This window comes from Papaver somniferum, chromosome 11 (assembly GCF_003573695.1).
Source record: "Papaver somniferum cultivar HN1 chromosome 11, ASM357369v1, whole genome shotgun sequence".
In the NCBI taxonomy this organism is placed as follows: domain Eukaryota; kingdom Viridiplantae; phylum Streptophyta; class Magnoliopsida; order Ranunculales; family Papaveraceae; genus Papaver; species Papaver somniferum.
Genome location: NC_039368.1, coordinates 15103242 through 15175330, shown reverse-complemented (window position 1 = coordinate 15175330; position 72089 = coordinate 15103242). Strand labels below are relative to the sequence as shown.

The following is a 72089-nucleotide window of genomic DNA, read 5'->3' as shown; positions in this document are numbered from 1 at the left end:
GTGATCTGATCTTGCATCTTTTATCGTACGAGTACAATCAGATTGATTGGCTTGAGATTAATATCTCCAATAGGCAAGATATAAAAAGTAGTCACAAACATCTTCGTCTCATTGTTTGTGATTCCGCGACATCTTGTTTCGCTACCATACGATTAAGATTGTTGTGAGGTGATTGATTTATCTAGGTTGTTCTTCGGGAATATAAGACCGGATTATCAATTGGTTCCTATTCACCTTGATTATTATCAAAAGACGGAACAAAAACTTTAGGGTTTTTCTGTGGGAGACAGATTGATCCTTTGATAGACTTGTCTGTGTGAGACAGATTTTTTTATTGTCAAAGCATGAGATTTTGGGTCGTAGTAACTCTTAGTTGTGGGTGAGATCATCTAAGGGAATCAAGTGCGCAATATCCTGCTGGTATCAATGGCGTAAGGAGTACAACTGTACCTTGGATTAGTGGGAGACTGATTGGGGTTCAACTACAGTCCAGTTCGAAGTTAGCTTGGAGTAGGCTAGTGTGTGTAGCGGCTTAATACAGTGTCTGTTCAATCTGTACCAGGTCCCGGGGTTTTTCTACATTTGCGGTTTCCTCGTTAACAAAATTTCTGGTGTCTGCATTATTTCAATTTCCGCATTATATTGTTTTATCTTTATAATTGAAATAATACAGGTTGTGCGTTTAGATCATCAATTAGAATAATCCAACCTTTGGTTGTTGATTGTCATTGATTCATCCTTGGATATTGGTATTTGGTACCATCCAAGTTATTCCTTGTGTTTTATTAAGACTCGCTGATTTCTATTAGCTTGAGTCAATCAAAACAAGAGAGAAATATTAACTCCTTGAGATACTTTTACCTAGATTGAGTCTGATTGTCCAGTTGATTATCTAGAAAGTATTTCAGATTTAGTCCATACAGATTGATAAGAGAAATATTGGGTGGTGTTGTTAGACCCCCACTTTTTCAATTGGTATCAGATCAGGCGAACACGTTTAAGACCTTACAAGTCTGTGTTTGTAGCAATCTGAGTCTAAGGATAGAATCTCTTACGCATACCAGGATGCCTCCTAAATCTTTCAACTATATCAGTTGTCTCAAGAATACCTCAAAGGATTGCTCCTTAGTTGATTCTTCTGAATCCCGAGGTAAGAGGATTGTATCATCTTGTGTTGATCACTCTTCCTCCAATGAGACATTGGACAAAATGGCGAAAGCTGAAATGGAGCCACGATAATCGCAAAAAATTCTACTGAGCTTGTTGATCTTCAGAATCATGATCAACTCATCGATGAATTTGAAAAGTTTATTGATCGAGAACGTGTACTCTATAACATTATTGAGTCCTTCTCTAAGGATATTGAGAAACTTCTTCAAGATAATAATCTACAGCGTGAAAAGATTTGTGATCTTGAAAAGGTTATCAAACAAGGCTCAATTAGAGAAAAACGTTTGATCAAGACGCATTCATCTGATATTCACGGACTTCGTGTTGAAAAAGAGAAGCTAGATGCATCACTTTCACTATCCAATGAACAGTGTATAACCTTGGAAAAGGAAAACTCTGTCTTAAGGAAAAATTCTTCCGTTCCAACTGTTCCTCTTGACATACAGTACATGAAGAAATATCCTCCAAATGAAGATTGTGTCGAGAAAAGTTTATATAACTTACAATCTTCTCACAGGGCTGTAAAGTTAAAACATATGCCATCTGTTGCGTCTTCTCCACGAACCTATACTTTCTGTGGAATATGGAATCATTATGCTATCCGTTATTTTTCCAGGAAAAAACAAATTTCTAAGCTTCGTAATTTGCTTCTTTCCACTGTCAATGGGGTAAATAGTCAGACGACTACTGTAGTGAATCGCATGCTCACAAAACACCAGACATCTTATAAAAGTGATCTCCTTCCTAGGAATCATTACAGGAATTCTTGTGCATTCTAGTGGTATATAGTTTTATGCTGCTGATGAAAGCATGACTTGTGCTTATAAGAACAACTCTGGTGAATCTAAGTCTATAGTTTAGAAACCCATCTCGGAAAATCCTCTTGAACCAATATCTAGAGGTCCTAGACTCAGTAATCAGAAACCTCCTTCTCTTGAGCTTTCTGGAAGAGCTATGAGAAATTTCCCTAAAAATGGAAACTACCATGGGAAGACAAGAAATGCTGAGATCAAATATCCTGGTGGAAATCACAACTTCTCTCTCTCAAAACCTATGGTGAGACTATGTCTCCTCTGCTACCTAGTAGCAGAAAGTTCCATTCTTGTATCTAAATTGAGAGATACAAGGATGATGTTTGAGAGATGCTCAAGTAATTAGCTGAGTTCCATTAGTTTGTATGTTTGATATTTCTTGATGTGAGTTTTTAGTATTTCCTTCCTTCTTCACTGTGACCTTTCTTTTTTGGGCTGAAATTTTTTGAAAGCGACACAGTACGCAGTTTTCCTGGTTGGTTCCATTCTTTGGCGTATGACTTAGTCCACGAACGTCCATATCTCCTCAAGAAACTCTAGGGTTTCCATATAAGGTGTACACTTGAACATATATATATATATATATATATATATTTCATATAGGTGTTAATTAATCTTCAAGAAAGGAACTCATTGGAACTATTCCCAAAGAAGAAGTTAACCATACTGTAGAGGATGATCTCAAAGGAAGTGATCCTGTTCAAGAGTTGATTTTGAAGAAGATGCTTGAAAGGAAGAGTATAACTCTTGGGTTGGAGAATCTGTCAAGGATTTAATTCTCGTTCAAAATGAAGTAAAGAACGAACTTGCTAACCTTCATCTGCAGATCAACCAGCTTATTGATGGACATGCAAAAATCCTTAGTACTCAGAATATCTTGATCAGGAATCAGAAGAAAGTTATTCTTGACTTCTCTAAGGCTCGACACTTTGTTCGCATTGTTGATTGAAAAACTAACGTTCTGACTCATGAACATGGTGTCTCTACGGTCAACAAAATCAAGGATATCAGTGACTCCTATTTCGATAGACCATTCCAGAGGTATGAAATCATCAAGGAAAACTGAGTTTTTATTTGTTGCCTAGTATGTATTCTTTTTGGTTTAGTTGGAAGAATAACTAGTGCTTTGAATAGCAATGATTGTGACTACACATAGCTATTATTTTCATCTTCTTGTTCTTTTTTAGGTTTATTGGTTTAAATTCTAAAAATATTTGGAGGATGATGGTTTGCAGTATTTAATCTTTATGATTTATTATATTACAATTTGTTATTGGATATTGTCCCATATTTTGTCAAAAGTAAAGTCGTTCATGATCGGTATTCATGTATTGATTTAAGGATGAATAGACTTTTGACATATACAAAAGTTAAGCCTATATTGTTAATTCTTGGATGGAAGATAGGTTAACATCTTTTTTGTTCAAGGATTATGTCTATTAAATATTGTTATAAAAATAGTGATGGAGGATAGAATGAATCCTTGTGTATTCCACAATATTGATCTTCACTGATCCATATTTTATCTAATACAGTGAGGCTCCGTAATGTGTCTTATGTTGAGCACGATACAACCAAATTTATTAATTTTTGATTAGCTTTGTTGGTTGTTCCGTAAGGTACTTTATGTTGAGAATTCTTGAAACAAATTAATCATCTTGTTTGGTTATTTAGTTATTGCTCCATAAGTCTTTTTATGTCGAGCAAAACAAATGACAATTAAATTGATTACTTTTGTAATTAGTTTGGTTGTATATTTCAATAGATTAATTATGGGTTCTCTTGTAATTAATCTAGTTGACTATTTTCATACTCCGTAAGATTCCTCTTATGTTGAGTATATGAACGACTATCCTATTCATTTTCTAATGGTTATGTTAGTCGTATGCTCTGTAAGTTCTCTTATGTCGAGCATAATCAATTAAGTTGATCACTTTTGTGTTTAATTTGATTGTGTATTCCGATTAAATTAATCATGGATTTACTTGTGATTAATTTGATTGAGTTTTTGGATATAGAAAATCATTCTCATGGTTTTTGGTGTCCAATCAAAATCCTTCTTTTCTTTTGAAATTAAGGTCGCTCTTGTTGTTCCCTTGGGAATGACATCAAATGGGGGAGAGTTCTTTTGAACTTGTGCTTAATGGTCATATCTTGAGGGGTGTGCAGCTGTGGAATTTTAAAGGGGTTATCTTGTATCTTTAAACTCCTTGATGAATGATGTTAGCTTCGGCTATATGATTGCATCTAAATTAGATGGTATGTATTTTCTTTTAGTCATGAAATGTCTCTTACGAAAATTCTATTATGATCCCGTTCTTGTACCTTTGCCAATTTTATTGACAAAAAAGGAGAGAATTAATATGTAGTTCACAGTAAAAATACATATGGTTTTCGGATCATTGTGTAAGGAGGAGTGGTTTCCATGTGAGATGGAGTATTGACTAAGGGGGAGTGATATATATCACCATAGTATTATTGTTGAAGTTGTGATACAATTGTACTTTGACACTGTGTAATAATACTATGACACTGTATAACAATGATCGAGACCGATGCTTTCTCATTGTTATAACTACGGATCTTCAACAACGGTGATGCTAAACTTACAACTTTTGGGATCATTGGAGTACTTGGAAGTGACGCAGATTTCGAGGAATGTTGAAGATTAGACATGTGGAATAGGAGCTACTAAAGTTTCTTTATCTTTTTTGTATTCCATATGTATTGATAGTTTGTCACTAAAATTGACAAAGGGGGAGATTGTTAGAGCATTGCTCGGTCGAACTCGCATGTGTTGCTATCTCAAGCATGTTTGTCAATGTTAGTGATCAAAACTATAAGTATTGATTTCTAGTCTACTATAGCTAAGTCTCGGACTAGGATAGAAAGTGTAGTTGAGCTCAAGGACTTCATGGTGATTCATCATACAAGAAGAAGAACTACTCAAGGAACCGGTGGAACTTCTCGACAAAAAGGTATGTGAAGACTTGAACTTATCTGTCACTCAAAAGTCTATCTACTTTATCTCCTACTTCTTGAGAGAAAAAGTCGTATGCTATATATAGACTTAGATTATACACATTTGGTATTTCGAGCCGAGTATACCTCGCCTATCTATATCTCGAAATATGTTATGGTAAGTGTTTCGCTTCGACCATGTTTATACCTAGTGACGTAAGTCATGATATGTTTCAATCACTTTGAAAATTGCTTTGACGAGAAATGGTGTAACAACTACATAACGTCCTCTAAGAATGTTTCAATGGTTGGAATGAGAGTTTAGATTACATAACCAATGATGAACATAAGTATTGTTGTGGAAACACATATATGCATAAGTCCTATTCCTTGAACCAAATTTTGCGAACTTTGTTAATCAAGAGAAACCGGAAGAATCGCTTGTTGCCAAGTCCGCGAACTCAGTCCGCGAACTTCCGAACTTCTCATCCCGAGAAATTCTGCTGGAGTTGACAAACTTTTTGAGTGAGTACCGGTCCGTGAACCCAGTCCGCGAACCGGCGGAAAGTCTTTGCCGAGATTTTCTGTTGGAGTTTGTAAACTCTGCCCGGTTGCTTAAGTCCACAAACCTAGTGTGAGAACTTAAGAAGGTTATATATCTGAAGATGATTTCTGAACATAAACTTATAAAGACTAAGGAATACAATTTGCAAATCGTGGCTATAAAGTTCATGAACCGATTCGAGTGAATCAAATCATATTTTCTTTAATTGTGTCTTGTGTAGTACATAAGATTTCCTTGCAATTGAACAACTCTCTAACTATTTCATTTGAGTCTTTGAACTAGTTATGGTGAAGAAGAATATGTTTGGTATGAAATGCTCATATGGGTAACCTTTTGGTTAACTATTGTTGAACCAACAATGTACACGTCTGGGTACGGTTAACAAACCTAGAAGCATGCATTTCATTTGTGTATAACAAGCTAAGTTTTCGATCTAACGGTTGAGAAATCTTAGCTTGAATCTAAATCAGATTTTCATCTAACGGTGGATATTGTTTGCTTTGTGACCAAGGTGAAACCCTGATTTGAAAGATTATATAAGGGGACATCTAGCAACTCTGCAAAACTAATCCCCACACTTCACGTGTGATACTAGTTTGCGTGCTAGAGTCGTGTCTCCTTTAACCTTTGGTTTTCTTCTTTTAAAATCAGGTTAACGACTTAAATACTTCATTGGGATTGTGAAGCCAGACCGATACTAATTTTATTGAAGTTGTGTGATCTGATCTTGCATCTTCTATCGTACAAGTACAATCAGATTGATTGGATTGAGATTAATATCTCCGATAGGCAAGATATAAAAAGTAGTCACAAACATCTTCGTCTCATTGTTTGTGATTCCGTAACATCTTGTTTCTCTACCATACGATTAAGATTGTTGTGAGGTGATTGATTTATCTAGGATGTTCTTCGGGAATATAAGACCGGATTATCAATTGGTTCCTGTTCACCTTGATTATTATCAAAAGACGGAACAAAAACTTTAGGGTTTTTCTGTGGGAAACAGATTAATCCTTTGATAGACTTGTCTGTGTGATACAGATTTGTTTATTGTCAAAGCTTGCGATTTTAGGTCGTAGGAACTCTTAGTTATGGGTGAGATCATCTAAGGGAATCAAGTGCGCAATATCCTGCTGGGATCAGAGGCGTAGGGAGTAAAACTGTACCTTGGATCAGTGGGAGACTGATTGGGGTTCAATTACAGTCCAATACGAAGTTAGCTTGGAGTAGTCTTGTGTCTGTAGCGGCTTAATACAGTGTGTGTTCAATCTGGACTAGGTCCCAGGGTTTTTCTGCATTTGCAGTTTCCTCGTTAACAAAATTTCTGGTGTCTGTGTTATTTCAATTTCCGCATTATATTGTTTTATCTTTATAATTGAAATAATACAGGTTGTGCGTTTAGATCATCAATTAGAATAATCCAACCTTTGTTTGTTGATTGTCATTGATTGATCCTTGGATATTGGTCTTTGGTACCATCTAAGTTATTCCTTGTGTTTGATTAAGACTCGCTGATTCTATTAGCTTGAGTAAATCAAAATAAGAGAGAGATATTAAATCCTTGAGATACTTTTACCTAGATTGATTCTGACTGTCTAGTCGATTCTCTAGAAAGTATTTCGGAGTTAGTCCATACAAATTGCTAAGCGAAATATTGGATGGTGTTGTTAGACCCCCGCTTTTTCAAAATCGTTTTAACATCAAAAAATGAATGGCGAAGATGGAAAAGAAAGGATTTCAAATATGAAGATCATTTCCGCATCCTTCACTCCTTTTTCCTAACGCGTTTCGGATATTAAATGTTCAGTAATTCAAATACTGAAATGTCCTGTAATAGGTCGACAATGTCCTGTAATATTTTGACAATGTCCTGTAATAGTTCAGCAATGTCCTGTAATAGTTCCTAACCGAACTTTTGTTTGTGAAATCAAATTTAGAAGTTGAAAAATATCAAAGAATTTCATTTTATTAAATCAAGCAGAACATACATCTAATATAGAGTAGAATTGAAAGAAAAGAAATAACAAAGCTTACTAAATTCAAAATCAGCAGTTGAAGTGTTAAGGTTTTGAATCAATAAGTTCGGCAACCGGGTGATTGTTTTTAGGTTACCGAACAAAATGTTCGGTTACCTGGTGATTTTTTTCGGGTTACCGGACATTGTGTTCGGTTACCTGGTGATTTTTTTCAGGTTAACGAGCTGTACTGAAAACACAGTAGTTGGCAAAAAAATAAAGTTCGACAAAGTCCTGTAATCTGATGCTAACCGAACTATAATCTGTCAACTCAATAAAATACTAAAATTAACCCAATAATTAATACCACACTTCAAAAAACATAGTATATATGATTCATAAGCATACTTAGTATCATTACAAGTGTCATTTAATCATCCTCAAGTGCAATTTAACCTTCATGTACAATTTCGTCTTACTTCTTCAAAGCTTTCCACATCTCCATATTATGCTCGTACATAATAAACCAACCCAACATTATATCGGGGTTAAATGAAGGCCATAAGAGGTTCCGGAGATTGGAGGCAATGGACAATCGAGTTCTAACCGGAGGCCTATAAAGTGGTTGTTGTCAATCAACACAATCATACATCTTCCTCGTTTGAGTTGCTCGACACATACCGTTGTTTTTGGGGTGAACGTGAAACTAGCATATTTTGAGAAATAATGAACCACATAATTGAATGCCTCGGCGATTAAGTGTCCACATATCGGCATGCTCATCCAATAATCCCTTGTGATCGGATGGCCCCCATGAAGACGACTTTCAAACCTAACAAATTTCTCGTTGATACTACCATCCCCGCACAACATTGTCTTGTAAAAGGCCGGATTATCCTTTAGTTTCCACAACAACCTTTGCCTTACATGAGTAATTGCGCACCCATTATATCGCTTGGCACCTTCGATGAAAGGCCGTAGTTGTTATACGACAACATGAAAACCACAATTACCATCCGAAGGAACATCGTCAATGGATATAACGAATTCTCTAATGTATAGAGGTAGCTCGCTCAAGTAGTGTTTATTAATATCCGTCGGTTTACCATCACTTGGTTGAATCTTTTGTTGGATGGGGGATATTGGAGCCTTAATATTCACGTCTTGGGAAGATGGTTGACTAGGTGGAAATTGAGTTGGTTGGCTTGGTGGCGATGGACACATCGGGCCTTTTTTCTTCAAATCTCGTTCACTTGTGTCGCCTTTCTTCGCAACACTCCTACCCAGTTTCTTAGATTCCTCCAAGTACTTTGCATTGGTCTACTCATGTGCACAAGGATCTCTAGTGGTTTCATTTTTCTCACTCTTCTTCTTAGCCAACACCTTCGCATATTCTCTAAGTTGCTTTTTTGTTTCTTTGGAGCCTGGCCTACCTTTCCCTTTGCCTTTTTGCGGTTCATGAACATTCTCCGAAGTTTGTGGATATATGATTGTCCTCATGTCATCCCAAAACATTTGTTTATGGATTTTGTTCATTCCTTGATACATCTCTATTACAGTTCTTCCCATTTAGTTGTCACCAAAATTTTCTCCGGCTTATTCTCCCTTTGGAGGAGGGATAAAACTTAGATGCTTCCAAAATGGATCAATGTCGCTTAAAGGGATTACGCCATTCTCATAGTTGAGTATCATATGGAGACATGGGAGTCCCATGGAATTATTCATGTTACAAACACACACCTCGACTTCTATAATCAACAACTTCATACATTTCTGAGATACGTTGTAATGGATTCCCTTGAACAATTTTTAACTAGCATATTTTCCCGTCATTTTGAATATACGACTTTTTTGGAACTTCTATTTAATTCTATCAATGTCGCGCTTGAAGTAATTTTCCATAACATTCCACACGGTTACAAAATTATCAACACATCCAAAGAGATTCTTCTTCAACCAGTGGTGAGCCGACTCTACCAAACTAGTTGCTTTATTTCCCAAGTATTTATAATGGTTGGTATAAGCATAAACAAACCTCTCTTTGTGCGGTTCCAACCATTGGCGAAGAACATATGATACAACATCGGGATAATCGGGAGTATCCCAATGGCGATAAACTCCGCAAGATTTATATGATACTCTTCCTCGGTAAGAGAACAACACACCGACTCCCATTCACCATTGAAAGCAACCCATTTAACGTAATTTAGTTCATGTTCTTTTTCAACTTTCTCTTTTGCATCCGTTATTTATCTTCCGATAGCTTCTTAACCTCCTCATATCCTTTTTTCTTAGGTGGACATATTATTGGCTTGCACCTATGGACCAAATTACACCATATATGGAACGTACAAAGCATATTATGGGATAGTGGGAACACTACCTCATTCATCAATACGACTTCATTGTCGGTCACAATAACCCTGGGAATATCATCACCTCGGAAGATTTCCTTAGCTTGTTGTAGTGCCCAAATGTAACTAGGTGATGAGCACGCAAGTGTGACGCATTTTCACCCATAACTACATTCGCTATGACTAATTTAATCACTAATAATCTTGTTTTAAGTCTTTTCAAGGAAATAAGCTCTTTTGAAAAATTAGCTCGAAAAAGTGTTAAAGGAAACCAGAGGAACTGATAAAGGCACCCATCATTTCAGATACGGGCACCCAACAAATGGATAGAGGCACCCTCTTCTTCTTCATTTGAAACAGTTTCACATAATTTATGGGAGATCTCAAAGATTTAAGGAAAATATATCTTCTTTCCTATTATACAGGAAGTTTTCATATCTTGAAGTTAAAAGAGATAATATATTGATGAGTTTGTTTTTATCGAAAAGGAGAAAGAAAATCTGTGGTTTTATTTATAAATAAAAAAAGATAAAATCCTGGGGATTTTATTTATAAGAAAATCTGTGCTACTTCTATTGACCAAGAGTCTTTTGGGGGGTACAACACAAGACTCCCATAGTTGGGATTTCTCAGCGACACCTCCTAAGAAGGTAAAAGCATCATCAGCACTTTTACTAGTGAACTCACCAGCGCACATAGACTCAACCATGTCTTTGGTTGAATAGTCTAAACCATCATAAATAATCTCTACGAGTTTCATCTTATCAAATCCATGGTGAGGACACTGGGATAGGAGATCATTGAATCTCTCTAAAAACCTATAAAGAGACTCTCCCTCTTGTTTCACACTAGCACTAATTTTCTACCTAACAGACGCAGTTTTATGCTTAGGGTAGAATTTCATATAAAAAGCAGCAATAAGTTCCTGCCATGTTTTAATGGATTCAGATGGTAGGTTGTTCAGCCAGGTCTTGGCTTTATCTCTCAAGGAAAAGGGAAACATCTTAAGTTTCAAGACTTCATCAGTAAGGTCTTTTATTCTAATTGTCCCACAAATTTCCTCAAAGTCCCTAATATGAAAATAAGGGTTCTTATCATCTTTCCCTAAGAATATAGGGATCATCTGAAGAATACTAGGTTTCATCTCGAAATTAGCCGTAGTGGCTGGAAATTTAATGTATGAAGCTCGGGTGGACCTAGTTGGGAACATGTAATCTTTCAAAGTTGCCATCACTGGCACAGCTGAAGTACTAGGGGTATTTTCCTCACGAAGAGACAGATTCTCAAAACTGAAGTTTCCAAAAATAGGGCTCCCAAAAGAAGAGTCTTCGAGCTCCCCTCCTTCACAAGAAGAACTACTAGGTTTATCACTAATCAAACGACCTAGAGTGATTCTTTTCCAAGCCCGCTATTTAATAATCTTGGGCATACACTAGAAAAACAAAAGAAAAAGGAAGAAATCCTAAAAGGAAGGGAAGTTCTATGCAAACACAAACAAGGCTGACTCCATGGTAGGCCTCAAAGATATTATATTTAAATGCAAAATGGTCCTCGGCAGCGGCGCCAAAAACTTGGTGGGCCCGGGAAAGCGTATAAAATTGAAGTGAAATGAAAACGGGCCTACAGTAATACCGCAAGTGCACGGTCGTCGGTTGTAGCTCGTGCAAGTACGGGTCGATCCACAGAGACTGGGTGTGTTTTGGAGTTTTCTAGCTATTTTGGGCTCTAAAATTGCTATTGGGCTTCTAATTGTGCTTTGGGCTTAGTGGGTTTGTTTGTAATGATGAAATGGTTTTAGGCCTTGGGCCTTTGAAGTTTACTGGGCTTGTGTGATAATGGGTTCAATGGAGTGAACTGAGCCTTGGGCTCAGTTGGATGAGCCTCAGGTTAAGCTAGGCTTTTGGTTTACACCTGAACTTGGCCTTTCCTTGGAAATGAGATGAACTGAGCTTGGTAATGAAGTGGGCTTTGGTTGACTCAACAGTGGACTGGGCCTTTGGCCTTACAATGAGCTGGTCCTTTGCAAAACAGAATGCAATTAAGATACAATGGCCAAGGCAGGGCAGTAAGCTAACAAGCCAAGACAATGGCTCTAATGAGGCAAAGGAAGCTAGAGAAGACAATGCTATTTACAATGCAATGCTATTTACAGTGAAATGAAAACAGAAAAGAAAAAGCAGCCCAGTTGCAGAAGCAGGAAGAGGAAGGAAAGCAATGTAGCAGCAGCACAAGCAGTGGAAGGGAGGCAGCAACACAAGGGAAGAAAACATGGCAAAACAAGGCAATGAAGAAAGAAGAGATGGCAGTGAAGCAAAGACAATGGAGAAAATTTACAATGGAAGCAACACAGGGCAAAAGCAACAGCACAAAAGCATTAGGAGAAGGTGACAGAACATTGCAACTACAAGCAGAGAACAAAGGAAGTAAACCAAGGCCTAAGCCAAGGGCAGGGGAGATGGTGAAGCTAACAGTGATGACAATGCAAGGCCAAGGCAGTGGCTCTAGGCATACAAATGGAATGGAAAGAGAATTAGCTTGCTATGAGCACTAATTTCTCCCATTGCTCAATCAAATCAGTGCTTCAAAGCTCTAACCTAGCATTCCACTTCTTGACAGTGAATTAAACCTAACAGTGAACTAAACATGGCACTAACATGACATTAAAATTAAACAGGAACACAAACATCAATAGGAAATTAAAAGTAGAACATATACAGAACATGATACAAGCTTACAGAAACATAACATAACAAGGGTATGGGAGTGACAGTAAAGAACAAACATAACACAATGGAGTTCATAGCAGGAACAACACATACAAACATCACAGTGACAGCACCTTAACATATGCAGTGAAATTGAACAGAACACATACATGATTAAACAGGAGCAGTGCATGAAACAACACAAATTGAAGAGAAAAAACATTAACAGAACATAGTTCTGGACACTGGCTATTCCAGCATGAGTTTTACAACATACACACAAGGCTATTTATACCCAAATTTCGAAACCCTAACTTGCAAACCCTAATTTTTGAATTGAAAAGTCCACTCACCTAATCCCTGAATTGATGTCGACCCATGCCTATTCTCTCTTCTCTGCTCCTCTCCATGTCTTCAATTGCGTCTTATAGCCTCACCTAATTTATTGATTTATCACCTAGGGTTTCAGTGGTGAAAAATCAATGAGTTAGATGGCTATAGAGGTAGGGGAGGTAGCTACGGAGTGTAGGTGGTGTTTGGTGACAGTGGAGGAAGTGGCGATGGCAGGGTGGTGTGGTTCAGCGAGGTGTAGCTGGTGGAGGTGATGGAGTTGCAGAGCAGCTCTCTGCAGACGGAGTGGAGGAGAAGAACTCGATGTTTTTGGGAGAAGGGGGTGTTTGGCGATGGGGTATAGGTATTGGGTACTCGGGTGTTGAGCGGCTTCATCAAATTTTGATGTTCTGTAACTCTGAGCTGCGGGATGCGAAGATGGTTGGTAGATCTAACGGTGAGATGAGAGATGAATCGATGCAACCGTTGGATTTTGAAACACAACGAAGTCAACGGTGTTAGATGATGTTAGGTACTGTAGTCTTAAGCGGAAGTATCGAGATTTGATGCGCAGGCAAAGAAGCGACCGTAGGATCTAAATGTGATCTAATCTGAAGGCTTGGAATTTAGGAACTATGGTGTTTTGCAGGGACTTCAGATTTTGATGCACGATGAAGAAGCGACCATTGGATGATGAGATGGATCCAATCTAACGGCTGAGAATGGAGGCGGGTGTGGATATAGAAAATGGGTTTGGGTAAGGGTTTTGGGCCTTGGGTATGCCAAGCCCATATCTTCTTTAAGAACAATTCTTCCTTCTTGAGCCCATTCCTAGCTTTTTGGACGTGCGCTCCATTCTTTGCGGCTTCCTTGCGTAATTTCTTCCGGCTTTTCACTACTCTTCAGCTCTTTTCTGCTCCGCAAGTCATCCAGACTTTATTTATTACCTTAAAAAATGCAAAATTAAGTAAGAAAAATATTTATTCTTGAAAACAATGAAAATGCAGAATATGGGATAAAATGTAGAATTAATGCACAAAAGATGAGTTAAATGCCAACAAAAAGGGATAAATATATACAATATTTGGCACTCATCACTCCACCACAACAAACCTACTTATTTCTAGCAAACAAAAAGCATGATGGCTCCACTTAGATTGTTTCTAGACCAGCTTCTAATCCTTTGAAAGGGAATTCGTTACAATTTAAGCAAACCCCTCTGGAATCAATCCGAGTTTAAGTAAGTTGAATTGAGACGAGGGAAGCTCAGTGGAGATTTGATACCCAAGGCCTCACCACCGTTACAAGGCGACGTATTCAACTCGCAGAAACCATCATGAACTTTGAAGCATGCTTAAAATAGTAACCAATATTTCTCGAATGACTTTCCTATTAAGCTCGTTACTCTATAGATCTCGTTCTAGTCAAATTTTAGGCTTAGGTTCGCGTTTGGTTTCGTTTTCCTAAGGAGGGAAAGAAGGGAACGATGATGAAATCCGAACCCTTATCTTGTATGGCCAGTCCTTGCCCTTTACTATGAAATTAAAGCAGCCGTTTTCAAATCCTCAGCATATATGCAAACGAAGGAATAAAGTAACTCGCTGACAGGGGATTCGCGAGTGTTTCGACAAACTTACCTCCCGTACCAGACGGGGGATGAACCGCTGCAGTCGACTCGGGCCATGACTCCTATGTCATGTACAAACCCGAGGGGCCGAGGCGATATCGTAATCGTCGTCCTTCTCTGCAAACAGTTTATATTTAAACTACCTTTCCGTAGGTTTTTAAAAAATAAAGTCCCAAAGTCCACAGTCAAAAGTCCAAAAATAAAGTGCAAAAGAAAAAGATAATCTAAAAGAAATTCTAAAAAAAAAATGTCTCTCTCTATCTCTCTTTTTTTTCCTTTATTTTCTTTTTTTTTTATCTTTTTTTTTGTTTTTTTACTTTTTTTTTATATATATATATATATATATATATATATATTTTTTTTTTAAAATAAAAAAAATGGAAAATTCCAAGCAAACTTCGTAAAAAGAACTAAAAGAAAAATAAAAATAAACTATGTACAGGAAAAAAATTAAAAAAATTAAAAAAATAAACTATGTACAAGATATCAATCAGAGAGTATTATGCAACCACTCCCCGGCAGCGACGCCAAAAATTGATGTGATTTCAAGTTGAGTTGTAGTAAAAAGTTCGTTGAGACTTGTGAAAGCAATAGAGTTTAGACTTAATTTTAAAGTAAAGAAAATAAAGCAAATAAATGTTCATATGTTGTGAAAATTACAGAGAGTTTGGGGAGAGTTTTGGAACATCACAGACGCGAAATACGATCACCAGAAAAACCTGCTTATGTTGCTGCTCATCTGAAGAACGCGAAGAACAGACCATCAAAGGCAGTCGTTTTTCAACAGTGGAAAGGACACAATGAGTGGGTCGAGAATCAGCGACATTATTGTTCTATCGTTCTTTTCTGTTTGTAACACATATAACTGTTACAAACCCGGTTTTATCATTGTTTCTCCCATTTCATCATTTGTACACCACCTTTGGCAATAAAAAATGATTTTTTAGCTTGTTTTCCTAATGATGAGCTAAACCCAATCCTTGGGGCGACGGAGGAAGCCATTCTCTCAAGAATTATGTGGTAATATTATTTTATAAATTTATGCAATATTTTTATATGATTAATTGCATTGATAAAAAATAAATTAAATGATTCTTATTAATCAAATGTGTTTTCTCTTAATGATGCATGCTTAGTTTTAGACTCTTGATGCGTTATACTTGCGACTAACATTTGATATTTTGGGAATCTGATTTTGGAAATACTTTAGAATCGAATCAGTTGTTTAAATTGCATGATATAATTTAGTTTAGAACCACATAAGTATTGATGAATGGTGAAATCCTAGCTCCAGCATCTCCATAATTTTCACAGCATATCAACATTTATTTTCTTTATTTTCTTTGCTTTAAAATTAAGTCTAAAATCTATTGCTTTCACAAGTCCCAACGAACTTTTTACTACAAATCAACTTGAAATCACATCACTAGGTTCTTGCTCGTTCCTTAAGAAACAAAATGCCACGGTAAACGGCGACTTCGGCGAAGTACGCCCAACAATATTCAACAATGGCATCTCGTACTTGTTCGTCTTATAAGTGCAATCCATTATTAGAACTTCATGAAAGAATTAAGCCAATTGAACACTTGTCGGATGCGCAATGAAGAGTTGTGTTATCTCTCCATCCGAATCCACATTCTTTTGAACCGCGTAGTCTTTCTCTTTGGCCAAGAAAAACAATTGTTGCATCATTTGTCTATCTCTTCATTCCTTCATTTTAATCGTCTCAATTGCATTGTAAATGGTGGAAAAAGATGAGTGGTTATCCTTGTTATATTCCTTTAGTATTGGAGCATTTGAACCGGTGAAATATTCATTTTCCTCAATTTTGCTACCTTGTCCATTTCTTGAGGAGTTAGATTTGCTGCCATGAAATTCCTTCAAGATGCTCCGTACGAGGGTGGTTATGACGACCTTCCATAACCCGGTAGAGAACCCATCCATCCAAACCTTTGTTGTGATTAAATGATAGCTTGAATGACAATTAATCTTCTTTGAGAAAGTTTTGTTCTTCCTATTTGTCTTTCCCTTATAAACATAACCCTGCCTCTTGTGGATTTTTTCGCGATCATCGTTTCTCTCACAAACCATTTCAAAGAGAGTTTTTTTTCATTCCTATTCAAAACTAATACACACATGACTTTTTGTGCATGTTTTCTAGCCCAACTCTTTGCCTCCTCCGGATCATTGAATACCAAGTCATTTATGTAGTGATGGGATGTGTCCTCGTACAAAATATGAACTGGGCAAGGTTAATTTTCTATTGGTATTGGATCACATTCAACCTATGAGAAATAGCACAACGTCAATGACACCACAAACAAGAAACACTTATAAGTTCGACAATGTTAAATCTTTATTGGCCTAACCAAACCCAGAGTTCGGTTATCTAGTAACTAGAAATATTTTGCGAGCTTGCCGAAATTGGATGACAAAATTTCTCCTAATAGGTTCGGCAATGTAAAAAGTTTATCGGCCTAATCGAACTCAGAGTTCGGTTATCCATTAACTAGAAATTTTTTGGGAACTTGCCGAAATTTGATGACAAAATTTCTCCTAATAAGTTCGGAAACCCCGATAGTATACTAGACTAAACCGAACTATTATCTGTGTACTCTATGCTATTAGTTCGGCAATGTGTTCTGAAAAAACATAACCGAACTCGGAAAAAACTCCATTAAAATGGAGTTCGGTTACCTGCGTATGCTACATCAAGTAACCAAACTGCACCTACAGAAGAGTTCGGTTACATAGCAATGCATATTTGGTAACCGAACCACCTTGACCTAGCTGAAATTTTTTATTGAAATTTTCATTTTGGCCAATTTTTTGCACAATTCAAGCTACATTAACTAAATTTGAGCCATACCTGATTACCCATATCTTCATCTTCTGGTTGTGGCTGATAAAATTCATCATTTGGGTCGTTAGCTTGAGTTTGGGTAAAAAAACATTCATCATCTAACAAATAACTCATACCCGGATCGTTAGAAGTATTGACAAATACTCTAGGAGATGAAGGAGGTTCTGAATCTGAGGAGGAGTTATCATCACATGAATCACTCATATAATATTTAAAAAACTCAAAATAAGTTTTTTTGGGTTCAACCCTATTTTTCTTCATCTTTTCTTCTTTTTCTCTCTCTCAAAAATTCTGATTCCAACATAAGTATCCTATTAGTAACTCACTAATCTCTACTAATCATTACACTAACACTAACTAATCATTACACTAACAATGATTTAATTACAAAGGGCTTTTTTGGTATGAACAAAAAACAAAGATAAGGGGTGGCTAGATTTTACTTCAAATATCCATCCCAAAATAAATGAGTATACCCCCACCAAAATGGGCTAGTGCCCAAAAAATCGTTCCTTAAAAAAATCATGTGTGAGCACGTAAGAACCCTGATTTTGGGCATACTGAAATCTTTCTAGGCATATTGAATAAAGACAAAAAAAGGTTGTCAAATAGCAAATTCAGATAACCCCTTAACCCAATTTTTTAATGGAAAATCTGCCCTTTACGTATTAGTGTTAGTGATATTGATTAGTGATTAAATATTTTATTTAGTGATTAAGATAATTTTCAGAATTATAAAGGTTGTTTAGATGAAAAATTTTGGGGAAAAAAGATCAAAGTTTTTATTGAGAAGGAGAGAAAGAGAAGGAGAAAGTGATAAAATTTTAATTCTTGATTCAATGGAGGATGAGGAGGGTCATAATTCATCTAAAAAACCTAGGAAAATACACATCAACTACACCAATGATTCCCAAATCGCTGATTTCTTAGATTATGCGACTGATTTTACACCCACTCAAACTCAAGCTCAAACTCAAGCTCAAACTCAAGATGATGATTTTTATGAACCAAATCCTGATGATGAAGACATTGATGAGGATTCCAATGCTTCTGATACATAGGTACACTTCTATCCTATGCTTAATCTCACTTCTATAGCTCTCAATTATCAAAAGTTAGGTTTTTTGGATCATGGTTCGGCGAAATAGGTTGAGGTTCGGCTCACATCTATGAGCCGAATATACCAATTGATGAACGGTTCGGCTCACTGAATCTGTTTGCAGCATGCGCCGAACCTATAATTTTCAATTCCAACCCTTTTGCTAGACATTAGTTCGGCTTATATGAAACTTTCATAGTAAGCCGAACAACATCCTGAATAGCCCGAAAAAATAATAATTACTGGTTCGGCTTATATTTCGAAAATAGTATGAGCCGAACATCAATTTGTTATTTTTTGGGTTAAAATATTGTTATTGGTTCGACACATATTGAGAATACCGTATAAGCCGAAACCTCTAAATGTTCATGGTTCGACACATAATATGATTATTGTATGAGCCGAACATAAATTTTTATTTTTTGGGTTGAAATATTGTTATTGGTTCGGCACATATTGAGAACATCGCATAAGCCAAAACCTTTAAATGTTCAGGGTTCGGCATATAATATGATTAACGTATGGGCCGAATATTTTTATTATTTTACCTTTCAAGTATTTGAACCTTGTGATATTCTTTGTAGATCGTACCCATGGAAGATCAACCTGATCCAGTAGACATAATTCACGAGGATACTAAGGATCACTTCCAAAATGATTTGGTATGTAAGAACCTTTTGTTTACCTTAATGTTGTCGGAATATTCCAAAGTTTTTCTTACTAATTACTTGTTTTGGAATGAACGTAGAGATGGAAAACTAAACCCGAAGTTCTAGATTGGCTTGAGGAACACACGATGAAGATAAATTGTGTACTAGTTAATGGACAACAAAGCCGATGGGATCGGTTTGAAATGATTTGTGAGCATAGTGGAACCGGCGCTAGCAAGGTTAAAAAGGGTACTGTATACGTTGGGAAGACCGGGAGAAATAATAGGACGAAGACGAAGAAAAGAAATTTCCCTTTCAAGATCGTTTTCAACCTCAAGAATAAGTCCTTGAACAAAGAAGATAAATATTGGATAATGAATAAAGATATGGATTGTCGTCATAACCACCCACGTCCCAAAGACCTTCATGGACATGCGAAAGTAGCGCGACTCAAACCCGATGAGATGCTAGAAATGGATAAAATGACACAAGCACGTTTACCACCGTCTAGGATTCTTAGCAAATTGAAGGCGTACAACAAGAATAACAAGTCGACTATGCAAACTATCTACAATGCAAGACAAAATATTAGAAGACTCATTTACAAGGTAGGATGGTGATGCAACAAGTAATGTTTCCAAAAAAACGAGGTCCTCCAAGTATTCAAAAAAACGAGTTCGTCAAAGTATTCAAAAAGCCGAAACAAGTAACAAAGAGGTGAATAATAATGATTGTTCGTCACAAGCAAAGGATAGTAAAGAGGATGTTAAGGGGAATGCTAAGATGTATCCTTCACAAACTAAGATAAAAGAGAAAAGGACCGTACATGAAATTGGTAGGATGAGAGGACCTAGAAGAGATAAGTCCGGTAAGTATTTGAGGCCTGTCAATTTTATATACGATAACTACTTGGAAGATGTATCGCCAATAGTTCATGAGCATATTGTAGCAATGGATGACGTGCAAGGTGATGGAAATTGTGGATATCACGTCACGGCGGAACAACTCGGTCCTTTTAAGGAAAGGAACAATCCTGTACCCCTGAAAATGAAGTTAACTATATTCGACAACGATTGTTACAAACCCTACGTAAAAACAAAGATTTCTATAAGACAATGATGAGAACAGGTGCAAGAGGAGATGCAGGGGTGGCAGCGGAGTACATTGCATTCGAACGTCTTTTGCATGGGGATTTTATCATTACCGAAGAAAATTGTATGTCAATGCCCATTTGTGGGTTTTTAATAGCGGAGACATTCGATTGCGTCGTACATTGTTTCTCATGGACGGGTAATAGCTTTACTTACGCGCCTCCAACAAAACCTTGCAATGATGGTGTAAAGGATAGAAGACTTGTTCTTGGATTTTTTTCAAAATTGTCATTTTATCGGCCTCAAACTTATACCCGGTTTCCCATTACCACCCTTGATGAGTGCATCCTTTTGTCCTAGATTTGAAAATAATTTTGCGATGGATTGGTGTGCAAATTATGCGACGGAAATGGATCTTTGGATAACTTTGAATGTGCAGCCTCCAAGTGGACAAGTAATTATGTTTTCAAGTGATGAGGATGAAGATGATAAGCAAGAGGTCAGTGAAGATGATGAGAATGAGGTCAGTGAAGAGGATGAGAAAGATTTCAGTGAAGAGGATGAGGTTCGTTTCGGATCTCCATAAAAATGTTTCGTGGATTTATCCGCATATTTTGTGTCTTTTGATTTTCGTGTATGATGAGGATGATATTTTGACTAGAATTGCAATTACATGTACCCATCAAAACGAAATACTTGGATGATTAACTTTTTGGTTATGGAACGTGTCGTTTTCTAGAAACTGGAACCCTGAACACGGGAGATGGTTCGGCTTGTACCTTTAGTTCAAGGACATCCGAACCCGACAGAGTGATGAAAATCCAGAGTTTTTCTGTCAGGTTTGGCTTAGAGTATTATTTTGATGAAAGCCGAATCTGACAAAAAAAAAACCAGAGTTTTTTTTTCAGGTTCGGCTTCTAATATTATTTCACTGCAAGCCGAACCTGACCAAAAAAAAACCTGAGTTACTCAACGCGTAACTAACATTACAGAATACGTCGTACCAGAGTTTCCAGATTCGGCGCATAACTCAAATTACATGATCAGCCGAACCAGAGTAAATTGCAGGTAATAAGTAACTAATTAACTGTTATGAAGTTCATTAAAACATGAAACTCAAGGTGTCCATAGCACAATCCCAACACCATTAAAAACAAAGTTCAGCACCTAAACCAAAGGTGTTTGCAACACCATAAAAGTGTACTTAAAACTTAAGAAAACATTAAAAGGAACTTGGAAACATAAAAGGGCATTTAACCACGACCCCTCTTCTTAGTTGCACAACCACCTCTTCTTCCACATTGGTCTTCATCTTCCGACGCATCATTACTGAGTTGGCCGGTAGCACCATCTTGGCTTGTACCTTCACCAACTTGTCGATACCTCTTAGTGGTAGGCTTTTGTGCGGGTTCCTCGGGTCCTTCTCCATTGTTGATGATTGCATCCCACTTTTTGTAGAGGTATTTTTGTTCTTACACGGTCATTGGTGTTTTGCAACCAAGTTTGGCCTTCATTTTTTTCAACATCTCCCTACCCGCGGCAACCTATTTTTTCATTTGTCAACAACTTATAACCGTGAGGTTAAAGACATTTTACCATAACTAATATATGAAAATAGTATAAAGTGAAGTCATTCTTACCATTATCTTAAAAGCGTTGACTACATCTTCGGAAGCATACTTGTCGGTGATCTTGATTGCCTTCGCCTTCCTCTTATCAGCTACTTTTTGACTTTTCTTATTGATAATGAAGGGATGAGAAATTTGGTTAACAATACATATAGACCGGATCCTCTTCACATGGATCATCAAGTAAAGGTGCTAACTTGGACGCATCTAATGTGTGATTGTCTAAGTTATTCCAAAACTCAAGGGTGAGATCAGGATCATTCTTTGGTTCCCAAGATGAAGTGGTGCTTTTAGTTCCAGTACCACTCTTTGGTAACAACCTGAATTTCTCATCAAACAAAGGAACCTTCTACACGCATCCTAATTGACGGAGTACTCGCCGAGGATCGTATATAACATAACCACCGGGATACCACAATGGACCATGATACATACCTAGCGGCATATCCTCATCTTCAACAACTTCATCTTCTTCATATTCCTTCTCATATGGTTGAAAAGTGACATCATCAACACCCAGTAGGTCTAACTCTCAATCTTTCCAGCAAGTGTTTTTTGTTCCTTTTCTTCGAGTCCTCGTACTCGTACCGTGCTGCAGTTGAATCTGTATCAACATAATCGACGTCCTTCTCAAATACTTTGGCCAAGTTATTGGGAAATGGTCATATATCCACACTTACATCCAAAGAACCACATTAAAAAATCAAAGGAATTGAAGTGATAGAAATGAGTTTTACTTGGAAACATCAAAGTAAAAATAAAGTATGCAAACTCAGAGAACTGTTCGGCTTATATGGATCAAGTATTATAAGCTGAACCAAATAAATAACAAGTTCGGCTTATACGATTTTATGGTTATAAGACGAACCATACTCTGAACTCCCAAAAGTTACCTGGAGTAAAGTGAAGTTCCCTCCGATGTTTGTACTTGTCAATCTAGACGCGGTGGAAAGTTGTTCCATCAGGTACGCAAGCGTAGACGTTCCCCAAGCATACTTTTTACAAGTTTCAAGATTCTTTACCAATTGGAGATAATTAGCATTTACCTTGTTTCCGGTTGTGTCGGGAAAGATGTCTCTACCAAGAGTATAAAGCAAGTAGGCAGTTCCGGCTTGCTTCACTTTGACGGGATACATTACAACCTGCTTGTGTTCTCAAACTCCTTTTTCAAGTTAGTCAGCTTGATCTTCTTATTCTTCTTATTTCTTCCATTGGGAGTACATATGGAATTGACATCTTTAACGGATCGACAAAACTCCAACTCAGTTTTGTTTGAATCCCAACCAAGACTTTCCTCGAACAAATTGTAGAGCTCATCCCAATTCATGTCATAAAAATCAGCATCCACATTCTACCCTTGCTTTAAGGCCTGTAATCTTTCTAGCCTCATCAGGAGTGATTGCCATCTCTCCAAAAGGTAATTGAAATGTGTAATTTTCTGGACAAAAGTTCTCGGTAAAGGCAGAGGTCGACACACTATCATATTCCTTATGTCCATAATTGATAGAAGTCCATAAAGCACTGGCTTGTACGTAAGCAATCACCTCAGGAACCTCTTCAGAAAGTTTCCATTCTGCTGCCCTCTGGTGTCTCAATACTCGGAATGCACGGTTGTGATCAGGAGTCTCATAAATTCTCTTATCCAAAGATTCGGCATAACCAATCAACACATTTCCTCCATTTTCTAGGAAGACCATGAGGCAAACAATCTGATCGAGGTGTAATTACGTCATCTTCATCAGGAATATGTAATCCAGTGATCCATCGATCAGCATCGTCCTTCTCTTTCTCGGGTTCTGCCACCTTCTTTCCTTTCTTGTCTTTCTTGTGTTTTCCTTGGGGTTGTGTTTCTTGATGAACTTCTTGATTATCATCAACTTCTTCATCTTCAGCTATTCCTTCTTCTTGTCTTTCAATTCTTACTTGTTCAGCTTCTTCTTCTAAAATGCCTCCTCTACCTCCCGCTCCCAATTTTTTCTTACCTCCTCCTCTAGGATCGGGAGTTTTAGAAGTAAAAGGTGTTACCTCCATCTTCTTCCTCTTTGTAGCTGCATTGGTCCTGACACAAGTATGAAAGTTATAAGACTAATTCGAACAACAAAGGGATTTGGAATGCCAAATACTTGTAAGAAAATAAGAATGTTAGACATATCCAAAATAGAACATATACGCTGAACTATGTCTTAACATTTTGCTTACCTTACACAGAGAGTGGTTCGGCGCATAAGAACCAAAGACTTATAAGCCGATTCTACATATTCAGCTCAGAACCAAAACTATCGAATAAGATGAACCTATAATTATGAATTGAAACATGTATTCGACGCAACATGATATCATATAAATAAGACGATCCTTTACAATTATAAAACTTATGAATTTTAACAATGATATTCGGCTCAATCCTAATACTATCGAATAAGCCTAATCTAGATTTATGATTGAAACATATATTCGGCGCAAATTGGTGTCATACAAATAAGCCGATCCTACACATGTAGAATTCATGAAATTCAAACAACATTAATCGGCGAAAAACTAATACTACCATATAAGCCGATCATAAAAACATGCAAAATTTCTGAAATTCAAAAACCATTTATTCGGCGCAAAACTAATATTACCATATAAGCCGATCCCATAGACATGCAAAATTTATAGAATTCACACAACATAAATTCGGCTCAAATTTAATACCATCGAATAAGCCGATCCTAAAAATAAGGCTCTGTGTCATTAAGTTCGCTCAAAACTAATATGCATTTTAAGCCGAGCCGTTCATATGCACTTTCAGGGTTCAGTTTTAAGAACAGCTTGAAGCACATCTCAAATTAGTTTTACGCCGAACCAAACCCTGTAACCGCCGCACAAACAGTTTTTTGACGAATTAAACCTATTAAAGAAATCAAAAAATCAAATACGAGATGGGTTTGTAGAACTAACCTTCTTATTCTCATTTCAGGAGTTGGTTCTTCTTCAATCTCTTCGGGGTTGATTTGTGGTTGATTTTCAGTTTCTTCTTCACTCTCTAGATCTTCTTGTTCTTCAATAGGTTGTTCAATTGATCGGTTAGAACGAGTTACTTTCTTACGATGACCCATTATACAAATGAGTTTAATCGTCGATTAAATTTTCACGAATCGACGATCAAATTTCGGCGATGAATCGATGAAAAAAGAATGATGGAGAAGAAGTTCGCCTGCTGCTGTGAAGAGGAAGGAGAAGGTGAATGAAACTGATTTTTATGATTAATGATTTTAGGTTTTTGTATTAGGGTTAGGGATAGATTAGTAATTTAAAAGATTTAAGGGTATATAAGTAATTGAACTACCACAGGGTACCTAGTGTAGGATGTTAGTATAGGATCGATAGAAACACACACATTTATCAAAACTTCTCAACTGGAAGTGTTTTATTTTCTCTCTAAATCTCTGACCCAAGAATAATTGACGCAGCCTTTATATAGACTTCACAGTTTTAACTCAAAACTTAGAAAATAAAGCTAAAAATATTCTCTAATAAAGAGAATATCTATCGTGACATAAAACCAGGATATATTCCTTATTCACTAACTAAAATAAACTCAAAACTAAGCAAACTTATACCAAATAACCAAAACTAGTTACGACCACGTGCTCGGCGTTCCCTTTCTTCATGGTAACACAATGCAATCTCGTACACTACATCATTCTCCCCTGGAAGGAGGAAATTCTCCCTCGAATTAGGCGGGTCGTCAAGCGAGTCTTCATAAGGAAAAAGGTGACCCACATGAAATACATCTGCAGCTTGAATATGACTTGGAAGCTTCAAACGGAAAGCATTAGGATGGATTGCTTCAATGACTTCCAAAGAAACAATCTTGCAAAAATCATCTTTAGTAACCACTGCGAAAACAAAATCACCAACAACAACATCCACATATGACTTGTACTTAGTGGAAGATGCAAACAAGTTCTGCCCAGTAGCAATATGAGTTCCTTGGGGTTTCTGAATTAATGTTTCGACAGTAATATGCATCGGCTGCGAGACAGGCATAGACGGAAACACTTGTTGATCCGGTTGTTTAGTATATGAACCAATATTCATCATTTTTGTCTTATAATTACGTCCCACCAGCATATTAGAAGCAACAACAGAGGAAGTTTCCGAAAATGACTCTTTTGTTGGGACCAGTATAATGCGTGTGGAATCAAATGTAAACGAATAAACACACACATTCTGACGGGTCCATTATTTTTCCAAGCGCAACGCACGCTGATGGACTTCAGAAACAGAAAAATAATCAAACAAGTTTAGAGTGTCTTGAAAGATTTGACGCAAGCCTCCTATATAGCGATAGACAAGTTGTTCTTCAGGCTCCATAATACCCGATAGAGTAACCAAATCATAAAATTCCTTCGTATATTCGTCAACCGAACGAGAACCTTGTCGAAGATTTTGAAGACGAATATATAGCTCTCGAGTGTAATTAAAAGGTAAAAATGTTGCACGCATACACTTTTCAAGCCTAGCCCAAGATGAAATCGCTGGTTTGCCTTGTTGTATACGCGTTGCTTTCAATTTCCGCCACCAAACATCAGCCCTTCCTCGAAAGCGGGTAGTAACAAGAGGAACTACACGAGCAGCCGGTATCCTCTTAAACTCAAGCACTTCTTCCACGGTAGAAAACCAGTCGATGCAATCTTCTGGCGTCAATCACTACCATGAAACTCAGGAATCTCCACACGGAATGCAGATTCCCATATTCTAGAGTCACGTTCATGATGCAAGTTCCCCAGTTCACAATCAGCAAATGGGTTTTTAACTTCATCATCATCGGTTCGCTCGATGTCTTATTCATCAGTAGGAAGCCGACGGCACTCATGTCGTTGCAGCAACGTAGCTACTTGGCCGGCGAGCAGCTCAACCACGCGTGAGAGTTCATCTTACCTAGTTCTCTCCATCACCTCGTCAACCAAAGCTATGCGAGAACCTCCCTGACCTCTACCACAAACCATGTTGGAAGGATCGATACCCAGATTCTGAATACCAAATGGTGTAGGATGTTAGTATAGGATCGATAGAAACACACACATTTATCAAAACTTTTCAACTGGAAGTGTTTTCTTTTCTCTCTAAATCTCTGACCCAAGAAGAATTGACGCAGCCTTTATATAGACTTCACAGTTTAACTCAAAACTTAGAAAACAAAGCTAAAAATCTTCTCTAATAAAGAGAATATCTATCGTGACATAAAGCCAGGATATATTCCTTATTCACTAACTAAAATAAACTCAAAACTAACCAAACTTAGACCAAATAATCAAAACTAGTTACGACCACGTGCTCGGCGTTCCCTTTCTTCATGGTAACACAATGCAATCTCGTGCACTACATCAGTACCCCTTATAAGGTCACCCAAGTTAGGACTATTGCTTTGTATGCCTAGAAAGATTTAGGTATACCCAAAATCAGGGTTCGCACTTAATGGTACAGAAATACATTTTCCCCATAGTATCGTATTGTCCTCCTTTGAATTCGAATCGAGACAATGGGACCTGATGTAAAGCCCAGTATCAAGAAGATTAGAGTCGGGCGAAAAAGTATCATCTAGTGAATTAGTCTTTGATGTTTTGCTAGCGTTGTTGCCGTTGGTTTTTGCTTCAAATTTCACAATTTCAGCTTTCCCAGGTTTTTCATTTACTTCAACTCAGGCAACACTATTACAAGAAGATTAAGGGCTCTCAAAACATGAGAGTTTTCCTTCATTTGCACAAATGTACAACGAGCAACGAAATAATAATGGTTTTTGGCACAAGTTCCTCACGAAATTTTCATATTTCTCTAGATTGAAACGCTTGCACACTACAGTTAAGTTTTTGCTGGGAAGAACTTGGTTCCCTTAGATATAGAAAACACAAGACATCGGGGCCATCAGCATCACAATGGTCACTGTCATCCCAACTAGGTTGGCACCACAACGACCACCAATCATTTTGCAGAAGCAATAGAAGCTGAAACAAACCCCAGAAAACATTCGAAAAATGATCACTGGACTCTTGGGTGTCATATGCTAACGAACCGATGAGACGAGTGGTAGTCGGATTGACTGTTACAACATGCATTACCTCTCCATCGCCAGCATCCAGCTTCTCTGCCTCCATGTGATGTGATGATCAACCACCATTCTACACACAAGTGCATGCCACATAATAATCTACTGACATGATTTGAGATTTGGAGTCTTGGAGACCATCAATACTCATCATATCTGCAATTAAAGTGTCATCGAAAGATAAATTTCCAAGCACTTAATCATCCAAAACTAGTAAGCAGTGAGCTATTTTAAAAAGAAGTAAACTCCATGTATTTTTGGTAACCAACGTAAGACAATGAATCAAAGAGGAGGAACAGATCGAGAGAAGGGACCTGTTCGTGTCGGTGGCATCTAATATCAACTCTTGAAGAAAGGTAAGAGTCTTGAGATCAAGATCATAAGGTACTGACTTTTTCAATTTCGGGCACCTGAAAATGGTTAGTTTTCGGAGAGAAGTGAACGATCGTAAATCCGGAAGTAGTGTTAGAACAGGACAATGACTCAAAAACAATGAGCGGAGAGAATTGCTGGTATCATTGGAGTTGGAGTTGATTTTAGGATATGAATACGACGATATTGTTTCGAAATCGCCATCACCATCACCATCACCATCATTGTCGTTGTAGTTGTGTAGATCATCATCTTCAACAAAACCTTGAAACTTAGAGCAACCATAGATATATAGTTGTTGAAGATTCGGAGTAATGTTGTGGAGAAGTACGCCCAGTGGGATACATGTTAAGTCTGGAGAATCTCTTATAACAATGGATGTGAGATAGGTAAGTCTTCCAGTAGTAAAGATTGAGGTTACTGTCTTGTCGTTGGTGTCTTCTTCGGCGTGCTTCTCAGTTTTGGACATCCCTTTGATAACTAGATGTAGGAGAAAATGAGTTTTTTTAATTAAAAGTATTTTTGGTCTTGATGTAGTTTGATCTAAGAACCTAAGAGTCTAAAGACACTTACTCATTTTATGGGTAAATGAAATGTTCCTTTAGTCCCATATTGTGGAAAACTAAAGAGGAGTTCTACTATATAACCATTGTATTATGGATATATTGACAAATGAGGGTGCAGCGGGTGGGGCAAACAATGCATGTTCCAACCCATGCGACATATGCGTATACCATGCACCAAGTCCTGTGTCTACTTGAATTTATTTTTGATGAGTTTTTTTTTAGGAAATTAATTCCAAAAATATTTTGTACAAGTGTTTTATTTATGGGAGAATTCCTTTTTGGTTTTGATTTGTTTTACAAGAAATAAAACGTGTTTTATAAGGAAACCAAAACCTAGCTTAATTTTTATGCAACTTTGTCTTATAAATATAAAATCGAATTTCTCTTTGTAGTGTGGGCTAGACGCGGCTATGTTTTCTACATCTTTTCTCCATCTTTTCACTTTGGTTTCCGCTGGTTGCATATCTTTCTTCCTAATCCTTGCAGCTGAGTTCGTAATTGGGTAGATTGTATTGTGCTTATACAGTCTATATCGGTCAGTTATATCCTGGACACATCTCCGCTGATGGGGTATAGCATCTCTCATTCTTGAGGAGTACCTGCGGACTAATGTGTTTAGGACAATTTGCTGAGCAGGTGGCTCTGCCTTCGTGTGTCAAGTTGTTGTTTTCAATTAGTTGATTATTTTCAGTACAACCAGATTCATCTAATGTTTGCAGTTTCATTGCTACGGTTCCAACACTAGATTCTCAAGGGAAGGAAATATTGAAGTATAACTTGGAAGAGGAGCACCCTATTCTTCTAAATTTTCCATTTGACAGATCTTCAACACGATTAACGAAGGAAATAACGATACCGTAGTAGCATTTACAGCACTGCCACTTTCTTCTTCTTTTTCTTCTTGCTGGTAATAAAACTCTTCACTTAAACACTTCACTGACTCCATATAACGAATGTACAGAAACTTAAGACATGGGAGCAGAGCAAAAGCTGGTAGCTTCCCACATCTATTGCATCCCCAAAACCTTATTTCCACTATATTTGGAAGGCAATTACCAAATATTCTCAAATATCTCAGACTAGTGTAAGGTTCAAGACCCTTTAACACCTCATCAAATGCCATTGCATCTACTGTCAACTATCTTAGATTAGGACTAGGTTCGACACAGTCCAACACTTCATCAAAGGACATTTCATCGTCCTCGTCAAAAATGTACCCCCAATATAAACACAAATTATGGAGGTTTATCTTTTTTTTTTTTTTGAAAGAAAAACAGGAAAGATTTTCATTAAGCTCAAAAGCCAACCAAAGGCATTACGTCACTATTCTTTCACTTTCTAATCTAGACTCGACACACTGAGGGGATTTAGAAATCCATTTCCTAGTACAATTATTATTTCTGGAAAACTTAGCAAGTAGATCAGCTACTTGGTTACACTTCCTATTTCTAAAACAAACTTGAACATTCCCTAGACACTTAACTAGATGTTGACAATCTCTGATAATATTGGCATCCTCCCATTTTGTAGTAATCTGAGGACCTGACGCTTTCCATGACTTCTTTGTTGTCTCCTTCCACTATGACCTGTTGAATCTGCAACTGAACAATCCACTGAAGAGATTTAAGCACTGCCACTACTTCAGCTTGGGAGACATCTCTGGCTCTTTCTATCAGCGTCCAGGCTTCCACCATCCACCCTGTAAAATCTCTTATGATTAGAGCAATACCAGCAATATTATGATTAGGTAAAATAGAAGCATCAATGTTGATTTTTAATTTTCCTCTAGGAGGGGGACACCATCTATTATTGTCTCTACTAGCTTCATTTATGCCTATCATGCTTCTATCAACTTGGACTATACTTTCTGACTGGTTTATGTGGATTTTATTCTCAGTACAGTAAGTTAGAATCCTGTGTTTTAGGCTTGAGCTGGAACATCTGTTGTTATTAAAAATGAGCTCACATCTGGATTTCCAGATGAACCACATAGTAACAGTAATTAGATTAGCTGTTTTTTTCCTTGTGAAGCAAATATTATTGTTAGAGTTGCTCCAACTTCTTAGCCATTGTTGTATGTCATTGATGCTATCAATATGTTGGCCAATCTGGGGAGAAACAACATTCCAAACATCTCTGGCATAATTGCATTTGAGCAGCAGGTGGGTGATATTTTCTTCTTCATCATTACATCTTTGGCAGTTGACTTGATGATTTTGATTGTATCTGGAAAGTCTTTCATTCACAGGAACTATATCATGAGCCACTTTCCATAAGAAAAGTTGACATTTATGTGGAATCTGCAGATGCCATAAGCTCAACCAAAACTTTGCTTCCCCTTCTTTGTTAACCAGACTTTGATTTTGCTGACAGAGAATTGCCTTGTATGTGGAGTTAACTGTAAATTGGCAATTTCTAGTTAAAGACCAAACCATTTCATCTTCATGCTGTATTGAAGGTTTTATGTGACTGATTTTCTCTATCTGATCTTGAGTAAAGTAATTTTGAAGAAGATCCATGTAGCGCCCCCTAAGCTAGCAGCTGACTAATCCAAGAGATTAACTAAATAAGAGGCACTAAAATTTAAATCAGTTACTTAAACATTCAATTAAGAAATCTGCTACAGAATTTAACCCAAAACAAGCCCCGCTCAGAAATATATATATACAAGAACTCCTCTCAAAATAATACATTACAATAGTTATTTTGTTTGTGAATAGAATAAACAAACATAATAGACATAGCAGAAGTTAACTAATTAACGGAGTCAACTTCTCGAGCTTTCGCTGCCCAACTCTGATCTGTCTCTGAAACTAAAAGTGGGAATGGGTGAGCACATCATCCCTAAAAGGGGTGCCCCGCAAGAATTAACATTTAACTTTCATGTAATCATTGAAAATGATTTGAAAATAATTAATGTTTTCCCTAAACGTTAAAGCGAAATCAATTTCACATAGGTAAACAATCATGTATATGGAACTAACTCCTTCCAAACAATATAGAATAATGGTGACTCGTCCCGCACCTAGATAGCTATATGGTGACTCGTCCCGCACCTAGTGGTTGCATAAAAGCTCGAATTCATGTAGATATAAATGAAGGAGCAGTATCCTATATACCACAGATGAAAATTCTCAATTCCCAAACAATACATAAAGACGAACAAAACATTACCATTCATGTCCAAGCAATGGAAAGATTAAAAGAAATAACAGAACTTTCATATTAAAAGTTAAACAAATGCATGGAAAGCACAACCATACAATGCATGAATTTGTTAAACATAAACTTTTGTAAAGGAAAACGACAATAATCACAATAGGGTTAAATATAAATTCCCACCTCTTTTGATGACAAGCCACGCCTATCTCGAGATCCACGATCCACTAGTTCATCCTTTGAATCGATCGTTGTTAATACAGACTAATTGTTAATCACACGAGAAGTCTAAGAAACTAGCCAAGATGGCTCATACAAGAATTATACAAGTCAATCTAATGGTTCTAAGCCCATTTATGGTACTACACTTCTTTGTTATCCATCTCTTACATATCTAAAAGTTTAACTAATCCAATTAGATTTATTCTATAATTCATAGTTAAGTCTTATGAATATCTACAACTTTGTAGAATAAGCCAAAGTCTAAATCATACCATAAGGGTCCAATACATCAAAATAGAAACTAACTACAAGCCCAAGCCCAACAAACCATCTCCTTAAACTAGGCCTGGTTCTTCTGGGTCAACTAACGGTCGATAACGGTCGATAACGGTCAAACTGACGGTAAAGGGTCAACCAACAGTCAACGTCCAAGGTCGGGTCAAAGTCCAGGGTCAAATAGTCAAAGTATAAAGTCTAAATCGGTCAACTGGGTCAATTCAGGTCAGGACATGGTAACTTGGTGAGTCAACATCGATTCAACACCGATTCACCTAAACTAACTCAGTCAGACATCAGACTAGGATCACTAGCAAGCCTAAATCTCAAGAGCAGGAGTTCATACAGTTTCACTAACTCAGATTCTATCCAAAATGATCATTACATAAATATTCACTCTAACAGAATTCAAGAATTCAATATACAATTGGAATTTAAGCTTTACCTGCAAATGCAGTGCTAAGCCATACTCTTCCTACACACAATTCATCAGTTGCAGTCACTTCGTAGACTACTTCAGTTGAACTCTATTCAACACTATTACTTCTATCAAACATCACTGCTACAAATCAAACTCTACAGCTCAGCTACAATGTCAAAACTAAAAACTCCCAAGACATCAACATCAGCTCATCTCATTCGCCATAATGATATCTTCCCTATTCTCAACTACACTTTCACAGTATTGATACCAATCTCATACCCTGTAATTCACATTTACCCCATAACTTCGCAGTTCAGCTCCCTTAACCACTCCATGACCCTGTACTTATCACACCGACAACACCTGGAACTCCTCCTCAGCACAACCTGCACCACCACTTGCAATCTGAACTGCAGGTACAATCCACAAACCATCTAGAGATCACAATTACATCCACAGCAAACCATAGTGTATCTCCACTTTCAAATCCAACTATACACACCACACCAACAACATCACCATTTCATTCCACTTGCAGCTCAGTTCAACAGTAAACCCCAACATCTCCAACATTACAAACAACCTCATCATTAACAGCAATACACATCTCCACTTTTGCTCATTCTCTCAACTCAAACACACAAATACCTTAAACTCATGTAATTCTGTATCTTAGCTCAACACAATCAATCCCAGAACCACTATGAGTTCTTCCCTGCACTCCACAAAACCACAACAACAATATCCTCACCACCTCCTCCTTCCTCAATTATTCATATGTGCAACTTCAGAATCACCACAACCACAACAGTAAACCACAATTACAACTCCATTCTACATTGATCTAAATTCTGGTTCTATTCTCAATCAAATAAATTGAATACTTTAATCAGCTCAATTAAAAATACCAGAATTAGAAATAATTAGAGACTTACCCAGCAATTCACGTTCTCTGAATTGTTAAATCACCAAATCATCTCCACCCAGAACCTAATTCCTGTTTTAAGGAAGAACATAAACCCTAACTTATCTCTGAATTAACCTTTCTTCACTTAAGTCTTGATTCCATCTGTATTTCAACTCTAACCCACCTAATCATTCAATACCCATCTTCGATTTATCTAAATCTTGCAATTCGAACTCCAACACAACATGCAGAACCCTAATTCTTCAATTGATCTTCTCTAAAACAGCTTCAAAACTGCAATCAAACCACAACCCTTCTATTCTTCATCCATCAACAACCTAATTAACTTACCTATTCCATACGAATCCAATGTTTAATTTACAAACCCTAACTCTTCAGTTCATCTTTGAAACAACTGAAAACAATACATAATTCTTCTACTTTGTTCTCAATGATGAAAACCCATCATCTAACGCTCGATTTCATCATCAAACTCTCACAAATTCAATCCTCTCCAGAAAACCCTAAATCAATTACAACAACACCACTCCTCCTTCTCCCGGGCTCAAATAACTTTCAGCGCCATCACCTTCTTCATCTAATCATCTTGAATATACGATTCCCTCAAATAGGATTCACTCTCATCTCATAAATCGATCAGAGCATAGGAACAGAGAAAGGAAAGAGGAAGAAGAAGAAGAGAAGAGAAAAAATAAGAATGAGAAAGAAAGGAGGGATCGAGTTAATCTTCTCGGTTAGGGATAAGATCTAGGATAATACTATTGCAGCCACTCTCTTCGCTAAGGGAACTCCAGGTCTGTCTATTTGTGAAAAGACTATTTTACCTTTCAAACCAATCTGATGATTACCTCTTCGTCTGGTATCTGATTGACATGTTTGAGTAGTCCATTCCGCGTAACTTTTCGAGATCTATCTAACGATACTAGTTTTATATCTATATCGTTGTTAGATTAATTTCTATTAATTAACGTTCATGTTAAACTAATCGAGCTATTATCGGCTAATTCGTCACTTGACTAGTCTAATAGCGTAGACGAGCTTAAGGGTCCTTACAATCCAAATTACAACTTTGAGTATGAATATCAATTAACTCATTGATTTTCATGTAGTAAGGATATTCTTCATAGTTAGAGAAATTTTGTTTCACTTGTGCTGTTGTGTATCCTTCAATCCAATTATCTCTGAAAGCATAAACTGTCTTCCCATTCCCAATCTTCCAAATATGAAATTGTTTCACACAATTGATTCCAGTGCTTATACTTCTCCAAATATCATTCCCTTTACTTGAAACATCTTCTTGAAGAATATCTTCATTTTTAAAATGTTTAGCTTTAAGAACTTCCGCCGATTTTTTGTTCTTTTCTTGTATCATCTCCAAGCCAGTTTAGTAACCATTGCTTCATTGAAAACTTGCATATTTTTAAAACCCATCCCTCCCCATCTTTTTGGTATATTCACACTCTCCCAAGACTTTAATAATCCTCATTTTCCTTGTTTTTTATTCCACCAATATCTTCTCTGCATTGCTTCAAGATCATTTATGTTTTTCTTAGGTAACATGAAGCAGCTCATTTGAAATTGAGCCATAGAGTTTGTAACAGCTTATATTTGTGTGCTTCTTCCAGCTTGATTTGTGAAACCAACATGCCGCTGAATCAGTCTTCTCTGCATTTTCTCCTTTATGCCTTTGAAAGTGTTGGATTTCTTCCTTTCTATGAATAGATTTATTCCCAAATATTTTTCTTCCAAGGGCACAACATTCATATTCATAGTATTGCAGATTTGTTGCTTTATTTCATTCTCAATCCTTTTATTAAAGTGTATGCTTGATTTGCTGAGATTCACCATTTGACCAGATGCTTTGCAGAACTTGTTGGTGATATCCTTAAGATTGTTTATGGAGCTCATTTTGGCAGAGGAGAATAGAATGCAGTCATCTGCAAAGAACAAGTGAGATATTGGAGGACTTCCTTTAGCAGGATATATTGGAGTAATGTCTTTGCTATCCACTGAATCTTGGATCATTCTGCTTAGACCTTCCATGCAAGTGATGAAGATATATGGAGATAGGTTGTCACCCTGTCTTCATACTCTTGTAGGATAAATAGTTTCAATTGAAGAACCATTGAGAAGAATTGATATGCTTGTTGTAGATAATGCATTGATTGACCAATTGACACCATTTCTCAGAGAAGCCTAGTCTTCTGAAGATGTTGATGATGAAATTCCACTCCATTTTGTCAAAAGCCTTTGTCATATCCAGCTTTATTGCAACAACTCCATTGCTATTTTTTTGGTTTTCATGTAATGAACTACTTCATGAGCAATGATAGTGTTGTCAATGATATTTCTTCCTGGAACATATGCTGCTTTCCAAGGGGAGATGATTTTGTGAAGCATGGGTTTCAATCTGTTTGTCATGATCTTGGATATAATTTTGTAAGATATTTTGCATAGACTTATTGGCCTGAAGTCAGAAGGGTTTTGAACACAGTTGTTTTTTGGTATGAGGGTTTGAAAAGTATGATTGAGCTCTTTCAGCAGCTTACCATTCTTGAAGAATTCATGCACCATTTCTATAACATCTCCTCCCACCACTTCCCAATTTTGCTGGTAAAAACTTGCTTGAAAACCATCTGGCTCTGGTGCTGACCAAGCTCTTATTTGGAAGACATTGCTCTTGATTTCTTGTTCATCTGGGATAGAAGTTAACTCCTTGTTATCAGCTTCAGTGATACATGGAGTAATGAGATTTAATATTTCATGATCATCCTCAATTAAGTTAGAAGTAGCAATCTCTTGGAAGTGTGCTTTGAGGATGACAACAATTTCTTCTCTAGTGTCTTTCCATTCTCCTTGCTTGTTTTTGAGAGCATCAATTTGGTTGCACCTTCTTCTATAATTAGCTTGAGCATGAAAACTTTTAGAATTTCTATATTGAAACTTGATGGTGCTTTCTCTGGACTGTTGGTAAGCTATTATATTCTCAATTTCATATAGATTCTTCAGCTGTTGTTGGAGCCTTTGAAGTTTTTGATTGTCTATAATTTGATGGCTCAAGCACTGTTAAATTTGTTCGTGAGCCTCCTTGATCTTCCTATATGTGTCTCCATATTCCTTTATTTTTCACTCTTTGAGTCATTTCTTGACAGATCTGACCTTGCTGGTGAATTTGAAAGCTTCAGTTCCTTGAGCATTACTACTCCAACTTCTCTTGATCTCTTCCTTACAAGTTTTATTTGTTAACCAGTGTTCATAAAATCTGTAAGGTTTGCTCAGATTTTCAGATTGTGGGTTAGTGATTAGAAGAATTGGAGCATGATCAGAGCCAGAGGCTATGAGATTTTTTAGAGTGGCATTTGGGTGAAGGTTCATCCAGTTGGGAAGGAAAACAACTCTGTCCAGTCTAGTTCTGACTTGATTCAGTTGATCTTTATGGTTTGACCTAGGGCTGCACATACCCGACCCAACCCGCCGACCCAACCCGCACCCGACCAAAAATACCCGCACCCGACCCAACCCGCCGAGGCATGGGTCGACTATGGGTGAGGCACGCCAGAACCCACCTATTTTGGGTCGGTTGCGGGTAGAAACTTCCGTCACCCGAACCGACCCACCCACCCGCCCAAAACTAACGTAGGATCCTGACCCTTAGATCTAACCTAGGATGGATTATCAGAGCCGTTGAATTTATGTATAAAAGACCTAACTTAACCTAACCTAATCGCAATCTCCTTCTCTTCTCTTCTGCGGCCTCTCCCTCTTCTGAGTCTTCTCTCCTTCTCAGACAGACTCATCTCCATCCAAGTCTCCAACTCCATTCTTTTTTCTTCTCTCAGTCTCAGATTCTCTTTGTGGATCATCGGCATCACCAGAAGCAAACCAATAACGGAAGGTAAGATTAGGAACTCAGTAATTTTCAATTTAGGGTTTATCTGTTTAGGGTGTTGTTTTTTAATTTAAGTTTGGAATGAATTGGTATGATGTTACTATGTTAGAACTCAGTAATGAAGAGTTTAATCAGTACATTCAAAGGATTCTTGAATGTTTATGTGTTTAGGGTTTGTCAAGATTGAAGAACTGAATCTGAATCTAATACCCTTTATTTTATTCTTGAATGTTTATGTGTCGAGATTGAAGAACAGAACCCAGCTATCTTCTTTTACCCAGGTTTGTTCCTCTTTATCATTTTTCAGAATTTGTTTTCTTTGTTTTGCATAGGCATGCATCCATTTTATTTGCTTCCAAAACCCCAAATTCACAAAATATCTTTCCGTTTTAAGCAATTTGAGGAAATTTCAGGGTTTAGATTTATAGGTTGATCATTTACTCTGTTTTCTAAAAATGTGTTTTTCATTTTTTTGACAAGTAGGACTTACTTGAGGAAATGAAACCAAACCACTGAGATAAATTATTTCAAATTTACTGTCAAGTGTCAACTGATGAAGTTTGAATTTCTTTGTTTCAGTTGGTAAATAAATCATTCTTTACCTCTCAAACTGCATCCACATTACAGTCATTGCCAGAATCTTCTCCTACTTACAGGTAATTTCACTATTAATTTTACCTTTGATGATCAATTTACCACTTCCTTTTTGATAATAGGTGAAAACATTTTTACTGTTTTGATTATTTAGGTTCCTTTTATATGTCCTTTCCATTTTATGGTTTGTTCACTTTGTTGTTTATCTGAATCTAATGTTTTTTTTTTATTCCATGGTAGGGTTTGTCAAGATTGAAGAACTGAATCTGAATCTAATACCCTTTATTTTATTTTTCCATGTTAGGGTTTGTCAAGATTGAAGAACTGAAGTTCAGTTCATTGGAGCTTGAAGAAGAACTGGTCAGAGACTCAGAGTTGGTTTAAGAAGAACTAAGAAGGTATATCCAACTATGAAATTGTTTTGATTATTTAGGTTCCTTTTATATGTCCTTTCCATTTTATGGTTTGTTCACTTTGTTTTTTATCTGAATCTAATGTTTTTTTTATTCCATGGTAGGGTTTGTCAAGATTGAAGAACTGAAGTTCAGTTCATTAGAGTTTGAAGAAGAACTAATCAGAGTTGGTTTAGGAAAACTAAGAAGGTATATCCAACTGTTTTGCTTATTTTGGTTCCTTTTATATTGTTTAGGTGAAGTTTGATAGAATCTCATTGAGCATGATAAAAATGGTCCTAGCGGTGAATCGCAAAAGCTACTTGTAGGTCATTCTCTCTTTGTTGAGAGGATGTTTCTGTCGTTAACATAAGGCCTTCGGCAACCCTACCGCTAGGACTCAGTTGAAGCTACATGTTAGAATTAAATTGGTGTACTTCAATAAATTTTGTATAATCTCTTAACTTAGAAGTTTTTATAAGTTGTATGGTCTGAACTTAAGAATTTTTGTATTGTGTATCTATGCTATAAGGTGTCGGTGGGGTAGTGACTTATGTAACAAATTCAACTAATCAGAGTTGGTTTAGGAAAACTAAGAAGGTATATCCAACTGTTTTGCTTATTTTGGTTCCTTTTATATTGTTTAGGTGAAGTTTGATAGAATCTCATTGAGCATGATAAAAATGGTCCTAGCGGTGAATCGCAAAAGCTACTTGTAGCTCATTCTCTCTTTGTTGAGAGGATGTTTCTGTCGTTAACATAAGGCCTTCGGCAACCCTACCGCTAGGACTCAGTTGAAGCTACATGTTAGAATTAAATTGGTGTACTTCAATAAATTTTGTATAATCTCTTAACTTAGAAGTTTTTATAAGTTGTATGGTCTGAACTTAAGAATTTTTGTATTGTGTATCTATGCTGTAAGGTGTCAGTGGGGTAGTGACTTATGTAACAAATTCAACTAATCAGAGTTGGTTTAGGAAAACTAAGAAGGTATATCCAACTGTTTTGCTTATTTTGGTTCCTTTTATATTGTTTAGGTGAAGTTTGATAGAATCTCATTGAGCATGATAAAAATGGTCCTAGCGGTGAATCGCAAAAGCTACTTGTAGCTCATTCTCTCTTTGTTGAGAGGATGTTTCTGTCGTTAACATAAGGCCTTCGGCAACCCTACCGCTAGGACTCAGTTGAAGCTACATGTTAGAATTACCTAGTTTATATGGACTGAATTGATTACCTAGCAAGTTCTAATTGATTTTTTAAATCAATCTCAGTTCTTTAGTACAACCTAGTTAATTTATTTGGTATTTGAACTAAGTCATGAGTATTTTGTTCAATTCAGTATGGTGTTAGTACTTTCAATTGTTTCTTTTGTGCAGGTTACCATGGTTGAAATCTCAGAAGATGATTCTGCTTCTAATCTTCCAATTATACATGGAGTGGCATCACAAATGGGACCTCCCCCTCCACGTCCACCGCGTTCTGGACAAGTGCATGGACCATCAGCAGGGACAGGGAGTACCGCTGGCTCATCTACACCAGCTTCTGAACCTTCACATGCTTGTGGCGCAGGTGAAACATTAGATAATAATCCTAATGCTGGTGTGAAGAGATCAAAGGTATGGGATCACTATGATATTTATGAAAATGGTGAGAGAGCGAAATGTAAATATTGCAAAAAGGCTAATTACAAGATTGGTAAGAAAAATTTGGATGGTAAGAAACATGGGACTTCTAATCTCCAACATCATTTGGATAAGTGTCAGAAGTATAAGAATGAAATGAATGAGGCTAGAGCTGACGGACAAAACACTTGAATTCCAGCCTTGCAAGCTTGGAAGGAACCACAGTTGGTTGGGGTGTCTTTTTCTCAAGATGCGTGCAGGAGAGCGCTGATTAGATTTATCGTTACCGATGAAATGGCTTTTAGAATTGTTGAAGGTGAAGGTTTTATAGCTTTTTGTAAGTATCTTGAGCCTCGATTTAAGCTTCCAAGTCGTATGACAATATACCGTGATGTGTGCAAGCTGTTTTTGACAGAGAAGGCTAATCTGAAAAGTTATTTCAAAGCAAACAAGATAAGAGTGTGCCTTACTACTGACACTTGGACGTCATCGCAGAATTACAATTATATGGTAGTGACTGCGCATTTCATTGATCATCATTGGAAACTACATAAAAGAATTATCTGTTTTTGCTTGATTGATAGCCATGAAGGTACAAATATTGGAGAGGCTTTGGCGAAATGTTTGCTAGACTGGGGACTTGAAAAGGTTTTCACTGTGACGCTTGATAATGCGTCTGCAAATAAAGTTGCTGTTGACTATTTGAGGAAGAGAGTTCAGAGTTGGGGTTCTGCATTACTCGGAGCTAAACATTTACATGTTCGATGTGCGGCTCACGTACTTGCACTTGTTGTGAAGGACGGTATGAAGAAGTATCATACATCACTTCTCAGGATCAGGGCAGTGGTAAAATATGTCACGAAATCTCCCGCAAGATATAAAAGGTTTACGGAGGCTGCTGTGTCGGAAAGAATAGATTGTAAAAAGGGTCTGATATTAGATGTGAGAACGCGGTGGAATTCTACTTACTTAATGCTTGTTGCTGCTGAAAGATATGAAAAGGCATTTGAAATGCTACGTGAGTTGGATAAGGCATTTTGTGAAGAGTTTTGCTTTGATATTCCAGTACCAGATAATATTATGGGTGATGGTGATGACACTGTTGATCTTGATGCTGATTATGATCTGGAATCAGACAATGAAGAAGAACTTGATACTACTGAAGAAGAAGATTCTGCTGCTGTCAGGAAAGCCAAGAAAAAAAACAGGCCAAAAGTGCATGCTCCTGAACGATACGATTGGTGCAACGCGAGAGTTCTGATTAAGTTTCTACAAGTATTTTGAAGCAACTGTTGCATTTTCAGCTTCTACTTATGTTACTTCTCATTCTTTCTTATTGGAACTTGGCACTGTTCGTCAAGAATTAGAAGAATGGAAAAATACACATGAGGACCCTTTCTTAAGCCACATGGGTGCTGTAATGTTGCTCAAGTACAACAAATATTGGGGAACATACCGAAAGATGAATTCGTTGATGTTTATGGCTGTACTTCTTGATCCACGAGAGAAAGAACATGGATTATTTGTGACTGTTGAAGATTTAATTGTGCATTATGACCCAGCAATGAAGAAAAAACTTGTAGAAAAATGGGTTGAAGAAGTTCTGAAAAATTTTGTGGAGCTGTTTGCAGCTTATAAAGCAGAAAATGTTAGATGTGCAGTATCTTCATCAGAATCTGTGGGCGAGACTAATTCACTTCTACTCAAAGTTCTTCGAGTTTTGGAAGTACTATTTCTAGCAAGGCCAAGTATATGGCGGGAAGGAATAAACGAAAGCATCAATTGAGTAATGTGGAGGACATTGGGAGATCTGAGGTAGAAAGGTACTTGGCTGAACCGATCTACACACCCACAAATGAAAATGCTACTTTTGATATATTACAATGGTGGAAGGTAAATGCTGCGAGGTTTGACATTTTGCCACTTATGGCTAAAGATATATTTGCTATTCCCGTTTCTTCCGTTGCTTCAGAATCAGCATTTAGTACCGGAAAAAGAATTTTGGATCCTTTTCGAAGCTCCTTAAAGCCCAAGACACTTGAGGCCTTAATTTTGTTACAAAATTGGTTACGAACACCAATAGACATGGATTCATCTACCCTTGGAGTCGAGGAGGAGGAGATTGATATTGCTGAGTCTGGTATGTCTAAATTTTCCTTGGCTCTATTGTTGTTCATGACACTGTGAGTTTTACTGCAGCATGTTTATTACATGAAAGTACATGGTTTACTAAACATAATGCATGCTATGTGAATAGATTAACTGCCCTGTTATGTTAACTGCCCTGTTATGTAGTAATCTATAACAAAAATCTTTTGAAATCCGAAGATCACTCATAGTTATCTCTATATCAACATGTCAGAGGCATTGTCACAATGTCGTGTACCTCATATCAATTGGATTTCTTAAATTCAGTTATCTGTTTGATGTTTGTTATACTGTTTTCTATGGTTTGAGAATCTTGAAATTTGGCTTTTCAAATTTTGCTTTGATCTGTATATTGTCTGTTATCTTGATGTTCTTAGTATTAGGATATTTTATATGTTCTTATAGTTGAATTTGGATGTTGAGATTATGATGAAGCTGAGTTATTCAGTTTAATTGTTCATTTGAATCATTTCGCTTGCAGAGCTATTCAGTTTCAGTGACCTTGCTTCTTCTTCTATCGTCATAGACTCATAGACAAGGTAATGACGCCAAGGCCCAAGGGTCATTGTCAGTAGCTTGATATTTCTGAGTTCATCTTTGTTACTGTAACTAATTTACAGACTTCGTTTTATTTCAGGCTTTCAGCCATTCGGAGGTAAAACATCCACAAACTTGCAGGCTTGCAGCGACTCGCGTTGGTCGCTTTATATGATATTAGGCTTTAGTATAGTACGCAATACTCAATAGTAATGCACTCTTTTATCTTTTGAGCTTTGAACAATTGAACTCTGTTCCTTTTTATTGTTAGCTTTATCAACTTTGTTATACACTTATACTGTTATACAGTTATACACTTATACTCAATAACTCTGTTCCTTGTTAATGTAATGTATACTAATGTCATTTTATTTTATGGTGGGTAACCCACCACCCACCCGACCAAACCCGCCGTCACAATGGGTCGGGTGACAACCGACCCATTGTGTTGTTGGGTCGGTTGCGGGTGACAACTTCTGTTACCCGCCATCAGTGGGTCGGGTGGTGGGTGAGGCCAAAACCGACCCAAACCGACCCATGTGCAGCCCTAGTTTGACCATGTGAAAGGGCATCCTGAGAATGGTATATCCATGAGGCCTAAAGAAGTAATAGTGCTAACAACTATGAGATGGGATTGAGTAGGGGTAATGGAATAGCTTTGTCTTTCATAGATGTATAATGTGGAGTTGAAATCACCTATGATAACCCAAGGCATACTCATATTTCTTCCCATTTATTGTATGAAGCTCCATTGAACCTGTCTATCATTATCATAAGTGGAACTATATAGACATGTTAGGAACCATTCTTTGTTAGCTTCATGATTAGTAATAATAACATTCACCATGAATTTAGAGCTATGAATAAATTCCAGGTTCATGCCATCTTTCCAAAGTAAAGCTAGACCATCCACTCTAATTCTATCTTCACTGCACCAAACATTGGGATACTTCATTTGTTTTAAGATAAAAGAAGCTTTTTCAATTGTTGACTTGGTTTCAGATAGAAAAATTATTTCTGGGTTGTAATTGAAAATGCAATTTTTTAGATTGTCTCTAGTGAGTTTGTTTCCTAGTCCTTGAATGTTCCGGCTAAGATTTTCATATTTGGTCGTGTAGAGAAGCAACTTTTACTAAAAAATTGAATATTAATCTGAAACTTTAAATAAAGATGGTTTAGGAAATTTACCATTGAGCTTCCTTGTCCTGCTGCAGCACCTTGGTTGTTGTTAATATATTTGTCCCAATCACCTTCTTCTTAAACTTCCATCTGGGGATCATTATGCATTTGCTGCTGACTAGATTCCCCTTCTTCATATCTCTCAGTCATCTGGTTGGAGCTAACCCTTGAAGTTTCACCTTCTCTAGTTCTTTTGAACCTTCTGAAAATTCCACTCCTACTTCCTAGACCTCTATCTCTCTGGGAAGTATCATTTGAATTCTCATCCACTTGTTCTGGTTCATGGTACACTGAATGGCAGTATTGACCATCTTCAGGTCTGACAAACAACACCATATTAGATCTTCTGTTTTTGTTATTCTTCTTTGGAGAGATTCATGTTGGTGCATCCTCAATGTTCCAATATTCATTCCTTGTCATATCATAAGGAATTCTGTCAAGGAACCTGACAATTTTCTGAGATAAATCTCTCACATATTTTTTTTGTCTCTGCACTCATCCTTGTTGTGGTCAATGATGAAGCATGCTGGACAGAGTTGATGTGGCGGCTTCTGGTAATAGTATGTTATCCACCGAGTGCAATCAGCTGCATTTTTAGACAGGACACCTCTAGTGAGTGACTTGGAGATGTCAATTTCAATCAAGGCTCATACATTATTGGAGTCAACTGGCTTAGTATCTTCAGGATCAAGCTCTTTGACTTCTCCTAGCATCTTCCCCATTTCATTAGCCACAAACACATTCATAAACTCTTCAGGGAGGTATTTGAAGATGACCCAGAATTGTTGTTTGTCAAAAGCCATATCCCTGAAATTTTGAGTTGGGTTCCATGGTTTTATGATCCATAGATACCCATCAATACATCAGGGAGCTTCAGAGGGAACCCAGCTCCAGTCTTCCTTGGATTCAAAGGTGACAGTGAAAATATTTTTACTTTTTTTACTGAGCTCATAGTTTCGAATATTGTTTCCCCACATCAATTTCAGTTGTTTTTCAACAAAACCTCTGCTCATTGTTTCATGGGTAATTACTTTTCTAATAATGCTGGTACCATTTCTCTGGAGAACAAGGCTTGGATCAATTTGAGCAATATTGATGACATGCCTAATGTCTTCCCCGAATCAATTGAAGCACCATTTAATTGGTTTGCTAGGTTATTAACATATTCTGAAGCCATGAGTGAGTAGACAAGTAGAAGATTTAAAATGCAGAGGTAGTTGATGATGAGAATCAGTTTGTTATTCATGGAATTTATAGGGGGTTTTAAGATTCTCATCCTTCTACGTGTTTGAATTGGATTGAAACGTGTACAATCGTTCATAACCGTTTTGACAAATTTCATCCAACAAGAAAAGGGAACTGCAATTTCATTCTGACATGACTTTAATCGAGATGATGGATTCTTCAAAGTATCCATTGGGACGAGAAAACTCTCTGTAATGGGACAAACATCTGCAACAACAACTCCAAGGTCTTAAACAAGACAAAAAAAGCTCAAATGGAATCAGAACCTGTAAGCCATAAAGCAAAGTTAAAGAGAAAAGTTAAAAGAAGAAGACAAAAGGAGAGGGAATCAAAGTTTTAAATTGAAAAAAAGATTTTACGGGTAAAGGTGTCCCTTTAATCAACAGCAGGAAGCAATAACTCTTCAAACGGTAACTAGATCTCTTTGAAAATTTAACATGCAATCTGATTGAATCACATTAATGGTAAAAAAATTTGGTGAGTTGATCGTTGAGTTGCGGAGCGTGACTCGGACCGAGCTGACCCCTTCCCCATGGAGGTTTATCTTATCTTTTAACTTCGCTCTCTCCGCATCAATACTACTTCTCACAAACTCCAGATAGCAAATTGTTAACTCTCGTAGAGAATTTAGATTGGCTAATTCTATAATCCCACTATCAGCTGCGTCACCACTACTAGAGATGGTTTCTCTATTCCTGGCCACATAAGATTCTAACACTTCAAGGCAAGTAAGAGTTTCTATACCTCTAGGCATTTCATCTTCGTTCTCTCTCCAATGTTTAAAAATTCTCAGTTTTGGCAAATTTTTTATTTCTTTGGGAAGCTCACAGCTTCCAAATTGGATTATTTCCAAATTGCACAGGTTGCTAATGCATGCCTCGGGCAATACTTTGATCTTAGTATGTGACAAATCCAGGCATCTTAACCGTGCCAATGCTCCAACTTCTCTAGGCAATGCATCTAACTTGCTACAATCTCCGAGTTTCAACTCTCTTAGATATTTCAAAGACCCAATATGCACAGGTAATTCTACTAGACTTCTACAACGATATAGATCTAATGTCTGCAAATTAGTAAGCTGCACCACAGAATCAGGTAGCTTTACAACATCCGAACACGAGAGATTAAGGTGCCTTAACATCTTCAGAGACCCAATGCCTACGAGAATCTTCTTAATGTTTTCGCATCCGTGAAGCACTAACGTCTGCAAATTGTAAAGTTGATGGATGGACATGTCATGTCGTGCATCAAAAATACAATCAGACAGGTCAAGGTACCTCAAATGCTTGAGCTTAAGTATCAGAGACTGATCAATGGCTAGAGAAGTATGCCGTCCAAGTAAACAAACCACTCTTAGATTCTTGCTATAATGTAAATGTATTCCCAAATGATCATTTTCCAGGGAGAAAAAGGAACTCAATTTTTTTGCTTTTTCCAAGATTTTTGAAAATGTTTCTGAGTTTTGTTCGTCCAAAAGTAACTGCATACGACGACATCCAGAAATAGATTCTATTTCACAGGAATTGACAATCTTGATATCATGAACACCATTGACACTCTGAGCAAGATCATGTACTAAATCATGCATCTTGCATGTTTTTATATCCCCTAACTTATTCTTTCTGACATCTTGAAAAAATGAATTGGCCAATAAACAATGGAAGTAATCATTGCCAACATCTTCCGCTGAAATTTGATTTCCACCATGAGGTGGATGAAGAAACCCTTCAGCCATCCATAGTCGAATCAAAGTTTTTCTCTTAATCTTCCAATCTTTGGGGAACACAGAGCAATAGGAAAAACAAAGTTTTAAATGTGAGGGTAACTTATCATAGCTTAATTTCAATATAGATATGATTTTAGTTTTCGCATCTATCGTCTTCAAACTATCATGATCAAGTACTGACATCCAATCAATCTCGGTGTTATGCAAGCGCAAAATTAAACATTACCGAGAACATTTGCAGCTAGTGGTAAACCACCACATTGTTTTGCAATTTTCTCTCCTAGACATATCATGTTTGGAGTCTCTAATGCTCCAACTAAAGAAAATGCTTTGGCCTTGATAATAGACCAACAAACACTATCAGGCAAGTTTTCAAACATGTATGGCCGGATAACACCTCCGACAATAGACACAACTTTGTCGCTGCGTGTAGTGACTAAGACTTGCTCCCTTGAGCACCCACACTTGGCAAACCTTGAAGTGTTTCCCAGTCTTTTGGATCTTCACTCCAAACATCATCCAGTACTACTAAATATTTCTTGTTTCTCAACACTTTCTGAAGTATTCCAATCAAGACAGTGACATTAGAAAAATCATCACACTTGCTATTTGTTACTGACTCAATTATGTGTGTTAAGATTCTTTTGATACCAAAATCATCAGATACACAGACCCAAGCTCTGGTCTCGAAGTTTCTGATAATCGATTCATCTTTATAGACCAACTGAGCAAGTGTACTTTTTCCTAGTCCACCCATACCCACTATGGATATGACAGGACATTTTTCTTGCTGGCTAGGATTTAAGAGGGATGCGGAGGATGGTGCGCTCGGTGTAGTTAACATCTTTGTTATGTTTGATTTATCATTATCTCTTCCTAGGACACTTGATTCATCTACAAAGGATGAATTAATCAGCCTGTTTTGCCGCATATTATTATAATCACAAGTGTTATAATTACCATCCGAAGTAGACAATTGAAAGTGAAATTTTGCCATTTCACTGGAAATTTCATCCAGGCTTTTGTTAATATTTCTGATTTTCTGGAAACGCAAGTGGGTTGGAGGATGAAAAAAATTGTCGTACCTTATTCCCCTGGCTACACAGTTCAGATCGATGCATGGCTTGATAAGAAACCTCGTCTAGAACGTCATCAGCATGATACACAACATCCTTGAGCCTTTTTAACCAAATTCTCACAACCTCATATTCCCCTTGCTGCTTCTCAGCTTATGTTGTTAGTGAAAACTACTACCACACCCAATTCTCAGATTTTTCTCACCGAGAAACCCACACCCACAAAAAGGGTACCCATTTTCTGGATTAAAATATCACTCGCACCCATATTTTTTAAAATCGCTTTTTCATTCTTCTTCCGGTTTTTTTTCATGGCTTTTTTTTATCGTGAGAAAAGAGTTCAGTTCTTCTTCAAGCAAGCAGTTGCTGGCTTCTTCTTCAATTAGATTCCACCTGAATTATGGGGCGAGGTCGAGACTTGGATTCAGCTAATGGAATAAAATACAGCATCACTGGTAGAATCAAATTAATGGGTTTGCTGATGTTGATTTATGTGAATTAGTGGATCGATTTTGAGCTCGAGATGGAGACTTGAAGGCTGGATTCTGGGTGATGCTCTACAACAACAAACAATCAATCTGATGTTGTGTTTGATTGAAGAAGGTGTTATAAGGCATGAGAACAAATGGGTATTTGATTGAACAGGGAATTTAACAGAAACAACAATGGATTTGTGGTGATGATTGGACCGAAATGAAGATGCATAACCTGTTACGGAAATGAACTTGCATATCTATCCTCTAAAACTTTCAAAGAGTCGGAGTTCCCATCACCCACATTATTTCTGAAGAGTTGTTATATTTGGCTTCTCGGGGAAAAGATGCGCTCATTGAATCAACTGCGCCGCTGACCGAAATGGATTTTTAATTTAACCATTAGCTCTGATTATTTGATTTTCAAGTTTTTAATATTTGTGTTCGATGTGTTTGATCAAATGGCTGATAGAAAGATTGGTTTTGTTTAATGTTTTGTTCAGGTCTTAGAATTGGCTGGAAATGCAACAAGAAATAACAAGGAAAGTCGCAGTAAGATGCTATTTGAAGAACCAGCAGGGGATCAACTAACTAAGCCGGAAGAAAAAGAAAGAGGTGACACCGGCCTTAAACCTTACCTGATGTATCAAAACAAAGGTTTTTGTTACTTTAGTTTACGAATTCTTTGTCACCTCATGACAGTGATTGGGAAAATACTACAAAACTCATGGATGCTGCCAGTGTTCAGAAACGTCAAGTCAACAAGTTACGATTACTCATAGTCTACTTGCTTATTGGATTAAGCTCAACAATTTTAATACTTGTTTCTTTCTGTAGTTTCTACGGGAATGCAATCAACGAAATCTTTGTATCACATCTATTGAATTCTTTTTTCATGTCCCGGTACATTTTTACGACTCTACACATTTTGGAAGTACTATAAGTCGGGTAAGCATGACAGAATTTTGAATTAACATCAAATTTGGTCTGATTTGAGCATCATAGTACTTGATCTCCCATTTTCACTACTATTTTCACCCACTACCGCGATTAATGCGTATTCTATTCTTGGAATAAAAATGCATATGTATTCGTGTTGGTATTGGTCATAAACTGACATTTAGGAGTTGGTGTTGTTGTTTGGGAAGCTACATATGTATTAGTGTTGGTATTGGTTATAATGGTTGAATAATCTTTTATGCAGCTACGAAAATGATTGCATAACCTGTTATGCATCTACAAAATTTGTTGCATATCTTTGATATGCAGTCTCGAAAATGGTCGCATAACACGTTATGCAAAAACTTTTTTGTCACTATTGAAACCAAATGAAAATAAAGACTGTATAACTTGTCATGCACGTACAATAATATCTGCATAGCATGTTATGCAGTCGTGAAAATGGATGCATAACCTGTTATGCATCCAAAAATATGGCTGTATAATGCATTATACATCGAAAATTGTTGCACAATCTTTTATACATCGTTTTCTCGATGCATAACCTTATATGCATCTGTAAATATAGATGCATAATGCATCAATTTTTTATATACGCACTAAAATCAACCAAAACAATGGCCACATAACTTGTTATACATGAATAACTTTGTTATGCAGTGAGAAAGTGGTTGCATAATTTGTTATGTAGCTTTTTTGGTGGCTGTATATGGTTATTATCAAGTTTTCGAAAAAATTTCCTAAAATGATGATCACCTCCGGTTTTTTCGTGAAAAACAAAAATTTGATATTGTTGTTTGTACTCGTTGCGTAGCTCTCTTTAAAATATTTCTAACGATATAAAATTTGTAAAATTCCAAGGCACGGTTTTTTAGATATGTTATATCCAAGTTGCGTTACCAATCATACCCCTGAAAAAATAATATGCATAACGACCTATACAATGATTTTTACAGGGGGTTAGTCCTCGAGTTATTTCGAGGGAGTTGAGTGTATTTTAAATCTCAGAGAGTTTGAGAGAGTTTGAGAGAGTGTAGGGAGTTTGAGAGAGTTTGGTGTTTTTGAGTTCAGGGAGTTTGGGGGGTTTAGGGATTTTGAGAGAGTTTATTAGAGGGAGTTCGGGGGAGTTTGGGGGAGTTTGAGAGAGTTCACTCCTAACTCATTCTCTTTTAAGAAACAATAAACCCTCATTTGCAAACAACATTGATCTTTAATCAAAAGAAAAAAATAAATGAAAATGATCATATCTCTGTATCAATAGTATATTATTTTGTGTAACAAGATATTTTTTCCCTTCAATTTAACGGTCTCCATACAATTCTAACTCCCTTTGTTCACGAACATTTTCCCACATATCATCCGCTATACTCTTTCTCCATGCATTAGCTTCTTGACGTTGTTGTTCTTGAGTTTGTTGTGTCAAAATTTCGTCGTCATTTACAAGCGTTGATGGATGGCTATCTTCCTCTTCCTCTTCCTCGACCGGAAACTCATCTGAACGGCATTCTTTTCGTAAGAAGTTGTGTAGGCCTGCACAAGCTGTCATTATCTCTGCTTGCACCTGATACGGAAATGGAGGTTGAGACTTAAAGATCAAGAAATGAGACTTCACAACACCAAACAATCTTTCAACTACATTCCTCAAAGAAGCATGACGCATGTTAAATAATTCTTGAGCCTTTTTCGCATGATTACCCGTACCAGAAAATTCTTTCAAATGATAACGTTGGCCACGAAATGGTGTTAAACAATATCGTCGGTTTGCAAAGCCACCATCCCCCAAGTAATATTTACCTGAATAAAACACAAAAAGAAAAATTCGTCAAGTAGAACCCGAAAATAACTTAACCAAAAAACTCAAAACTTCACATTAGATAAAAGTAAAATTACCTTGCGGTATTTTCAGTCCATTTCTTTTTGTCATTGCGTCGTTAAGTATTTTCGAATCATGAGCAGACCCTTCCCATCCACTGAGCACGTATATGAACTCCAAGTCGAAGTTGCAAACCGCTAACACATTTTGAGATGTAATTCCATGTCGATTCCGATAAACGGCTGCATTTCTTTTCTCTACCATTGCTGGGATATGTGTACCGTCCATAGCTCCAGCGCAATCCTTAAAGTAAGGATAAAATCGTTTACTCTCACGAATTTTAAATGGAGTTGCACTTGTTGGCTTAGCCATCATCCTCGGAGCTATAGCATTTAAATCTCGCAACATCCTGTTGAAGTTTTTACTAACTGTCCATCGAGAGCGACCAAATGTGTCACGTATTGGGCAATATCGTGAACTTTGGCCAACAACGAGTAAAAATGTACCAAGCATGTCTTCAATAGAAACACATCTTGTATCACATAATGATGTACTTTCTCTAATGATACAACATAGTTTTAGAAAAATATCAGGGTACATCCTATAATTTCTTCGAAAGTCTTTTGGGTCTTGACGCAAAACTCTCCTTATATAGTTATATCCAAACAAAGTAACTGGGCGTCTCATTGGTCTTTCAATACGCTGACTTTGTATGTATTGCAATTGCTTGATTATATCCATCAACCATGAATGCACCGCTGAAAGCATATTCAAAAATATGGATAGTTCAAATTCATTATTGCTGCTTACCACTTCATCATCACTGCTTTCTTCTTCTGTATCAAAGGCTTCATCTTCACTATCAGAAATCACGTTTTCAGGACTTGAATACGTCTTCAGAAAATTTTAGATTTCACAATCTTTACTCAAAAAATCATACAAAAATCATTGTGTGATGGAATTCAACAAATTTGGTCTTGTTGCAAAGCTAAGAAACTACTCTTTAACATAAAAATTATATCACAAAGGAATGAGTTTTATAGATATGTCAGAATCATCTCGACAAACAGGGCAGAAATCACGTTTTCAGGACTTGAATACGTCGTCAGAATTTTTTTAGATTTCACGGTCTTTACTCAAAAAATCATACAAAAATCATTGTGTGATAGAATTCAACAAATTTAGTCTGGTTGCAAAGCTAAGAAACTCCTATTTAACATAAAAATTATAACACAAAGGAATGAGTTTTGTAGATATGTCAGAATCGTCTCGACAAACAGGGCAGGAATCACGTTTTCAGGACTTGAATACGTCGTCAGATTTTTTTTAGATTTCACGGTCTTTACTCAAAAAATCATAAAAAAATCATTGTGTGATGGAATTCAACAAATTTGGTCTGGTTGCAAAGCTAAGAAACTCCTCTTTAACATAAAAATTATATCACAAAGGAATGAGTTTTATAGGTATGTCAGAATCGTCTCGACAAACAGGGCAGGAACATGTTTTTCAGAAAAATCTATACGAAAAACACTATTAGGGTTTTGACCAAGAGAGAGAGTACGCACAAAAAAAACTATACACAATCAAAATAAACAATCATGGAGATCAAAGATATGAAAAACAATCAAAATAGTACACAAATCAAACTATAAACAATCATGGAGATCAAAGAAGAAAAAAAAACATACCTGGAAAAAATGTTTCCTCTTCTTTCTCCTATGGTTTTCTACGCACCAAACTCCTTCCCAAATCTCTACTCTTTTGAGAGATTTGTTGTGAGACCAAAATACACTAAAAACTCCTTCGAACTCCCTAAAGCAACCAACTCCCTAGTATTGTAGGGTTTTATGACTAACAGGGAGTTCAAGAGCTTTTTTTAAACTCCCCAACGACTAACAGGTGTTTTCTAGGGAGTTTAGGAGACTCCTCTAAACTCCCCCACGACTAACGGGGATTTGGAGAGACTCCCTCAAACTCCCCCACGACTAACAGGAGAAAACACAAATACATTAAAATCTCTCGAACTCTTCCACGACTAACCCCCGTTAATAATTTCGAATAATTTTGGATGTCACCCAAACTAAAATTAATCGTACAATAAGAATATAATTATTTTTGGGCCTTAGCCTAATTTTCCCCTGTGGTTACAGCTGCGATCATCTCCAAAGTTCCTTTAAGCTTTTCCATATCGTCATGGACACCCAAAGCCTCAGGAATCTGTTGGGAAACAGCCCAACTCAAATTTTTTAGTAATCCAGTTTACACCACAGACAAGTATCTCTTAGATTACCATGATAGAAATGAAGAAAGATAGCTAAGAAAAAAGAAAGAAATGCATGGTTGGATGGATGAGTAAACTCAGTCAAACCAAGAAAAGAGCTAAATAAGCAAACAGAATGTGATAGTCGCAGAATTCTTTTTGAGTTTCGGTCATGGTAGGAGACGCATGATTTAGTTATTGAAGATAGAATTTAATTACTATGCATTTAAACACTAAATATCCTTGATCTCTTTCTAGCCGGAAAGAAAATGTGAATGCGAAAAAGGAGACAGTTGTCTGTTATGATGTAAGTTTCCAGTGAGTGGAGGTAAAATGCGTTTAGAATTCTGGTTAACAAGTGATAGTTACCACATACAGATTCCCTTTTCATGAAAAACCAAAAATAATACTCAACTCAATTAGATTTAAAATACTGTTCCTTAAACAGATGTACCGTAACTCTTAAACAGATGTACCATAACTCAGACTCGAAAATATGTCAAGCAACACTAATTGAACTTGCAATATTAATACGCAAGTGCACGAAGTCAATAGAAAAATAATTAAAACCGGACTCCAATTAATTGAAGCAAGCAAAAACTTTCAGAAGAAGAACAACAGGTTGCAATGAGTAACGAAAAAATACTAAATAAAAAGTGAAAACGTACGCACGTTTATCGGGATCATTCGAAATAGTTTTCACATGAATCGCTGAAGTCTGTTCCATGAATGGATCAGTGATGAGCACAGCCTGTCAATGGATATCCATTATCCGTTAGCCGAATCCGATTACCCGGTTTCCGTTAGGTTTAGTTCCGTTATGTCCGTTATGCGTTAGCAGTAACCGATAATGTAACGGTTAATTTTATCCTACCGTAACGGTACTGGTGGGCTATTTCCGTTATCCGCTAACGTGTGACTAGCACGTGTAAATTCCTATACCTAGGTTAATATCCTTCGAATTCGAGAGAGAATCACTTCTTCTGTTCTTCAGTTTCAGTCGACACAAACGAGAGAAAACTAAACCCTCGTCTCCTCCAGAGTCCTTCCTTCCAATTCGAACAAAATCATCATCTTCTCTATACAAATCATCATCTTCTCTATATAAAAACTAGGGTTATCTTCTTCAATCCTAAAAACTAAATTTTCAATTTAGGGTTTTCACTTTTCAGAACAGATTGAGAAATTAATCATGTCCCAAAGCGAAAGAGGAGCATCCAATTATGTTGGTTCATCAAGCAGAAGCAATCCCTCACTTTCAGTTGCATCTCAATTACCTTCTGCATCAAACCAAGTTCAAGGTTCAGGAATTCATTCAACACCTGTTGTTGTTGCACCTCAAACAGAAGAAGCATTAGCAGAAATAGAAGTAGATGAAAATCCAATTATAGCTGAAGAAAAGAAGAAACTACGTGCAGTAAGGTCTGATGCATGGAATGATTTTGAAAGGTTAATTGAAAAGAAGATAGTAAAAGGTAAGGAGATTGGGATACTTATAGCTGAATGCAAACATTATCATAGGAGATTGACTGCACCCAGTAACCAAGGAACCAGAAATTGCTTTACCATGCTAAAACCTGCAAAGAAAAGCCTGCGAACAAGAAAAGACAAAGAAAGATTGCTACAATCAAAACAGGTAATGCACAAACTAAGTTAGCTAATTGGAAGTATGATGCTGATGCTACTAGGATACAAGTTGCCAAAATGATTGCTAAACATGGTTATCCAATCACTGTAGTTGAGCATCCATATTTTGTTGAGTTTGTTAAGTCTTTAAATCCTGCTGCTAAGCTTTACACTAGGAATACAGTTAGGGAAGATATCATGAAACTAAGAACTGAGTTCAAGATGCAATTACAAGAACAATTTGAGACAATTACATCTAAGTGTAGTTTAACAACAGATATGTGGTCATGTAAGCATACAAAGGATGGTTATTGATGTGTGACAATGCATTACATAGATGATGAGTGGAAACTTTTTAAGAAAACACTAGCATATACTTTAGTGCCATCACCACATTCTGGAGAAGTTCTAGCATCTGTAGTGAAATCAGTATGTCTAGATTGGAACATAGACACTAAGCTTTTTGCTGTAGCTGCTGACAATGCTAGCTCCAACAATGTTATGATGGAAAATCTGAAGAAATGGCTTGATAGCAAAGATTGTTTAGTTCTTAATGGGGATATGTTCGAAATGAGGTGTAGTAATCATGTATTGCCTTGATTGTAGGGTGTGGAATGAGAGTGGGCTGCTCCATTTATAGATGCAGTTAGAGAGTGTATAAAATATGTCAAAGCAAGTCAGGCTAGAAAAGAGAGATTTGAATGTGCTATTTCCCAAGTTAAGCTTCCTGCTTCAAGGTATGTGGGTTTAGATGTGGATACCAGGTGGAACTCCACCTTTAAGATGCTAAAGGATGCAATTTTTCTGAGATAAGCTTTTGTTAGACTAGCTGATTTGGATAATGACTTCAAGATACTACCAACTGCTAAGGAGTGGCAACAAGGAGTACATATATGTGAATGTGTGGAATTGTTTGATGTCATTTCAACCAAATTTGATGGGATTAAGTATCCCACATCAAATTTGTATTATAATGGGGTGCAAGAAGTTAATAGATGCATTAAGATCTGGGAACCAAGTGAGCATGAGTATATCAGAGACATGGCCAAGAATATGAGGATGAAATTTAATGCCTACTGGAAAGAAAGTAACAGTTTGATGGTCATTGGGGTTATTTTAGATCCTAGGTACAAGGCTAAATAGGTGGAGTTTGTTATGAAGAGAGTATATGGTGTGGAAAACTATAAAAGTCACTATAACAAATTTGAGATTGAACTCAATGCTCTTTTCTGTGCTTATGAAACCAACACTACATCTCCAGATTATTTTGATACTGGAATGCATTCAGCTGGAATTGAGATCTCTGCTGCAGGTACAACAACATCATATGAATTTGGTTATGATGATTTTATTATGGAAAACAATGTGTTTGAGGTTGAGAAGTCAGAATTGGAGACATACTTAGCAGAACCAGTTCTTCCTAAAGGCACAGCCACTGAAGAAATGAGGTTTGATATCTTAAGTTAGTGGAAGAATCATGCTCCTAAGTACCCAACTCTCTCAAGGATTGCAAGAGATGTATTGGCAGTTCCAGTGACAAGTGTAGCATCAGAATCTATGCTTAGTATTGGTGGTAGAGTTCTCACATCTCACAGGAGTTCATTAGCTCCAGATATTGTTGAAGCTTTGCTTAGTTTGGGTGATTGGCTGCCAGATCTCACTCTCAGTGACAGTGATAGTTGTGTTACTGGTAAGTTTCCTTATATCTTAATCTTTTACTTGATTTTATATTTATTTTCTTATTGCACTGACATTGCCAGCTTAAGTTGCTTCACTGTCTAACACTTTTGATTTTCCTTTCAAAATGCAGAAGTTGAGGACTAAGGATTAAGGAGGAATGCATTTGCAGATGCAGTTGGCAGTGGAGAATCTGAAAATGGAGGAATGCATTTGCAGTTGCTGCAACAAATGGAGATGGAGTTCCTTTAATCCTTTGTCTTTTCTTTTGCAAAAACATGGTTTTTTCTTTTGCTAGAACATCTGAAGATTCTGAACATGTAATTTGGTTTAGAACATGAACATTTGTATGTTTTTTTTGTGTGGCATGGATTTAGAACTTGTTTTCTTGGATTTAGAAGTTGTTCTGTGTTTTAACCTGTTTTGTGTTTGTCCTGTGATATACTGGATGGTACCGGAAAATTATCCGTTATCCGATAAGTCCAACGTAACGGTAATGGTTTTGAATTTCATATTTCCGTCGGCACTTAACGGATAATGGTTAAACGCTAATTTTAATGGCAACGGTAGCGGTAGAGCCATTATTTGTTACGTTAAGTGTCGTTGACAGCCCTAAGCACAGCAAGCTTATCTCCTATCGCAAAATCTACAGATCTAGCTGGAGAATCAAATTTGAAGGTAAAGAGCAGACTTCCAGATTAAACATCCCAGAGCTTTGCTGTTGAATCTGCACTTCCTGTAATAAGGCGCCTGGAATCCCTAGAAACATCACAACACATGAGGCTCCACTGTGTTCCGAGACTGAAACCTAATACCACTTATGTGCTATGGGAAACTATGTTCGCCTTTCTGATCTGGTATATTTGGTGCTCTAGGAATAAAAGAGTTTTCGAGAATATTAACTTTGTTTATGAAGGAGTTATTTCCCAAGCTATGAAGGGAGCTTCGGAGTATTTATCTTCCCAACATGCTTCTGCTCAGAAAAAGGAGTTTAGACATCAAATATTTGTCAACTAGAATTGTCCTCCTCCTTCTTATCATAAGTTAAATGTGGATGGTGCTTATACTAATCATCGCTATGCAGGAACGGGTGGAGTCATTCGATATGACCAAGGAAGATTTATGGCAGGTTTTTCCAAGTACATCTACAAAAATGGAAACAATATGGCGGAATTGTGGGCAGTCAGGGAGGGCCTTAAACTGGCTGCAAGTTTAGGAATCTCCAAGCTTGTTGTTGAAAGCGACTCTCATTATATTGTCAGCATCTGTCGAAAGGATTGTACCGTTCCTTGGTATTTCGCGAACTTAGTTGAGGATATCAACTTTCTGTCCAGGGATTTTACTTCTATAGTTTTTGTACATCAATATAGGGAGGCCAACGATGCAGCGGATTTTTGGCTAAAAGAGATGCTAATGATACGATAAGTTGTTTCTGGTTGCAAAATCCTCCTAGCTTTTTGCTTGATATTTTGAATCAATATGTCATGGGGAGGGATTTCCCCAGGTTTGTAAGGCCCGACTAGTTTTTCTTAAATGAATCGTTACTACCAAAAAAAAAAGAGGCAAAATGCGTTGAACGACAGATATGCAGCATGATTAACTTCAGCCCTTTTGGGTTGTTTTCTTTTATTTGGTGGGCGGGAAGTGGCCGAGTAACAATTTAATTAAGGATATGACTGCAATATTAATAAGAAGACGTAATGCTCATGTGTTCTTTGGCATTTCCGCATCTCGAATCCTTTCGTCCGACAAATTGGGCTCTATCATAAGAAAGTAATATTTTTGATGCATTAAAAATAAATAAAGAAGAAGATAATGCTTGCTTATTATTTTCTGGACAACAGAAAAAATACAAAATTGATTAAAAAGATCAAAATCAATAATTCATGGATCAGAAAAATAAAAATGTTCAATTATCCAATTGGATATTACACGCGCAAAAGAAAAAATGTTCTACCTAAAATAACCCTCAACCTTCTATATATGTCGTGATCAGTGATTGACGGGAGTTGCTGTTGAAGGTCAATGGAGCTGTGAATGATATCTTGGGATGGTTCTCGACTCTCGACGATAGAAAGGACACGGAACTGATGGTGCAGTGAACACGAACAAGAAAAGAAAAAACTGTCGCTGCCATAATTATCGGTGATTGATGGAGCCATTCTTATCGGCAGTAGATGATGGAATGGTTATGATGATAGAGTACTCTGTGGTGTTGATGGAGCTCGGGTTAAGAAACAGAGAAAGTGATGATGATGATCGAGATTGTTTGAAACACGCAGAGAAATCAGTGATGGCTGCTGCCATTATTGATGGAGAGGAGCTGCTTCCATTGGCAGTGATGAGAAGGCTCTAAAACTTGGCCTGGAATTCAGTTGAGGAAGATTAGTTTGAGAAGAATCGGAAAACAGAGAGTTATCTGTTGAAGAAATTTTCTCACGCGTTAAATGTGAAAAGTAGGAATCTGGTACAACGTGTACATCGAGTTGGATGTTTCCTCAATTTGAAAGAGGACACAATGTGTTATATGGGGCCCGCTGACATCCCTAGCCAATTACAAGCTAGGTTTTCCGTATTAAGTTATTCTGTGTCACACCGTATCGTTATCACTTAATTCCCACACCACAGTGTCTCCTCAGCCGCAGTTTGACAAGAAAATATGGATCGGATGAAACCAATTTCATCCGGCAGTTTGACAAAAATATAAAAATTCTTCGGGATGTTTCTGCTTTCATCCTGCATAATCTAACAAGACTATATAATGCGGGCTAACTTAACTAGATTTTTTTTTCAGATTAATTGACATGTAATTAAGATACATATACATTGTTAAATGAATCTAAACTCATTAACGTAAGAAAAGATACATTTTTTACAAACAAAAAACTTAAACTATATCATTAGCTTTTTTGTAACGACCTATTGCTAAACAACCTTGTAATGAAACGACGATCTTAATTCGTTCAACTACCGATTACTTCGTTCATCATTAAGTATTTCTTGTACGAGATCTACTCGTTTTGTGCTCATCAGCTTCCTTAGTATTGCTTCGTCTTTGAAGGTGTGAGCATTAGTCAGCACTCATTCCATGATCATGACTGCAAAAATAAGTCTTGATTCAATTTTTATTTTATAAATGAAAAAAATTCAATAACAAATGTCAACACACGATGAAACATGGATGAAACCAGTTATACTCAGTATTATCATAGGACATATAAAGGTTTCATTCGATGGAAAACACATTATGAATCCAGTTTCATCCTTGTTTAATCTTGGATGAAAAAAATTTAGTTCAATCCAAAACAGGATGAATCCAGTTTTATCTTTGTATAAGCATGGACGAAAAAACAACTGTCAACTTCTGAAAAGTTGTAAGGGGTGTGTTTCATGAATAATACCTTGACGAAACTAGTTTCATCTTGCATACTTTGATGAAAAAACAAGTTTGTTCAAGATGATATTGGTTTCATCCTGTAAATTCTGAAAAGTTTCATTAGGATGTAACCGGTTTCATCTTCTATATTTTGACAAAAAATATATCTTTTCGTCGGGCTGTAATTGGTTTCATCCAACATATTCTGATATAAGATTATAGGGAAAGTAGTCAAAGTAGAGTACACATGTAAAAGTTTAAACAAACTGCATCAATAACTTTACTGTACTATAAGGCTATAAGCGCCTTGCTACATTCCGCCTTGCATAGTTTTCCTTCTTTGAGCGCACTTATCATATTCCAAAATTCTATCTTCTTCTATTTTTCCACATGTTTGGTTGTGATTTACAAACCTTACTTTGTAAACTCTTCGTCAGTTTCCCAACCACCTTCAAATCATTCATGTGCTTCGTTCTTAATTCATTAACGGCCTTCACATCATGCCTACTCTTCGTTCTTAATTCATTAACAAAAATTCCATCCATATTTCAATTTATCAATCATAGCTCATTTCATAATAACCATTGTAATCCTGGATGAAACAATATGCTTCACCGATTAAACCTAAATGAAACCAGTTTCATCCTAGTTTAAACATCGATGAAAACAAATTCTGCCCAATTTAAAACGCGATGAAACTAGTTTTATCCTAGTTTAAATTTGGATGAAGACAAATTTAACTCGATTTAAAACATTATGAAACTGGTTTTATCCTAGTTTAAACTGGGATGCAAAAAAATTCTAACTCAATGTAAACCAGGATGATACCGGTTTCATCCATGTTCAAATTGAACAAAAACTCTCACACAAGAAGAAAACAATTTAAAATTGAATTCATCTGTAATTATTTTTTAATCACAATTAAACAACATTTTAAACCTAAATTTTATCCACATTTCATCGTTTTCCATCTAAAAAAGAAGTACATAGCTATATCAAGGTCTAAACTAGAATAGATTCATGTAGTTATGCGTATACACATGTGAAATTGATGAGTTCATAAAATAGAATCAGAAAAGAAATTAGGGTTAGGAAACTTACAAACCCTTATATGTGAAATTTATGGAAGACAAAACCCTAGATATCTTAGTTTCGATAAAACCAAGGATAAAGATGGTGGTGGTGTTAGAGCATTGCTCGGTCGAACTCGCATGCGTTGCTATCTCAAGCATGTTTGTCAATGTTAGTGGTCAAAACTATAATTCTTGATTTCTAGTCTACTATAGCTAAGGTCTCGGACTAGGATAAAAAGTGTAGTTGAACTCAAGAACTCCTTGGCAATCATCATATAAGACGAAGGACTACTCAAGGAACTAGTGGATCTTCATCGACTAAAAGGTATGTGGAGACTTGAACTTATCTATCACTCAAAAGTCTATTTATATCCTATCTTGATAAAAAAGTCGTTTTGCTATATAGACTTAGATTATACACATTTGGTATTTCGAGTCGAGTTTATCTAGCCTATCTATTTCTCGAAATATGTGTTGGTAAAGCTTTTTATTTATCCAAGTTCATATTTACCTAGTGACGAAAGTCATGTTATGTTTTAATCACTTTGAAAATTGCTCTGACGAAAAATGGTTTGTGAATAACAACTATATAACGTTCTCTGAGTATGTTTCAATGATTGAAATGAGAGTTTAGACTATATAACCATTTGTAGGATATAAGCATTGTTATGGAAACACATATATGTATAAGTCCTTATTGCTTGAACCGAAGTTTGTGAACTTTGTTGATCAAGTGAAACGGAGAAATGCGTGAGCTAAGTCCGCGAACTAGCGAAGTTCTCAAACCCGAGAATTTTTGCTGGAGTTTGTGAACTCCATCCGAGAACTTAAGTCCGCGAACTTGAGTAGGTTATGTCTAAAAACGATATTTAGCGAACTTATATTTATAAACTAAGGAATGCAATTGCAAACCGTGGATATAGATTTCATGAACTGATTCATGTGAATCAAATCGTTTTTTTTCAATTGTCTCTTGTTTAGTACATAAGATTTCCTTGCAATTGAACAACTCTCTAACTAGTTCACTTGAGTCATTTGAACTAGTTATGGTGAAGAAGAATATGGTTTATATGAAATTGGTCATATGGCTAACCATTTGGTTAACTATTGTTGCACCAACTAATGTACAAGTTTTGGTACGGTTACATAAGCCCAGGAACATGCATTTCATTTTTGTATAACAAGCTATGTTTTCGATCTAACGGTTGATAAATATTAGCTTGAATATGAATCAGGTTTTCATCTAACGATGAATATTGTATGCTATCTTACCAAGCTAACATTGATTGCAAACCCTGATTTGAAAGACTATATAAGGGAGAACTCTAGCAACTGGGAAACCTAATCCCCACACATTCTGTGTGATACTAGTTGTGCTAAGCTAGAGTCGATTCTCCTTTAACCTTTGGTTTCTTCTTCTAAACCAGGTTAACGACTTAAGGACTTCATTGGGATTGTGTAGCCAGAGGGATACTACTTTTCTTGTAGTTGTGTGATCTGATCTTGCTGTTTCTATCGTACGAGTATAATTGTAATAATTGGCTTGAGATTTCTATCTCCGATAGGCAAGATAAAAAGTAATCACAAACATCTTAGTATCATCGTTTGTGATTCCATAATATCTTTTTTCGCTGCGTGGATTAAGATTATTGTGAGGTGATTTATAATTCTAGGCTGTTCTCCGAAAATATAAGTCCGGATTATCAATTGGTTCCTGTTCACCTTGATTTATCAAAAGACGTAACAAAACTCGTAGGTATATTCATGGAAGATGAATTTATCTATTATCGTAGACTTTTCTGTGTGACACAGATTTGTCTATTAAAGTCTTCGACTTTGGGTCGTAGCAACTCTTAGTTTTGGGTGAGATAAACTAAGGGAATCAAGTACGTAGTATCCTGCTGGGATCATAGACGTAGATTTGTGTGAGATTTGTTGGGGTTCAACTATAGTCCAGACCGAAGTTAGTTTGGAGTAGGCTAGTGTCTGTAGAGGCTTAATACAGTGTGTGTTCAATCTGGACTAAGTCCCGGGGTTTTTCTGCATTTGCGGTTTCCTCGTTAACAAAATTCGGTTGTCGATGTTATTTCTTTTCCGCATTATATTTTGTTATATAACTGAAATATCACAGGTTGTGCATTTTTCAATCAATTAAAATATCCGACCTTTTGGTTGTTGATTTAAATTGATTGACACTTGGATATTGGTCTTTGGTACCATCCAAGTTATCTCTCTTTGATAAAGACTCTCAAATTTCTATTTGCTTGAGTATAGATCAAATCTAGAGATTGAGATATAAACTCTTTGATATACTTTTCTATTGATTGACTGTATAGTTGATTCTCTAGAAAGTATATTGGAGTTTGTCCATACAGATTGCTAAGCGAAATATTGGGTGTGGCTGTTAGACCTCCGCTTTTTTAATTGATATCAGAGCAGGCAAACACATTTAAGACCTTACAAGTATGTGTTTGTAGCGATCTGACTTTATGGACAGAGGTGCTATCTCAACAAACGTGCAACCAGTCTTCGATGGATCTAATTACTTATGGTGGAAAATTGATATGCGATCTTTTCTTCAAGCACGTGATTTTCAGTCATGGGTATATGTAGTTAATGGCTATGTTGCTCCCGCTGTGGCAGTTGGAGATGTAAACGATTCCAACGACATTGGTGAATACACCCCTGCCGAGATAAATTTTGCAAAGCAAAACTCCAACGGTTTGAATGTCATTATCACAAATCTTCAACACCATGTGTCAAATTGCACTAAGTCTAAAGAAGCTTGGAATATCTTAGAAACCGTATTTGAAGGAAATACCAGTGAAAAGGAAGCTAGGCTTCAAAACCTTAATTCCGATTGGAAAAACTTTCGTATGGCAGATGAAGAAACATTTGATGAGTTTAATCACAAAGTGTCTGAAATTGTTAATGCATCTTTTGTATTGGGTAAGACTATTCCTGAAAAGGACATTGTGATGAAAATTCTCAAATCGCTACCATCTAGATACGATTCTAAGAATCATGCCATCGTTGAGGGAAATAAACTTGATAATCTCTCTAGAAATACGCTGGTTGGGAAGTTTAAGATCTTTGATCACGAACATTCATCCAAATCTAAGGATGTTGCGTTCAAAGCACTAAAGGACACTAAATTACATGATAAAAGTAAAAAAGTGTGTATCTCTGAAGATGATCACTCTGAGACAGATTCATCAGATGAATATTTTGACAAATCAGTCTCGATGATCCGAGATATTTTAGGGATCTTCCGCTGAAGAGAAGTAAACGGTTCTCCAGAGATAAGCCTAAGGCATCAGTCAAACCTCATAATCGTGTTCCTCCTAAAAATAGAGATATTGATGAAACTGATGACGAGGATATGCCTCATTACTTTAAGTGTAAGGTATTTGGTCATTTTGCAAATGAGTTCCCAAATCGTAGAAAATACACTGGGAAAAAAGGTCTTGCTGCAACTCTTGATGAAATGTCTGACATCTATGATTCTAATGAAGACGAGAAATCAAGTGTTGCACTTCTTGGTGAAAATATTGATTTTGATTACTGTAGCAATACATACATCAACCTTGATATTCTTTCAGAAGATAATCCAACTATTCTGGAAGATAAAGTTGACCCATCCTTTGGAAACTCTGTTTGTAATGTTTCAGGTTCCACCATGTGCCTAGCTGCTTGCACATCTCAAAAGCATGATTTTTATCCTAACTTGACGTGTTCTTATTATTCGTTAAAGGGTCATGAACTATCAAGGTTTTACAAGTACAAACACCAACGAAGGAACGTCAACAAACTTCAACGAATAGCAAATCATTTAGCAAGAAAGCTTAAAATTGGTCAGAAGACCGCTGAGGTATGTAGGATTTTATCTTCATCAAAGAATTTAGTTTCCAAGGATAAACCAAGACCATTAGAAAAGAAAGTATGGTCGAGTCTTTTCGATAGACAGAGGTCTGTAGGTTCCTCTCAAGAGGAAAATGGTGTACAAATTATTGTTCACCGCAACGCAACTTGATTGTGTTGTATTTTGAAATCTTATCTCATGTGCCTCATCGAAAGAGACAATGATTTTGTACCTCTCAGGCTTTAGGAAAAGTTTATTTTCTTCTTTTCTTAGATTTTCTTTCTTTTTGTCTATCAAATAAAATAAAGGGTACTATCGACAATTCTACTCTTCATAGGGTTGAGAGTTGGTCGTGTACGAACCTGTTTAAAGGTTTCAAAACCCTACATTCCTTTTTCCTTCTCTGAAACCTCTTTTTATCTCAAGACTACTTGTTGAGCAAATTGTGATTTCCTCTCACAAACCCATACGTTTATGGATACTCCAAGCATAATGTCTTCTGATAGAAAAGATGTTAATATGATTTTTAATCCATCAATCACGAAGGAAAAATAAAAATCTCCATTATCTCCAACATTGAAAAGGAAAATAAGGAATGTGAGGAAGCAAAGAGCCGCTCCTTCAAATTCTCAGAAGTTTTCTGATGTTCTTGATGGGTTGAAGGAGATGCAAAAGGAGATTCAACAAATAAAGTCTTTTGTGTATAAGACACATGAGATTCAGAAGGCCCTGGTTCGACAACATCAGCCAAGAAGGTTTATTGATATAAACTCCTATCTTAATGAACCTTATGTTCCAATGGAAGTTGACGACAAGGAGTTCGGGGACGATAAAGAATTCTTTAAAGGTCTTATTGCCTAGTAAATCTTCTATTTTTCTTGTTTTACTTAGAAGAATAACTAGAGTTTGGAATAACCATTATTGTGATTACACATAGCTATGTGGAAGATGATTTTTGCAGTATTAATCTTTATGATTTTATATACTGCAATATTTTTATGGGATATGTGTATTTACGTTCATGAACTTGATCGTCCCATACTTTGTCAAAAGTAAAGTCGTTTGTGAGTTGGTATGTATGTATTAATGAAAGAATGAATTGACTTTTGAAAAATACAAAACTTAAGCCTATTATTGATGAGCACGAAAGTGCGACACGTTTTCACTCATAATTACATTAGCTAGGCCTCATTTTATGGCTAATAAACTTGTTTTAAGTCTTTTGAAGGGAATAAGCTCTTGTAGATAATATTGCTCGAAAATTTGTTAAAAGCACCCCGGAGGGCATTTGTTATTCGGACGCTCACTGTTGGTTAAGGGGCACTCAATTACTAAGGGCACCTTCTTTACTAATCAGCACCTATTGCTATTCACACTCCATCACTCAGGATAAGGGGATACCTTCTTCTTCGTTTGAATATTCAATTTTGGCGGGAAAAATGGTGGCATAATTAGGGTTTGGGTTTTGGAGGTGTTCGAGTGAGACTTAATGGCTGAAATTGAATGGGTATCTTCCTTTTGGTTAAACAGGCTTGGTAAGGTCTTTGAACTTGATCGAATTTGGCTTCAGTGATCGATTTGAAGCAAAAGATAAAAAATACTTTTGGCGGGAAAATGTTTTAAACCTGTGAAGATTTCTGAAAATTGATTGAAGAGTTATTATCGAGATTTTCTCGTATATTTGGATTAATACAACCCTGTTACGGTTAAACAGGGATAACAAGTTGTTTAAACTCGAAGAATCAGGAGGTTACGTGGAGTTGGAAGAAAAACAGGTTAATGCACGTGCCCGTGAGATATTTTTGGAGTATGGATGTATTTTTGGGAAGATATTATTGCAGATTTTCATGGGATTTGAACAAATATTATATGCTCACTATGTACACACGTCTTTTACGTGTTTTGAAGAAGCAAAATCGGTTATTTTCGGTAGTTATCCAAAACAGGGCAAGGAAGATATTATCGGGTGTAATTTATTTGATTCTATGAGTTATAATAGGAAGTTAGGATTGAAGAGAGGATATTCTCTTAGCATTTTTCTGTCGGATGGAAGTTTTGGGGATAAATCAAACAACTCAGAATCGCGTGAGAATAAAGAAAATATTCCCGAGTTTAATGTCATTACTGAGGAGATTATGAGCATTTATTCGAAATTTTTCTTGACTGTTGGGTATATAAATGATTCCTAGGAGTCAGAGAGGGGATATCGAGAGTTGGGGGGAAGAACACAGGGTAGCAGATTTCTCTGCTGCTGCAGAGAAGAAGAAGAAGAAGAAGAAGAACATTTGACGACTACTGATTGTCGCAGAGAACTGTTATTTATTAACAGTACTCGCAACAGTCAGTTTGCACAATTGTTTTCAATTTGCAATAGTTTTTTATAACGGTGACCTCTGTAACGCAAATACAGTGTTGCAGATTCATTGTGTTATTAGTTTTCTTCAATAAAAACACCATTTGAGCTATGAATTATATTTTTTTAGTGTGTTTTAATCATGAGAAGCTAAACCCCAACACTGGGTCGATGGAGGAAGCCGAACTTCATACATGGGTGAATTTATTTTATTCTTTTTATGACTTTTGCATTTATTTTAAATTGATTTATGATTTGAATTAATTAGTTATCATTTTATTTGATGGGTCATGCTTTCTTAAATGTTTGATGTCCTATGCTTACGATTTACAACTAATATTTTGAGAATCTACCTTGGAAAAAATAAGAGTCCATGTTTTTATTTATTGAGCGATAATTGTAGAGAATAAATAATTGAGCCTGATGATATGAATTCGGTGGAATCCTACACCAAGTAACTCTCCCTTTATTATTAAACCTTTAAATTTAATCTTAACAAGTCTTAGAGTTCGAATTTTTATTTACAACAACGACAATTAAAAATCATATGAATTATGTCAATTTTTGATGGAAGATAGGTTAAAATCTTTTCTGTTCAAGGATTATGTCTATTGGATGTCATTGTGCAAATGGTGATGGAGAATAGAATGAGTCCTTGATTATTCCACGGTATTAGGTCGATCTCCGATCCACAATTTATGTACATATTGTGTTGTTCCATAAGGTGTCTTATGTTGAGCTCTATCGACTGAGTCATTGTTTTGGCATAATTGTTGTTCCATGAGATACTTTGTGTCGAGCATGACCAATTAAATTGATTACTTTTGTAATTAGTTTGATTGTGTATTTCGATTAGATTAATTATGGATTTTCTTGTGATTAATCTAATTGAGTGTTTTTTAAGTCTCCATAAGTTTACTTGTGTTGAGCATTTCCGATTAAGTTAATCATGGGTTCTCTTATGATTAATTTAATATTTTGGATTCAAATTCATACTTGTATGTAATTTTTTATGTTCAAAGAAATCCTTCTTTTCTTTTTGAAATTAAGGTCGCTCTTGTTGTTCTTTCGGGAATGACATTTTATGGGGGACAGTTCTTTTGAACTGGTGCTTAATTTCCAAATCTTTGTGGGAAGTGAGGCTGTGGAATATTTTAGGGGTTATCTTGTATCTTAATAAACTCCTTGATGAATGCATTTAGCTTCGGCTTTATGATTGCATCTAAATAAGATGATATATGCTTTCTTTTAGTCATGAAATGTCTCTTTCGGAAATTTCATTGGGTTCTCGTTCTTGCACCTTTGCCAATTTTATTGACAAAAAGGAGGAGAATTAATATGTAGTTCACACTACAAATACATATGATTTTCGGATCATTATGTAAGGGGGAGCGGTTTCCATGTGAGATGGAGTATTGACTAAGGAGGAGTGACATATCACCACAGTATTGTTGTTAAAGTTGTGATACAATTGAACTTTGACGTTGTATAATGATACTATGACACTGTATAACAATGATTGAGAACTCTTGTTTTCTCGTTGTTATAGCTACGGATTTTCAACAACGATGATGCTAAACTTACGACCTTTGGTATCATTGGAGTACTTGGGAGTGACAAAGATTTCAATTAATGTTGAAGATTAGGCATGTGGAATAGGAGGTACAAAATTTTATTTATATATTTTTTGTATTCCATATGTATTGATAGTTTTTTCACTAAAATTGACAAAGGAGGAGATTGTTAGAGCATTGCTCGGTCGAATTCACATGCGTTGCTATCTCAAGCATGTTTGTCAATGTTAGTGATCAAAACTATAAGTCTTGATTTATAATCTACTATAGCTAAGGTCTCGGACTAGGATAGAAAGTGTAGTTGAGCTCAAGAACTCCATGGTAATCATCATACAAGACGAAGGACTACTCAAGGAACTGGTGGATCTTCATCGACTAAAAGGTATGTGGAGACTTGAACTTATATATCACTCAGAAGTCTATTTATCTCCTATCTTGAGACAAAAGTCATTTTGCTATATAGACTTAGATTATACACATTTGGTATTTTGAGCCGAGTTTATCTCGCCTATCTATTTCTCGAAATATGTGTTGGTAAAGCTTTCGCTTTAGCCAAGTTCATCTTTACCTAGTGACGAAAGTCATGTTATGTTTCGATCATTTTGAAAATTATTCTGACGAAAAATGGTTTGTGAATAACAACTATATAACGTTCTCTGAGAATGTTTCAATGATTAAAATGAGAGTTTAGACTATATAACCATTTGGAGGATATAAGCATTGTTGTGGAAACACATATATGTATAAGTCCTTATTGCTTGAACCGAAGTTTGCGAACTTTGTTGATCAAGTGAACCGGAGAAGTGCGTGAGCTAAGTCCGTGAACCTAGTCCGCGAACTGGTGAAGTTCTCAAACCCGAGAATTTCAGCTAGATTTTGTGAACTCCATCCGGGAACATAATTCCGCGAACCCAGTCCGCGAACTTGAGTAGGTTATGTCTAAAAACGATGTTTAGTGAACTTATCTTTATAAACTAAGGAATGCAATTGCAAACCGTGGCTATAGAGTTCATGAACCGATTCATGTGAATCAAATCGTTTTTGCTTCAATTGTGTCTTGTGTAGTACATAATATTTCTTGCAATTGAAGAACTCTCTAACTAGTACATTTGAGTCATTTGAACTAGTTATGGTGAAGAAGAATATGGTTGATATGAAAGTGATCATATGGATAACCATTTGGTTAACTATTGTTGCACCAACTAATGTACAAGTTTGGGTACGGTTACATAAGCCCAGGAACGTGCATTTCATTTGTGTATAACAAGCTATGTTTTCGATTTAACGGTTGATAAATATTAGCTTGAATCTATATCAGGTGTTCAACTAACGGTGAATATTGAATGCTTTGTTACCAAGCTAACATTGATTGCAAACCCTGATTTGAAAAACTATATAAGGGAGAACTCTAGCAACTGGGAAACCTAATCCCCACACATTCTGTGTGATATTAGTTGTGCTAAGCTAGAGTCGATTCTCCTTTAACCTTTAGTTTTATCTTCTAAACCAGGTTAACGACTTAAAGACTTCATTGGGATTGTGAAGCCAGACCGATACTACTTTTCTTGTAGTTGTGTGATTTGATCTTGATGTTTCTATCATACGATTACAATTGTAATAATTGACTTGATATTTTTATCTCCGATAGGCAAGATAAAAAGTAATCACAAACATCTTCGTCTCATCGTTTGTGATTCCACAATATCTTTTTCCGCTGCGTCGATTAAGATTATTGTGAGGTGATTGATAATACTAGGCTGTTCTTCGGGAATATAAGTATGGATTATCAATTGGTTCCTGTTCACCTTGATTTATCAAAAGACGGAACAAAACTCATAGGTATATTCGTGGGAGACGGATTTATTTATTATCATAGACTTTTCTGTGTGATACAAATTTTTTTATTAAAGTCTTCGACTTTGGGTCGTAGCAACTCTTAGTTGTGGGTGAGATCAGCTAAGGGAATCAAGTACGTAGTATGCCTCTGGGATCAGAGAGTAGGAGCATAACTGTACCTTGGATCAGTGTGAGATTGGTTGGGGTTCAACTACAGTCCAGACCGAAGTTAGTTTGGAGTAGGCTAGTGTATGTAGCGGCTTAATACAGTGTGTGTTCAATCTGGACTAGGTCCCAGGGTTTTTTCTACATTTGCGGTTTCCTCGTTAACAAAATTTTGGTGTCTGTGTTATTTCTTTCCGCATTATATTTTGTTATATAATTGAAATATCACAGGTTGTGCGTTGTTCAATCAATTAGAATATCCGACCTTTTGGTTGTTGATTTAAATTGATTGACATTTGGATATTGGTCTTTGGTACCATCCAAGTTATCTCTCTTTGATAAAGACTCGCAGATTTCTATTTGCTTGAGTATAGATCAAATCGAGAGATTGATATATAAACTCGTTGATATACTTTTCTATTGATTGAGTCTAACTGTCTAGTTGATTCTTTAGAAAGTATATTGGAGTTTGTCCATACAGATTACTAAGATAAATATTGGGTGTGGTTGTTAGACCCCGCTTTTTCAGGTGGTGCTTGTGGTTTTTGTCGATAATGGTGGTGGTGATTGGTTTATTGTCGGTGATGGTGGTTGTAGTTCACGATGTAGAGAAATGGAAGATATTGATGATGGAGGTGGTTGTGTCGGTGTTGTCGATGGTAGAGAAAAGAGATTTCTAAGTGGGAGTGGTAATAGAAAGAGAAACTAGGGATATTTATGTCAGTTTCGGTTAAAAGATTCTCTTGTCCATTTGACCCAGGTGAAATGTTTACCCGTCCATT

The 72089-nt window shown here is 36.6% G+C and overlaps 3 protein-coding genes and 3 long non-coding RNA genes across 6 annotated transcripts; 3 read left to right on the top strand and 3 right to left on the bottom strand.

Moving 5' to 3' along the window:
• Positions 1-32095: 32095 nt before the first annotated feature.
• Positions 32096-34541, bottom strand: LOC113323816. Its single transcript, XR_003347861.1, has 2 exons — positions 32945-34541; positions 32096-32238 (listed from the first exon to the last, which is right to left on the bottom strand). It is a non-coding gene; the product is annotated as an uncharacterized LOC113323816 (long non-coding RNA).
• A 2990-nt stretch (positions 34542-37531) lies between these two features.
• LOC113324231 lies at positions 37532-38593 on the top strand. Its single transcript, XR_003347921.1, has 4 exons — positions 37532-37746; positions 37985-38021; positions 38320-38396; positions 38575-38593. It is a non-coding gene; the product is annotated as an uncharacterized LOC113324231 (long non-coding RNA).
• Positions 38594-39662: 1069 nt separating this feature from the next.
• On the top strand, positions 39663-40540 carry LOC113324170. The gene is made up of 2 exons (XM_026572497.1): positions 39663-39716; positions 40103-40540. Exon 2 carries the CDS (start codon positions 40109-40111, stop codon positions 40538-40540), a length of 432 nt encoding a protein of 143 aa, XP_026428282.1. The 5' UTR covers positions 39663-39716; positions 40103-40108.
• Positions 40541-42188: 1648 nt separating this feature from the next.
• On the top strand, positions 42189-43191 carry LOC113324232. The gene is made up of 3 exons (XR_003347922.1): positions 42189-42488; positions 42978-43035; positions 43134-43191. It is a non-coding gene; the product is annotated as an uncharacterized LOC113324232 (long non-coding RNA).
• Positions 43192-44859: 1668 nt separating this feature from the next.
• LOC113324169 (putative disease resistance protein RGA1) lies at positions 44860-47563 on the bottom strand. The gene is made up of 4 exons (XM_026572496.1): positions 47410-47563; positions 45981-47230; positions 45590-45723; positions 44860-45019 (listed from the first exon to the last, which is right to left on the bottom strand). The coding sequence occupies exons 1-4, from the start codon at positions 47561-47563 to the stop codon at positions 44860-44862; spliced, it is 1698 nt and encodes a 565-aa protein (XP_026428281.1).
• Positions 47564-47619: 56 nt separating this feature from the next.
• On the bottom strand, positions 47620-48180 carry LOC113324168 (putative disease resistance protein RGA3). Its single transcript, XM_026572495.1, has one exon. The coding sequence runs from the start codon at positions 48178-48180 to the stop codon at positions 47620-47622; it is 561 nt and encodes a 186-aa protein (XP_026428280.1).
• Between the last annotated feature and the right edge of the window lie 23909 nt (positions 48181-72089).

Bases quoted from the DNA above. Each gene is read 5' to 3' on its own strand.
- LOC113324170 (XM_026572497.1), top strand. From the start codon at position 40,109: ATGGTTGAAATCTCAGAAGATGATTCTGCTTCTAATCTTCCAATTATA.
- LOC113324168 (XM_026572495.1), bottom strand. From the start codon at position 48,180: ATGGCAAAATTTCACTTTCAATTGTCTACTTCGGATGGTAATTATAAC.
- LOC113324169 (XM_026572496.1), bottom strand. From the start codon at position 47,563: ATGTTTGAAAACTTGCCTGATAGTGTTTGTTGGTCTATTATCAAGGCC. The intron at 45,724-45,980 runs GTCAGCTCGGTC...TATGGCTTACAG, and splicing joins TAAACCTCCATGGGGAAGGG to GTTCTGATTCCATTTGAGCT. The intron at 45,020-45,589 runs GTCAGAATGAAA...TCAAAATTTCAG, and splicing joins ATCATCTCGATTAAAGTCAT to GGATATGGCTTTTGACAAAC.